Source organism: Henckelia pumila, chromosome 1 (assembly GCF_033568475.1).
Source record: "Henckelia pumila isolate YLH828 chromosome 1, ASM3356847v2, whole genome shotgun sequence".
In the NCBI taxonomy this organism is placed as follows: Eukaryota; Viridiplantae; Streptophyta; class Magnoliopsida; order Lamiales; family Gesneriaceae; genus Henckelia; species Henckelia pumila.
In genome coordinates this window covers 170,308,282-170,380,370 of record NC_133120.1, presented here as the reverse complement: position 1 = coordinate 170,380,370, position 72,089 = coordinate 170,308,282, and positions in this window count along the sequence as shown.

Genomic DNA, 72,089 nt, shown 5'->3' with positions numbered 1-72,089 from the left:
AGTAAGCTCCGATCGGAACGGAAGCTCCGATCCTGGAACGGAAGTTCCGATCCCCAGCTGCCAGCAATGATCGATGACTCGGTCGTGAGTTTTGACAAGTGTCGATCATAGAGCAGATCGGAAGCTCCGATCGTAGATCGGAAGTTCCGATCCTGGCGTGGCGGACATGCACGCAATGAGCTGGATCGGAAGCTCCGATCCCGAAATCTGAAGTTCCGATCCTGGCCGAGAAATTTGGCTATAAATAGGGCCGTTCAGAGTTCATTTTCAATTACGAATTCCCGAGTTTCCTTCTTCAGTTATATAGTGTGAGTTATACACTTGAGGGCCCTATCGGTTATAATCGAAGTTTTGGAATAACCAAGTTGTGGTTATAGTCATCCGGGACTAGCGTCTCCAAAGGTCTTACTTCGGACGAAGGTATGGTCCGGGAATCGATTTAAGTTTTGGGAGTACTTATTAGCTTAGTTAAGGCTTATAGAACTTGTGTAGTGATACGGTGAACTTTTGAATATAGGCTGGAACCTAGGATCTACTTTACTTGAACTAGCCTAGAGGTACGTACACATTGACTGAGATTGCCAGCGAGTATACATGTTTATATGTTGCATTTATTTGGCATTATTGTATGGCATGATGTATGATTTATCGTTTTCTATACTCATATGTCATGTGCATATACACGTTGAGCCTATTCCTTGTTATACCTGATTATAGAGCCGCTCAGCTCTATACTCGATAGTCTGTCACTGAGAGTACCGCGACGGCGGGGGCATTTATGTCTGTCTACTCTGGTGTACTAGACGAGTGTGGTTGCACCCAGAGGTTGGTCCGTGCGGTGGCAGCACTCATATGGCGCCGGTTATGAGCATGACTTTTCAGATGATCTTTTACCAGTCATCATGTTGCATGCATTATATACATATGTTTACTCATGTCTATGTACTGGGCGTAGCGCTCACGTCCTAGTTGTTATCTTGGACACCCTATTCCATGGGGCAGGTCGCAGGATGGACGGAGCTGGTAGTTCAAGGCAGGACTAGGGAGCAGGAGCCTTGAGGAGTTTATTATACAACATGATTTGTTAGCTGTATAATATTTATTTTAAGAATTTCGATATGGTTGTATCATTACAGATTTAAGCCTGGATTATATTACTAAGCTGATATGTAATTTATGGTTAAGTTTCCGCACGTTTTTACTCTGTTAACTATATTGTTGTATTAAGTTTAATGCATGCTATTAGTTGCCAGTTAGTAGGTGATTACATGCAGGGTCACTAAATTTTTGGTATCATAGCATGCATAGATTTTGGGATTGGTACTTGGGATTTAGTTTAGTCTTGAGTAATTCTTGCGCATTTGGGATTTTAATGTGCAATTCTTTTAAGGATATGGCTGACGAGAGTCACGGTAGTGTTGGCCAGGGAGGTGGTCATCATCATCGTCGCCATCATCATCAGGATGATCGACATCGTCCTCATGAAGGTCGACATCGCTATACTATTAATAAGTTTATGCAGGTAGGACCAAAACCCTTAGTGGGAGGCGAGAATCCTGAACAAGCTAGAAGCTGGATGTCTAAACTTGAGAGCACGTTCCGAGCTTTCGAGTGTACTAAGGAGCAGAAACTGGAAGTTCTAGAATTCGTTCTAGAGGATAGAGCACGTTTTTGGTGGGATTCCAAGGTTGCTCAGGCACGTACTGAGAGAGGACAGGTGACTTGGGGGTATTTATGTCGGGAGTTTCAGAAATTGTATTTTCCTCCGGCTGTTCGCCAAGCACGATCTATGGAGTTGCTTACTTTGAGGCAAGGATCAATGACTATTGAGCAGTATCAGCAGCGATTTCTTGATCTGCTACCTTTTAGTCCTCATATTAATGCGAGTGATGCGTCAAAATATGATATCTTTCTACAAGGCCTGAACCAAGATATCTACGCATAGGTTGTCGTCTGTGATGACCCGGTATCTTATAAGACTTTGGTGAACCGTTGCCGTCTTGTGGAGACCAGCAACAGGCGTGCACAATTGATGATGCCAGCACAGCCTAGTGGATTTGTTGAGCCTCGAGCTCAATCTGTTGTGCCATCTGTACCTACGTCTTCTTCTACTCCTACTACTTCGTCTGGTTCTCATGGTTCACGAGGTACATTCCGCTTTGGGAAGAAGAAGAAGAAGAAGGAGGAGTTTTGTAGCCACTGTGGTGGGAAGCATCCTGCAGCTTCATGTCGGAGAGCTACTGGGGCTTGTTATATTTGTGGTCAGCAGGGACATCTGCGGAGAGATTGTCCTCAGCGCATGGGTTCTGCTAGTGGATCGGGATCCTAGGTTGGATCTCAGGCTTCTACTTTTCCACGTCAGCAGCCAGCACCATAGAGTTCTTCTGGTTTTCGTCCCCAGACTCAAGGGCAGGTGTTTGCTCTGTCTCAGGAGCAGGCTACTGAGGGAAGCGATCGCATGTTGGTAGGTAACTTCTTGTTATGTGGTATTCCTGCACTTGTATTAATTGATACTGGAGCATCGCATTCCTTTATTTCTAGTCGCTTCGTTAAGAGACATAGATTACCTTACGTATCATTAGATATGGATTTAGTTGTATCTACTCCGTTGGAGCATGAGGTAGTAACTAAGCGTCTAGTGATGGGTTGCCTTCTGGAGTTTGAGGGTAATGTGTTATCGGCTAATTTGATGATATTAGCGATGACAGATTTTGATTGTATTTTGGGAATAGATATGCTGACTTTGTATCACGCTACTGTGGATTCTTATCAGCGTCTGGTATAGTTTCATCCCGTTGAGGGTGAAAGCTGGTACTTTTATGGTGAGGGTGCGCGACCTCCGATGCCACTTGTTTCGGCTCTGAAGGCATGTCATGTCTTAGAGTCAGGTGGGGAGGGCTACCTCATCTATGCAGTTGATATGTCCATGAGTAGTACGGGTATTGATCAGCTACCGGTTGTCAGCGAGTTTCCTGACGTATTCCCTAATGAGATTCCTGGTTTTCCTCCGGTTCGAGAAGTTGAATTTGGTATTGATCTAGTACCAGGAACTACGCCTATATCCCGAGCACCTTATCGTCTGGCACCGTCAGAGATGAGGGAATTGAAACAGCAGTTGCAAGATCTGCTTGATAAGGGATATATTCGTCCGAGTGTTTCTCCGTGGGGAGCACCTGTTTTGTTTGTCAAGAAAAAGGATGGATCGATGCGATTATGTATTGATTACAGGCAGTTGAATCGTGTCACCATCAAGAATAGGTATCCTTTGCCGCGGATTGATGATCTGTTCGATCAACTACAGGGTACTTCTGTTTATTCGAAGATAGATCTGAGATCTGGATACCATCAGATGCGGGTACGAGACTCAGATATATCTACGACTGCTTTCAGGACCAGATACGGGCATTATGAGTTTCTGGTGATGCCATTCGGTTTGACGAATGCACCGGAAGTCTTTATGAATCTGATGAATCATGTATTTCGAGATTATCTGGATAGATTTGTCATCGTCTTCATAGATGATATTCTTGTCTATTCTCATGACAAGGATGAGCATGCACAACATTTGAGGATTGTTCTACAGACGTTACGAGATAAGCAGCTATATGCAAAATTGAGCAAGTGTGAATTCTGGCTTGATCGGGTAGTATTTCTCGGTCATGTGATTTCGAGTGAAGGGATATCTGTTGATCCTAGTAAGATAGAGGCAGTGCTGAACTGGTCTCGTCCGACAACGGTTGCTGAGATTCGTAGTTTCTTGGGTCTAGCGGGCTATTACCATCAGTTCATCGCGAATTTTTCATAGTTAGCCAGGCCTTTGACTCAGCTTACTCGAAAAGATGTTACCTTCATTTGGTCCTCGGATTGTGAGGAGTCGTTTCACAAGCTGCGTAGACGTCTTACTACTACACCTGTGTTAGCTCTAACTTCTGGATCAGGAGGTTATGTTGTCTATACTGATGCCTCTGGTCAGGGGTTGGGATGTCTGTTGACAAAACATGGACATGTTATTTCCTATGCTTCTCGACAGTTGAAGACGCATGAGAATAACTATCCAGTGCATGATCTCGAGTTAGCCGCCATTGTATTTGCGCTCAAGATTTGGAGACATTATCTTTATGGCGAGAAATTTGAGATATTTACGGATCACAAGAGTTTGAAGTATTTATTCACTCAGGCAGAGTTGAATATGCGACAGAGACGCTGGATGGATCTCCTGAAGGATTATGATTGTGAAATCAAATATCATCCAGGTTCTTCTAATCTTACTGCTGATGCCTTGAGTCGGCAGGTGAGACTGTCTGCACTTCAGACTAATGAAATATCTCATATGATTCAAGAGTGTTGTTCATTGAGTTTTATGCTCAAGCACAAAAAAGGGAGGAATGAGATTCGTTTGTATACTATTCTATCTGAGCCAACATTGTATTCTCGGATCAGAGATGCTCAGATATCTGATGTTAAGACTCAGCGATTGGCACGCTAGCCAATTGAGTTAATACATCTGGATTCCATTTTCAGGCAGATGGTTTATTGTGCCTATCCAATAGAGTGGTTGTACCTAATGTTGCGGAGCTCAGGAATGATATTCTATCTCAAGCTCACAGGAGTCGATTATCAGTTCATCCTGGAAGTATGAAAATGTATAAGGACTTGCGAACTAGATTCTGGTGGAAGGGGATGAAGCAAAGTGTGTATCAATTTGTTTCGAGATGTTTGGTTTGTCAACAGGTCAAAGCTGAACATCGACGACCAGGTGGATTACTGCAGAATCTTGAGATTCCCGAATGGAAGTGGGAGCACGTGACTATGGATTTTGTTACCCACTTGCCTATGACTTCACGTCAGTGTGATGCTATCTGGGTTGTCGTTGACCGTTTGACAAAATCAGCACATTTCATTTCTTATAACCGGGAGTATTCTTATGATCGCATGGCACACTTATATATCCAGGAGATTGTGCGATTACATGGGATTCCAGTGAGTATTGTCAGTGATAGAGATCCGCGATTTACTTCACGTTTTTGGGGTAGGTTTCAGCAAGCGTTGGGTACCACTCTGAGTTTGAGCACGGCGTATTATCCGGAGACTGACGGGCATTCAGAGCGCACTATTCGTACGCTGGAGGATATGCTACGTTCTTCTGTCATGGATTTTGGCTTATCTTGGCAGGATCAGTTACCTTTGATTGAATTTGCCTACAATAACAGTTATCATCGTAGTATTGATATGGCACCTTTCGAGGCATTGTATGATCGACGGTGTCGTACTCCGTTATTCTGGGATGAAGTCGGGGAACGGCAAGTCGAGGGTCCTGAATTGGTGCAGCAGATTGTAGACAAGGTAGATTTGATCAAGCATAGGATCAAAGTTGCTCAAGATAGACAAGACAGTTATGCGAATATTCGCCGCAGGCCACTTCAGTTTGAGCCTGGTGAATATGTTTTTCTGCGAGTATCACCTTTCAGGAATGTGATGAGATTCGGTGTGAAAGGCAAGTTGTCTCCTCGTTACATTGGGCCTTTCCAGATACTGGAGAAGATCGGAGATGTTGCTTATCGTTTGGCTTTACCGCCATCTCTTTCCAGTATACACAATGTTTTTCATGTGTCGTTGCTTCGACAGTACATAGCTGATGAATCTCATGTGATTCAGTCTACTGATATTCAGCTAGAGCCAGATCTGTCTTTTGTTGAACGACCAATCTGTATCCTAGACAGGAAGGAGAAAGTTCTTCGGAACAAGACTATACCACTTGTGATGGTACAGTGGCAGCGCCGAGGCGTTGAAGAAGCAACTTGGGAAACTGAGAGTCGTATGCGAGCAGAATATCCTGAGTTGTTTGCTTTGTATTTTTGATTACCATGTAAGATGTAATTACCGTTGTTGTAATAAGACATGGTTTGATGTTTCATATTGTTATCTTGATTTGTCTTTAGATGTTATTTCGCGGACGAAATATCTAAAGGTGGGGAGAATGTAGTAACCCAAAAACCATTTTAAGATAATAATATGTTAAACATGATTAAGGGTTGGTATTTAACCAATTTCGGAGTGTTATTGGACTTCAGAAGTAAAATTTGGGCTTTTTAATTTTGGGCCGGATAGTAAGCTCTGATCCCAGATAGTAAGCTCCGATCCTAGATAGTAAGCTCCGATCGGAACGGAAGCTCCGATCCTGGAACGGAAGTTCCGATCCCCAGCTGCCAGCAATGATCGATGACTCGGTCGTGAGTTTTGACAAGTGTCGATCATAGAGCAGATAGGAAGCTTGATCGTAGATCGGATGTTCCGATCCTGGCGTGGCGGACATGCACGCAATGAGCTGGATCGGAAGCTCCGATCCCGAAATCTGAAGTTCCGATCTTGGCCGAGAAATTTGGCTATAAATAGGGCCGTTCAGAGTTCATTTTCAATTACGAATTCCCGAGTTTCCTTCTTCAGTTATATAGTGTGAGTTATACACTTGAGGGCCCTATCGGTTATAATCAAAGTTCTGGAATAACCAAGTTGCGGTTATAGTCATCCGGGACTAGCGTCTCCAAAGGTCTTACTTCGGACGAAGGTATGGTCCGGGAATCGATTTAAGTTTTGGGAGTACTTATTAGCTTAGTTAAGGCTTATAGAACTTGTGTAGTGATACGGTGAACTTTTGAATATAGGCTGGAACCTAGGATCTACTTTACTTGAACTAGCCTAGAGGTACGTACACATTGACTGAGATTGCCAGCGAGTATACATGTTTATATGTTGCATTTATTTGGCATTATTATATGGCATGATGTATGATTTACCGTTTTCTATACTCATATGTCATGTGCATATACACGTTGAGCCTATTCCTTGTTATACCTGATTATAGAGCCGCTCAGCTCTATACTCGATAGTCTGTCACTGAGAGTACCGCGACGGCGGGGGCATTTATGTCTGTCTACTCTGGTGTACTAGACGAGTGTGGTTGCACCCAGAGGTTGGTCCGTGCGGTGGCAGCACTCATATGGCGCCGGTTCTGAGCATGACTTTTCAGATGATCTTTTACCAGTCATCATGTTGCATGCATTATATACATATGTTTACTCATGTCTATGTACTGGGCGTAGCGCTCACGTCCTAGTTGTTATCTTGGACACCCTATTCCATGGGGCAGGTCGCAGGATGGACGGAGCTGGTAGTTCAAGGCAGGACTAGGGAGCAGGAGCCTTGAGGAGTTTATTATACAACATGATTTGTTAGTTGTATAATGTTTATTTTAAGAATTTCGATATGGTTGTATCATTACAGATTTAAGCCTGGATTATATTACTAAGCTGATATGTAATTTATGGTTAAGTTTCCGCACGTTTTTACTCTGTTAACTATATTGTTGTATTAAGTTTAATGCATGCTATTAGTTGCCAGTTAGTAGGTGATTCCATGCAGGGTCACTACACTAACCCTACTGATGATGCATCTGCATCAAGACCAACTGCTGAATCAACACGTACTGAGGCTACTCTCGCCTTCTCTGATGATGATGAAGCTTCAATAGAAAAATTTATGGCTAACTTGAAACAAGAAAAAGATCAGAAAGCTGCTGAGTCTCCTCATGATTCTGAGGATGAACCTGATGAGGATATGTTACAAGAATATGCTGACAACCATCCATGCAATGTTGTTTCTTCTACTGAGTCAAGTAAAGACTCAGATGCTGAGGCTGAGTTAGAAGAAGAGTTAGAGGATGATACCTCTGAGAAAGATATTGATGAAGGTGTTGCTGACATTCTGGACATCACCTTAGCTGAAGACTATCAGGTAAATAAGTCCTACTCTTCCTCCTTCTACTCAGAGAAAATTGCTGACGATTGGCAACATTATGCCAATCGTGAATTTTTTGAAGAGCGAAATATTGAACTGGGAACCTATGGAGCTCAAAATATGGTCAGTTTTTTGAGGTAAGGACTAGGGGTGTTCAAAATTCGGATAAAATCGAAAAAACCATAAATCCAAACCAAAAAAACTAAACACCAAACCGAACCGAAAACCGAAATTTGAAATTCGGATATAAATGTTTAAACAAAAATTTATTTGGTTCGGTTTCGAATTATATATCTCAAAACCAAACCGACCGAAAAACCGAAATTTTATTAAATTAATAATTTTATTTATATATTTATTTATATTATATATTTTATGAGATGATATCTAGTGAATAAAGAATTATTTTTAATAATTTTTAGTTTATTGTTGTTTATTTAAGTCGTATAGAATTTGAATTTAAAAGTTTTACAAAGAAATCATTTAAAAGATAACATATTATATTTTAAAATATATTTATAATATTAATTAAAATAATTATATCAAAACCAAAATAACCGACCGAAATAACAAAACCGATTTAGTATAAAACCAAAGCGAACCGAAGAAAAATGGTTCGGATATCGGATTATATATTTCTAAAATAAAAAAAACCGAAATAAAAAACCGAACCGAACCAGCCGATGAACACCCTTAATAAGGAATATGCTAGCTACTGTCACTTCGTCTGATCCATATTGTAGGAAGCTTGTTCTATAATTTTACTGCAATTTAACTGAAGCTGTGAAAGATCCAAGATATGTCAAGTATGGCAGAGTGTATATGAGAGGACATATATTTTCATTCAGTCCCACAGTAATTAATGGATTTCTTCGGACACCTACTGTTGATGATGTTGTTCTACCCTCCTTGGATGTGATGACTTCTGTCATCACTGGTGGTCTAGTCACAAAATTTCCAGCTCATCCCAACAAGCTATCTGTGGCCAAACTCACATCTCTATACTCTGTTCTTCATAAAACTGCAGTGAAGACTTGGACTCCATCGAGCAATTCTACCAGTGTCACCAAGCATCAGGCTCCTGTGTTGTATGCGATTGGGACATGCGCTGAGTTTAAATATGGTCGACTTGTTTTTGACACAGTCATGACCTATGATGATTACGCCGAAGTGACTTACAAACTTCCATATCCATCCTTGATCTATGCTATGTTGCTGTCTCAAGATATCGAGAAGGATGATGATGAACTCCTTACTGAGTCTGGAGAAACTTTGAAGCTAGCCCTTGCACTGCTAAGAGGAACCAGGAAGTTGGATCTTCCTTGGTCTGAATCAGGTGTGGTTGACGATGTTGTGGCAGATGTTGCCAATAGCGCCTCTGCCACTGTCTTGTTTGTTCCCCCATCTTCAACTCAGACAGTGGACACCACATTCATTCAAGCTCAATTACTCCATGCTGAGCAGAAGATTATTCAAGCTAAAGCAGACATTGCCTATTATGAGGCGTTGAAAGCTCATTATGAAACTTTTCTCGGTGTTGGTCCCACTTTTGGACAAAAAAGGGGGAGTAGATGAGTTGGTACTGCTGAAGGTGATGCGGAAAGAACTGATGATGATACTACCGATGTAGTGACCCAACCCGGATCCACTACCTAATCAGAGTTACAATAAAAGCGCACGCAATAAAAGCTTAAAGCGTAAAGTGCGGATAATTAAAATACAACAAATCCAATCGGCAGAATACAACCGACGATATCACAAGTGTATAAGTACTGTTATACAACCAAATCGAAGGTTCAGGGTAAACAAATCCCTACCCACTAGAGTCTCTCACTCCAACCTCAACCCTGCTGAGAACCGCCTGGACCGTCCAGCCTCAAACCTGCCCCGCCACAAGGTACACCACAATACCCAAACACAGGGGCGTGAGCTAGAACGCTCAATATGAAGCAATGATATAAATACAAATATGCGCACACAGATGATTTAAAATTCAAGTGAAAACACTTGCTCATGGCGCCAGGAATATACAGTACCGGCTAGAGAGCGACTCCGCGGGGTACTCGTATATTCTATATCAGGGCTGAGCCAACCCCATCCTGACCCAAATCAAAAACAGGATACAAGCCTCATGTGGAAACTGTCATGCCTGACTCGAGTCCAAAATGAGATCATTGTTCCCTATGGAGACTGTCAATGACTCACATCTCTCCGGATGCAGTCACACGTAAAATCATGTATGTGCTAAGACGGTAAACATGCTAAAACATGATAAAGCATATAGCACATACTCATGCAACATACATGCAAATATATCATGCCGGCTATCTCGGTCAGTACTCACGTACCTCTAACACTCCAGACAAAGCCTAGCACCGCTGGTCTACACTCCAAGCCTACTAGTCCAGTCTACTGCTACTATAATTCAATTACCCATGCATCAATAATTAAGCTCTAAATGCCTTAACTAAGTTGTTGCATACTCCTAATTATTTTTAGGAAGCCAAAACTATACCTGCGTCCGTCGTTAGCCCTTTGCTGCCAATAGCCTCAAAACTAGGCCACAGCTCCGCTACGACGTCTAAATCGATGCGCCACTTCCGAAATCCCAATAGGATGCCTAGATCTCCCTAGATCTGAGTTAGAAGGCTTAGAAATCAGAGAGAAGAGAGGGAAAGGTGCACTCCAAATGAACCCTCGGCCCCTATATTTATAGACCACGTTCGGAGCCTCCGAACCTGGTTCGGAACATCCGAACTCAATCGGAACCTCCGATCTCACCATCGGAGCGTCCGATCGCCCACTATGACATCAGCCATGATGTCACCTTGCTGACGTAAGCGATGACGTGTACCCTGAGTCCGATCGAAGCTTTCGATCTCGCCGACGGAGCTTCCGATCTCGATCGGAGCTTCCGATCTTGACTTCGGAGCTTTCGATCCACTTTGGATCCTCCGAACTCCTCTTCGGGCCGTCCGATCTACCTTGGACTATTTAGGTACATTTTAGTAATTAATTACCTGAATTACCTCGATTAATTGCGGGTTACTACATTCTCCCCCACTTAAGAAATTTCATCCTCGAAATTATAGTCAGAGGAAAAATACGGAATTCAACATGAATGTTCTTTGTTACAAATGAACAAGTACAAACTTGATACAAGAAAGTACAAAATCTCAAAACAACTCGGGATGCTCGGCTAACATCCGACTCTCCAACTCCCAAGTAGCTTCCTATGTACCTCTGCGCTTCCACTGTACCATTACCAACGGTATGCGCTTGTTACGAAGCACCTTGTCCTTCCTATCAAGAATCCTGAGAGGTTTCTCTACATATGACAAATCCTGATCCAGTTGCACCTCAGTCGGATGCAAGATGTGCGACTGATCTGCCACGTACTATCTCAATAAAGACATGTGAAACACATCATGAATCTTTGAAAGATTCGGTGGCAATGCTAGACGATAAGCCACGTCCCCGACCTTCTCAAGAATCTTGAAAGGACCAATAAATCTCGGTGACAACTTACCCTTGCGACCAAACCTCATCACCTTCCGAAAAGGTGACACACGCAAGAATACATACTCCCCTACCTCAAAATGAAGTGGCATGCGGTGAGTGTTCGCGTAGCTAGCCTGTCGATCCTGGGCTGCCTTAATCCTGCGTCGGATCAACTCTACTGCATCAATCATCTGCTGAATCATCTGAGGACCCTCAACCTGACGCTCGCCAACCTCGTCCCAAAACAAAGATGTACGACAACGGCGTCCATAAAGAGCCTCAAATGGTGCCATGCCAATGCTGCGATGGAAACTATTGTTGTAGGCGAACTCCACCAAGGGTAAATGATCATGCCACGCTGGACCAAAATCCATCACCACCGCGTGAAGAATATCCTCTAGAGTGCGAATAGTACGCTCCGACTGTCGGTCCATATCTGGATGATAAGCCGTACTCAAGCTCAAAGTAGTACCAAGGGCTCGCTGGAAACTACCCCAAAATCTCGAGGTGAATCTCGGATCTCTATCGCTGACAATGCTCAACGGAATCCCATGCAATCGAACAATCTCCCGCACATATAATTGCGCCATCCTATCAAAGGTGTAATCGCGGTAATAGGAAAGAAAATGCGCTGACTTCGACAACCGATCCACGACAACCCAAATAGCATCACAATTCCTGGAAGACATAGGCAAGTGGGTGACAAAGTCCATCGTCACATGCTCCCACTTCCATTCAGGAATCTCTAAGCTGTGAAGTAGCCCTCCGGGTCATCTAAACTCTGCCTTGACCTGCTGACACACAAGGCATCGGGATACAAACTGATAAACGCTGCGCTTCATCCCTTTCCACCAAAATCGAGTGCGAAGATCCTTATACATCTTCATGCTGCCTGGATGTACAGAAAATCGACTGCGGTGAGCTTGCGATAAGATCTCATCCCTCAAAGTAGAATCCTCGGGTACCACAACTCGACCAGAAAGACACAACAGACCGTCTCCCTGAAAATGGAAACCAGAAGTATTATCATCCTCAGCCAAACGGGTTAAATTCTGCGTCTTCATATCAGAATTCTGAGCTTCTCGGATTCGTCGATACAACGCTGGCTCTGCAAGCAAAGAAGAAACACGAATCCCTTGCTGTTCTTTCTTATGAAGGAATGTGAATCCTGAAGAACAACACTCTTCCACTGCCTTCCGTACCGAATTGGTACGAAGGGAACTCGCATAGACTTTGCGACTAAGCGCATCAGCAACAGGATTTGAAGAACCTGGATGGTACTTGATCTCACAATCGTAATCCTTCAACAGATCCATCCAACGATGCTGCCGCATGTTCAACTCAGCCTCTGTGAACAGATACTTCAAACTCTTATGATCGGTGAAGATCTCAAATCGTTCTCCGTACAAATAGTGACGCCATATCTTAAGAGCAAAGACAATGGCTGCAAGCTCTAAATCATGTATGGGATAGTTCTCCTCGTGAGTATTCAGCTGTCTGGAGGCATAAGCGATCACGTGGCCATTATGAGTCCACACACACCCCAAACCCTGGAGAGAAGCATCAGTAAAGACTACAAACCACCTGATCCAGACGGTAAAGCAAGAACTGGAGCTGTCGTCAGACGACGTCTCAACTCACAAAAACTGTCTTCACAAGCATCAGACCAAACGAAAGAAACGTCTTTCTTCGTCAACTGAGTCAAAGGCTTAGCTATCTGAGAGAAATTCTCCACAAAACGACGATAGTATCCTGCTAAACCAAGGAAACTACGAATCTCAGAAGCTGTAGTCGGATGTGACCAATTCAAAATAGCCTCTGTCTTGCTAGGATCAACAGATACGCCCTCCTGAGAAATGACATGACCAAGGAACACAACTCGGTCAATCCAGAAGTCACACTTACTCAGCTTCGCGTACAACTGTCTCTCCCTCAAGACCTGCAGTACAGTATAGAGATGGTAGGCATGCTCATCCATGCTGCGAGAATACACCAAAATGTCATCGATGAACACCACCACGAACTTATCCAGAAAGTCATGGAAAACTCTGTTCATCATATCCATAAAAACAGCTGGAGCATTCGTCAGACCAAACGGCATCACTAGAAACTCATAGTGTCCATACCGCGTACAAAATGCTGTCTTAGGAACATCCTCTTGCCGAACTCGCAACTGATGATACCCAGACCGAAGATCAATCTTCGAATAGACAGAAGTACCCTGCAACTGATCAAAGAGATCATCTATCCGCGGAAGAGGATACTTATTCTTCATTGTCACCTGATTCAACTGACGGTAGTCAATACACAACCGCATCGAACCATCCTTCTTCTTGACAAACAGTACTGGGGCTCCCCATGGCGAAACACTAGGTCGAATATAACCCTTATCAAGAAGATCTTGCAATTTCTTCTGCAGCTCTTTAATTTCTGATGGTGCCAATCGGTAAGGAGTTCTGGAAATCGGTGCAGTCCCTGGCACTACAATGCCAAACTCAATCTCCCTTACTGGCGGCAAACCTGGAATCTCCTCCGGAAATACATCTAGAAAGTCACAAACCACTGGTATCTCTCGGATATCTGGCTCTCCTAAGGATGCGTCAATGGCGTAGATAAGGTAGCCTTCCCCGCCAGACTCTAAAGCATGCCAGGCCTTCAGAGCTGAAACCACTAGCATCGGGGGTCACGCTCCCTCACCATAGAAATACCATGACTCGTCATCCTATGGAAGAAACTGAACAAACCTCTGATAGCAATCCACTATCGCTCGGTAGGTAGTTAAGACATCTATCCCAATGATGCAATCGAAATCCTCTATTGCTAGAATCATCAGGTTAGCACTAAGCTGATGTTCCTCGAAATCCAAAACACAACCCACAACTAGACGCTTGGCTAAAACCTCGCTCCCCATAGGAGTAGAAACCACTAGCAACACGTCTAAAGGAATAAACGACAATCTATACTTCTTAGCAAAACGTGCTGAGACAAAAGAATGTGATGCACCGGTATCAATCAAAACAAATGCAGGAAAATCACACAAACTACAGGTACCTGCGATCATCCGATCACTGTCAGCCTCTGCCTGTTCCTGATTAAGCGTAAAGACCTGACCCTGGGCACGTGGCCTCAAAGAAGAATGACCCCGAGAAGGAGTCTGAGTAGGCTGTCTCTGAGACTGCTGCGGCTGCTGGCACTGCTACGAATACTGCTGCTGGAAAGGTGACTGCTGGTACTGAGGTGGTTGAACAGATGCCTGAGAACCTCCGGAACCACTCACTGCCCCAATCAGCATAGGACAATCTCTCTTCATGTGACCCTCCTGACCACACTGGAAACATGCAATGGTCGATCGACTGCACTGCCCTGGCGGATGTCTGTGTCTGCACTGACGACAACGGTTTGGCCTTTGACCACCAAAGTTATGCACTCCACCAGATCCAGAGGAAGAAGAAGAAGTACCTCCTGGCTTCTTGAAGGACTGCCCCCTAGGGCCCAAATCTGTAGCACCCAATATTTTTAGTACGTAAATTCGCATGCATAATTAGGAATTTTATTTATTTAGAATTTTAGATTATGGGTTAAATAATTATGTGAAATTATTCGTGCATGTTTTAATTTATTTTTAAGAATTTAACCCATAATTAGAGATTTTTCATGATTTATAGAAATTTAGTTATTTTATCGCGTAGACGGGACCGTGGACGGATGAGATGACAACTTTCTACCCAAATTATTTTTATGAGTCTTTTTAGAGCCCAAAAATATTATTTTGAGTTTTATTTCCTCAAAATTTTCAGTATTTGATTTTATATAATTTTAGGAGTCCTTTTTATCCAAATTTAGCCCAAAATATTGACTTTTAATTACCTTTAAAATTCCCTAAAATTTATATTTCGGGATTTTAAATTAGTTATCAGATTTTTACTTATTATTTAGAGTTTTTAAGTTATATATTTTATATTTAAAACCCTTATTAATATTTTTAATTATCCAAAACCTTGTTTTAATTAAATTACACCCTTAATCTACCCAAACCCACGTCTTCAAGCCTTCAGCCACCACCCCCTCCGTTGTTATTCATCTCCTTCATCGTGCCAGCCCAGAAAACTCCATAGGAGATCGATTTTAAGTTTCCAAGGTGGTTGGTCATCGTCCCGTCGTCCCAGAATCGTCATCTACGCCTACTTCTCTTCAATCTTCGGTGCTAGGCATGTTTCTTTTCGTTTTTATTGTGCCATATCAGTTTTTATGCGTGTGTGTGTGTAAGCATCAGTTTTATTCAAGAATTTTCAAAAAAATCGAGATTGGTTGGATGTATGCGCCTTGTTCATGTATTTGTTGAATCATGCTCACGTTTTATTTTCCATGGGTGCGTCCAGCTGCTGTCCAAGGGTTCCTAGGCTATGTGAGGGTGGTCTGGACTCGAGTGGCTCAAGGGGTTCGAGCAAAACGAGCCCAGGTAAGGGCTGGTGCAAGATCGGGTCATTTGTGCGCAGTTTAGGGTTCAGAGGAAGGGGCGATCGGCTAGGTGGCTAGGGCTGCATGGGGCTGGGGTTGTGGTCAGGTTAGGACCGCCCAAACGTGGGCTACGTCTGGGCGGCGGAGCTCCAGCCAGGGGCGGCCGGAGCAGGCCGGCAGCAGCCATGGAGTGGCTGCTGCTCGCGGCCGAGGGCTATACAAGAGGGGGGATCGGGTTTTAGGGTTTAGAGTGGATCCGGGTCAGGTTGTTGGGTCCGGGTCGGGTCTGGAAAGTCATGGGTTATGTTAGTTGGGTCCGGGTCTGGGTCCGGGTCCGGGTTAAGTGAGTCGGGCTCGGGTATTTTTATTTTTAAGTTTTAAGTTTAATTAAGTGTTAAATGGGCCTAATTAAATCCAAAAATTTAATTGGGTTTCATTTAATTATTTGGGTTGAATTTAATTGTTATTGGGCTTAATTAAATTAAATTAAGTTAGCCCGATAATTTTTATGGGCTTGGGAGCCCATGGAAGTTATTGGGCCAGTCTTTGGGCTTTTGGGCCCATTGGGCCAGATTAAGTTGTTATTGGGCCAAGTATGTGCTAACGGGCTTTAATTAATTTATTGGGCTTAGAAATGTGTTAATGGGCTTAAGTATGTTAATGGGCCAGTCTCAGTGTTAATGGGCCAGAATTTAAGAAAATGGGCTTAGTGTTAGGGCCAGCAGTTCAGTACAAACCATGAGAAATTGCATGTGTTCTAATTATATATTTAATCATTTTATGCATGAAAGTTATTTGAGTATTTATATGTTAGTATAAAAATTAAATTAAATATATATGAAGGACACACATTTTTATTTAAGTACATGCATTCATGAAATAATTTTATGGCATGATTTAATGTTTAAGGTTGAGCAAGAAAATAATTTTATGTTGGAAGTTGAAGTAGTGTGACAATTTAAGGGGGACAAGCCCCCACATGTTAAGGGCAGTTTACTGTCAATTTAAGGGTAGTTTACTACTAGCAAGAGGTGATTCATCACCGCCGCGTACGTTGGTTTTAAGAGACTGATCAGTCGAATCATTTATGTTTAAGGTTACACTATGGATATGACCATGCGATGTTAGAAAAATGTTATGCTCAACAATGTGTAAGTATGTATTATATGATTATATTTAAGATCAAGTTTAAGCAAGATTTTAAGTTATGATTCATGATTGTTTTTAAGCATGTCATTCATGTATATGTTATGTATTAGTATTTCAGTGATTTAAATTATTTTAAATCCTTGTTATGTTAGCATGTTGGGCCTCTAGGCTCACTACACTTATATGGTGTAGGTGAGTACGTAGAGGAAGATGTAGTACCTACCGGCGGCGAGGACGTATGAGCAGACAGACAGTGATCCCCCGCGGCCGTCGTCTGAGTCATTATGAATATTTTTATGAATTTTAAACTCTGTTATTTATTTATTTCTTTTAATTCTTTTCAGTGGCAAATTTTAATACTATTTTTATTAAGTAATTTTATTGCATGCAAACTTTTAAGTTAATTGTTTTGACAGTATTTTATTATGTTTGACTCAGATATTTAAGTATGAGATGTTGCATTTTATTTATGTTATTTTTAAATCTGTGTATGGTTGTGCATATATGTATGGGCATGTATGTACGTTTATTTTACTTAGTATAAAAAAAAAAATTTCGCTTATGTTTTTTTCGAAAATTTTGGTCGTTTCAATTGGTATCAAAGCCGCGTTCTTGGAGGGGTCATCACTGTTATGCGAGCTCAGAAATCCACGCTACCGATCTGTAAGTTTTAATTGCTTTTAGTATGATTTAGTAGTAGCATGTTTAAGACTTAAGTATTTATGTTAGCAGAAAATTTTTAAGTACTTAGTTATGCATGGCGATTTACGTAAAGAAATATGTGGTGATGCAGAATGCCTCCGAGACCAGTTAATAGGCGTGGGGGATCCCCACCTCCGCAGAACCCTCTTTCAGCATTGGAGCAGGCCAATGCAAACATGATGGCTGGGATTACTGCTCTGTTGGAGCAGCAGGCGGCGCGTCCGAGACTTTCCCATGATGAGGACGTGGCTGAGAGGTTCCAGAAGAAGGGACCGAAGGAGTTCATAGGTGCCACAGATCCACTCGTTGCTGAGGGGTGGATCCGTTCTTTGGAGAGCATCTTTGCTTATATGGGGTTTACTGATGCGGACAAGGTGAGGTGCGCAGTGTACATGCTGAAGGGTGATGCAGACTTATGGTGGGAGAGTGCATCACGAGGAGTGAATCTGACTACTATGCTATGGGCAGACTTCCGGATGATGTTTTACTCCAAGTATTTCACTGAGGACGTGCGCAGCCGCATGATCCGAGAGTTCATGAGTCTCCGACAGGGGGACAAGACCGTTGTGGAGTACATCCGACAGTTCGAGAGGGGCTGTCACCTTGTGTCGTTGATTGCTGGGAGTGCACCTGAGAAGATGAGATAGTTTATTGAGGGGCTCAGGGCAGAAATCAAGCATGACGTTCGCATGTCGGATGTCCCTACTTATGAGGCTGCATTCAATAGAGCCTTGCGTTCTGAGGAGGGTAGGAGAGAGATTCAGAGGGAACAATAGGGTAAGAGGCTGTTTCAGTCTGGGTTTCAGCGACCATCTTCGCAGCCTCCTGCGAAGAAGCAGTTTACTGGGCCGTCTAGGGGCCCGAACCAGCAGAAGCCACAGCAGCAGAGACAGCAGCCTAGGGGCGGGGCCCCTAATACTGGAGGACATCCTACTTGCCCGAAGTGCCAGAAGATGCATCCGGGACCATGTCTTCTAGGAGCAGGAGTTTGTTTTCATTGTAAAGAGCCAGGGCACCAGATGGCCAATTGCCCGAGGAAGAAGAACACTACAGGGAGAGTGTTCGTGATGCATGCTGAGGAGGCAGACCCAGATACCTCCTTGATCACCGGTATATCTTACCCCTAGCATTTTATGATTTCTTCTTTTGGGTAATATTTTTCGATTTTTGTTTGTGGAATAATTTGTTATTTGGGTTACCTATCTGCATGTTAGAATAAGCATGTTTTACTTGTGATTAGAATTAAGGGTTATTAGTGACTCATCTTTGGGGGAAAGTTTAGTAGTGGTATGAAATTGTTGGGATTCTTCTGCATGCAAGGAGAATTCTAGTTGGAGGCAACTCCACGTTTGCGTTGCTAGATTCAGGGGCTACGCATTCGTTTATCTCCCTGGAGTTTATCAGACGGATAGGCATCACCCCTGAGATTGCCGACAATGGTTATGATGTCACTATGCCGTCAGGACAGATTATTACTACCTCTAGTGTCATCCGAGAGCTGGAGTTGGAGCTACAGGGGCACTCCATTCGTGCAGATGTAGTGGTTTTGCCGTTGAGCGGATTTGATTTGATATTGGGGATGGACTAGTTGATAGTCAATGGAGCTTCGATTGATTTTCGTCGGAGAACAGTGTCAGTGAAACCGTCGGAAGGCGACCCGTTTACTTTCCATGCATCTCAGAGCAGTGATATTCCTCAGGTGATATCTTATATTCAGATGAGGAAGCTGTTGAGACGGGGTTGCCGAGGTTTTCTAGCGAGTATTGTCACGGCCTCAGAACCATCTATCAGATCATTATCAGAGATAGAAGTGGTTCGTGACTTTCTGGACGTCTTTCCGGAGGATGTTGCAGGAATTCCACCAGTGAGAGATGTGGAGTTCAGTATCGACTTAGTGCCAGACACCGTACCTATCTCAAAGGCACCGTACCGACTTGCTCCTACCAAGATGAAAGAGTTGAAGGAACAGATTCAGGAGTTATTAGAGAAAGGCTTTGTTCGTCCTAGCTTTTCTCCATGGGGAGCTCCAGTGTTATTTGTGAAAAAGAAGGATGGCATGTATGAGACTGTGCATCGATTATCGAGAGCTCAACAGGGTCACAGTGAAGAATAAGTACCCACTGCCGAGGATAGAGGACTTATTTGATCAGTTGCAAGGAGCTTCGGTGTTCTCCAAGATCGACCTGCGATCTGGATATCAGCAGCAGCGAGTTAGAGATGTAGATGTGTCCAAAACTGCTTTTCGGACACGTTATGGGCATTACGAGCTCTTAGTAATGCCATTTGGGCTGACCAATGCTCCAGCGGTTTTCATGGATCTCATGAACCGGGTATTTCAGTCGTATCTTGATCAGTTCATCATAGTTTTCATTGATGATATCTTGATCTACTCTAGGAGCATTGAGGAGCATAGGCAGCATCTACAAACAGCCTTGCAGACTTTGAGGGAGCAGCATTTGTATGCCAAGTTCAGCAAGTGCGAGTTTTGGCTTGAGCAGGTGGCATTTCTTGGCCACATTATTTCGAGAGATGGGATTGCAGTGGATCAGTCGAAGGTTGAGGCAGTGCAGAAATGGGGTATTCTGAGGAATGCTTCGGAGATTCGCAGTTTCTTGGGTTTGGCAGGATATTATAGGGAGTTCATCAAGGGTTTTTCCTCTATTGCAGTACCCTTGACTTCCTTAACCAAGAAGAATGCAAAGTTTATTTGGAGTTCAGACTGTCAGAGGATCTTCGATCAGCTGAAGGAAGCACTCACTACCGCACCGGTTTTGGCGATGACAGTACCACACGAGGAGTTAGTGGTGTACACCGACACGTCTAAGCTGGGTTTAGGTGCAGTACTTATGCAGGGTGGTAAGGTTATTGCTTATGCGTCGATGCAGTTGAAGATTCATGAGCAAAACTACCCGACACATGACTTGGAGTTAGCAGCAGTGGTCTTCGCTTTGAAAATCTGGAGGCACTATCTGTATGGCGAGAAGTGCAAGATTTTCACTGATCATAAGAGCCTCAAGTACTTCTTCACTAAGAAGGAGTTGAACATGAGGCAACGAAAATGGTTGGAGTTGGTGAAGGATTACGACTGTGACATTAGCTATCATCCAGGTAAAGCTAATGTAGTGGCCGATTCTTTGAGTCGGAATTCGTCAATGGTATCGTGTTTTACAGTGCAGTTACCACTGCAGAGCGAGATTTAAAGGTTTGATTTGGAGTTTTACTTGAGTGGTCATGCACCGAGCTTGTCAGTGTTGACGGTGCAGCCGATTCTACGAGATCGGATCAGAGATGGACAGCCTACTGATGAGGAGTTACAGTGTTGGAGGCAGAGAGATGAGGCTAAGGGTGGACTTCTTTATACAGTTGTGGATGGCATTTTTCAGTACCGTGGTAGGTTGTGGGTAACGAACGTCGATCAGTTGAGAGCTGAGATTTTAGCAGAGGCTCACACATCTCCGTACTCCATTCACCCCGGAAGTACGAAGATGTACCAAGATTTACAGCTATTGTATTGGTGGCCCGGGATTAAGAGAGACATCGGAAGAGTTGTGTCAGAGTTCTTGACTTGTCAGCAGGTCAAGGCAGAGCATCAGCGTCCAGCAGGACTTCTTAGACCTCTTCCTATTCTAGAATGGAAATGGGAGAACATTACGATGGACTTTGTAGTTGGTTTACCGAGGAGTGCCAGAGGTTGCACGGCTATTTGGGTGATCGTGGATAGACTCACCAAGTCAGCTCATTTCTTGCCAGTGAGGACTACTTACTCATTGACACAGTATGCGGAGCTTTACATCAAGGAGATTGTTAGACAGCATGGCATACCAGTGTCGATTGTGTCAGACAGAGATCCGAGATTTACGTCTGCATTCTGGAAGAGTCTACATACAGCATTGGGGACTCGACTACTGTTCAGCACAGCTTTTCATCCCCAGACAGATGGTCAGTCTGAGAGGGTGATACAAATTCTTGAGGACTTACTGAGAGCCTGTGTCATTGATTTTCAGGGCTCATGGGATATGAGATTGCCATTAGTGGAGTTTACCTATAACAACAGCTTTCAGGCGTCTATAGGTAAGGCTCCTTATGCAGCTTTGTATGGGTGGAGATGCAGATCTCCTATTCATTGGGATGAGGTTGGAGAGAGGATTCTATTGGGTCCCGAGATTGTACAGCAGACTGCAGACATTGTGATTCAGATTCGGAATCGTATGAGGACAGCTCAAAATCTTCAGAAGAGTTATGATGATACTCGACGACGAGATCTTGAGTTTGCAGTAGGTGATCATGTGTTTCTGAAAGTATCACCTATGAAAGGGGTGATGAGATTCGGACACAGAGGCAAGTTGAATCCGAGATATATTGGGCCATTTGAGATCTTGGAGAGAGTTGGCACGTTGGCCTACCGTTTGGCTTTGCCACCAGGGCTTGCGGTAGTGCACAACGTTTTCCATGTATCCATGCTACGGAGATACGTCTCGAATCCGGCGCATGTACTGAAAGAGTGGGTGCCCGGTGAGCCAACTTGTGGCTAAGGGCTTTTATGACTCTATGTATAAACAATCTTTTGTTTAATATAATTTACAATTTTATAATGGCATTTACTTTATCTTTTATCATATTATTATGTTGTGACATACTATAAGATGTTTAGATGAAGACCTTGAATATACTATAGTGTATGTAAGATGTGGTAGCACATGGGGATGGCTATCATGAAACACATCTTATAGTCACTGTATATTCTAAACAGTTCCTAGTCGATTGAGCCGTCCGTTAATAAGGATAAGGATCGCTCGAGATTGAGACTAGCATTTGCGATGCCGAGTACCACGTTTCATTAGTATGGAACATAGAGATGTTCAAAGCATGCAAATGGATATTCATATGATGAATGATCGAACTAACCTATCCGGACTTTCCAAGTGGTTATCACTTATCGAGTGGATAAAGTCCGCGGTTTTGGTTGTACACCATTAGTCCTTACTACTTGAAACATCATTGAGACTCTATATGCTAGTACTGTATTTTGACTCGTTTACCGACTCTATTGGGGTAATCAGGTGTCGGGATTGGGTACAGTTACGACACATATAGGAGTCGATGCTTTGTTGTCAAAGATTCACCACATACTTGCGAGTGTGGATATCCTATGCAATCTAAGGAGATATTAGTGTGACGAATCTCTGGCCAGAGTACATGATGTTTTTTAGGTTACTTGGTTTCCTAGTAGCACATGCGATGTCACTATTTGATCTTCAAGATGCATTGCATAGTTATCGAATTTCGAACGACTCTCGATTTACCAATGGTTGTTGATTCGATCGGGATATATGGATGAAGGGACCGTACTGTACGCAAACCAAAATCTATTGGTTCTTGCAGGCACTATCAGTGATACCTAGGGAATCATGGGGCGATGTTGCTAGGCGCTCTTACCATGATTCGTTGGGTAAGTCGGAAATTGTTGTTCCGAGTCACAAGGAGTTGTGAGCCCCCGGCTAGCTGTATCCCTGAACCATTGAGGGTCACACAAGTAATGGATTTTTAATTCCCGTTGAGATAATTAAATTTAAAGAGTTAAATTTAGTGAATAAAGAAGTGGGACTTCTTATTTAAAAGTAGAGGGTGTATGTTAGGTTGTTTACATTTGATTTTAATTATTGTTGTTGGATTTATTAATGGACCTGGTTTATGGCCCAATATGAATTGTCATATGTAATAAAAGTGGGTCTGGTTTATGGCCCGTTCCCACCCCTTAAATATGTATCCCCTGCTTGTCATCAAAATTTATTGTAAATTTTAGACTTAGTGGGAGATGAAGATTTGAAGACAAAGGTGGGCCCAGCAGACAATAAAGACCGAAGAAATGTAAATTGGAAGCTCAATGTAATAGGATTGCATTGCATACTTGCATATTACCTAGGATTGGACTTAGACTCGTGATTGGCAACCACGGGTCGATTAGTAATGGAATCGATCATCCTAATATAATATATGATATTATTGTTGTATGCATGTTTAGACTAAATTGTATGAATCCCGCAAGCATACAAATTCTAAATGATGAGACAAATTTTCAAAATTAAAAATCCCTCATTTTAAATATGATTTAAAATTGATATCAAGATAAATAAAGGAAATTTAAATATTGTTTAAATGTTCCTACCTTCCATCAATGATCAATGTATGAAATGCTACCCACGGATACGGTCCGGCTCATATTATTGGGGGGGGGGGGGGCCGTTCGTCGAAAAGCTGTAGATTGGATCGACACATGTTGTAAGTTGGATGAAACTCCCATGGGATTGGCTCATATTATTGGGGATCCACATGGCGACCGTCCATCACAACTTAATATTGATGGGTCATCTTGACGTGTCACAATAAACGGCGTCATATTATTGGGCCCTTATTGGACATGAGGTAAAAACATGGAGGTTGCTTTGGAAGCAATTGGGCTCTACCATTTGAAAATTATGGTTGGCTGATATTATTCGGGACTATAGTTTGTCAATTGGACTCAATGTTCCCACTAAAGAAAATGTTTCTCGTTTTCACTAGAGGGTAGTGAAATCGTTAAAATAGTGGGAGTGAGATTCATAAAATAAATTTCGCCTTATTTTATGTCTTAGTAAATTAATTAAACAATCACTGATTATTGTCTGTTTCTTTTCAGTATTTCATTAAGATGAATTCGCGCAATCCATTATTCTGTATTCTCGAACAAAACAAACTGACTGGCGCAAACTATACGGAATGGTTCCGTAAGTTGAAGATTGTCTTGACCTCGGAGAAGATGTTCTACGTGTTAGAAAAATCTCCTCCGAAAGAAGCACCAGCTGATATAAGTCCGGAAGAGTTGGCCAAACTTGATAAATGGTGGGACCATGATATCAATGCCAAATGCTATATGCAAGCTTCAATGTCTGATGAACTCCAGAGGCGATTTGAGGATATCGTGAATGCTGCTGACATTCACGCACAACTCAAGGAACTTTTTGGGGATCAATCGAGAGCTGAAAGGTTCGCTAATGTAAAAGAGTTAATGACGTGTCGCATGCGTGAAGGGACTTCGGTCCGTGATCATGGGGCACGCGTGATTTGGCTCATTCAGAAGTTGGTAACGCTTGAATTGGTATTGGAGCATGAACTCAATGTGGACTTATTACTTCTCTCTCTTCCTTCATCGTTTGACGGTTTTGTGGTGAATTTCAATATGAACAAGATAGAGGCCTCCCTTGAAGAGATGGTCAATATGCTTGTAACTTATGAAGCCACTTTAAAGAAGGATAAACCGGTTCTCTTGGTGGGCTCCTCTTCTTCTGCTAAGAAGGGGCCAAGTACAAAGGGTAAGAAACGTTCTGCCCCATCCAAGAAAACCGGACCCGAGAAGAAGAACAAGACAAAGGCTTCAAACATGGAAAAATCCAAAGATGTTTGCCATTACTGCAAGAAACCCGGTCATTGGAAACGTAACTGCAAGGAATATCTCGAGCAGTTGCGAACTGCGAAGGGTATGTTTTATATTGAAATAAATGTTTCACTTAATACTACTTCTTGGATATTGGATACCGGATGTGGATCTCACATTTGCAATGATTTGCAGGTGATGACAAGAAGTCGCAAGCTTAGGATGGGTGAGACCCAGCTTAGGATGGGTGAGACCCAGCTGAGGCTCGGAAATGGTTCTCGAGTTGAAGCCAAAGCTGTGGGAGACATTTGTTTAATTATGCAGAATGATTTTAAGTTATTTTTTAGAGATGTTTTATATGTGCCATATTTGGTTAAAAACATTATTTCTATTTCTATGCTTGATAGAGATGGTTTTTCTTGCAATTTTGTGAATGGGATTTTCAATATTTACAAGAATGAATGTTTAATTGGATGTGGACAACTTGAAAATGATCTATATAACTTAAAATTAAAATACGTTCCAATTAATTATGTTGATAAACCGGTAACAACGAACAAAAGGAAAATCAATAGTCAAAACCCAGCAAACCTTTGGCATGCTAGGCTAGGTCATATTTCTTCAAGGAGGATGAACAAGCTAGTGGGAGAGGGCATATTTGATATGTCTGATATTAACTCTCTACCTACTTGTGAGTCCTGCCTCAAAGGAAAAATGACTAAATCTCCTTTCAAAGGAAAACCTGAGCGTAGTCAAAATCTATTGGATTTGATCCATACAGATGTTTGCGGACCATTTAGTATTGGTAAAAAATTTGGTCACACCTACTTCATTACCTTTACTGATGATTATTCTAGGTATGGGTACTTATATTTGATTAAATATAAGTCTGAATTATTTGAAAAGTTCAAAGAATTCAAGGCTGAAGTAGAAAACAAACTAGGTAAAAGTATTAAAGCACTTCAATCAGATCGAGGTGGAGAATACTTAAGTACCGAGTTCTTGGATTATCTAAAAGAGAATGGGATTCTCTCTCAGTGGACTCCTCCTATGACACCTCAGCTGAATGGTGTTTCGGAGCGTCGCAATCAAACCTTGTTGGACATGGTTCGATCTATGATGAGCTTCACTGAGCTCCCACCTTCGTTTTGGGGCTATGCTCTTGAAACGGCGGTATTGTTGTTGAACAACGTCCACACTAAAGCAGTGGACAAAACACCATACGAGTTATGGAATGGCAAAGCTCCTAAGTATTCGTACTTGAGGATTTGGGGATGTCCTGCTTACGTGAAGCAGACAGTGGGAGATAAGTTGGATAGTCGATCCACCTTATGTTATTTTGTAGGGTATCCGAAGAATTCAATCGGATATTATTTCTATCATCCTACTGAAACAAAAGTGTTTGTTTCAAGGAATGCCACCTTCTTGGAGAAGGAGTTCTTATTGGATAAGAAAGGCAAGATGATGGAACTCGAAGAAATTCGAGAAGAACCCGAGATACAAAATAATGATCCTACACCTCAGGAACCATTGATTGACACGCCTATTACTAGAAGATCCGAGAGGACTTCTAGGCCTCCTATTAGATATGGTCTTCTTCTTGAAGGGGATCAAAGTGAACCCGACATTGGATGTGATCCAAAAAACTTCAAGGAAGCAATTTCTGATGCGGATTCGAACTTATGGCTTGAAGCTATACAGTCGTAAATAGACTCGATGCATGCAAACCAAGTTTGGTCTTTAGTAGATCCTCTCGATGGAATAGTTCCAATAGGTGTAAATGGATCTACAAGAGAAAGCTTGGGCCTGATGGTAAGGTACTGACTTACAAGGCACGATTGGTTGCAAAAGGTTACACTCAAAGACAAGGTGTTGACTATGATGAAACTTTTTCACCAGTCGCAATGTTCAAGTCCATAAGAATCCTTATTGTCATAGCAGCATGGTATGACTATGAGATATGGAAAATGGATGTGAAGACTGCATTTCTTAATGGAAATATTAAGGAAGAAATCTATATGATGCAGCCCGAGGGATTCACATCCATGGGAAGCGAGCATAAGGTATGCAAGCTTCAGAGATCAATTTATGGTCTCAAACAGGCATCAAGAAGTTGGAACCAGAAATTTGATGAAACAATAAAGGATTTTGGTTTCATCAAGAACCAGGAGGAACCATGCGTGTACAAGAAAGTATTTAAGGATGCGGTAACATTATTAGTACTTTATATTGATGACATCCTACTCATTGGGAATGATGTAGGGATGTTGCAGTCAACAAAGATATGGTTGTCAGGTAGATTCTCGATGAAGGATTTGGGTGAGGCATCCTATATTCTAGGGATACAGATCTATAGAGATAGATCTAAGAGAATGATAGGACTTACTCAAGCTACCTACATCGACACTATATTGAAAAGGTTTTCAATGGATGAGTCCAAGAGAGGACATCTACCTATGTGTCATGGAGTCTCTCTATCCAAGTCTATGTGTCCCAAGACTGACGAAGAGATAGAGAAAATGACACACATACCATATGCGTCAGCCATAGGGAGTATCATGTATGGGATGATATCTACCAGACCGGATGTGGCATTTGCTCTGAGTGTCATGAGCAGATATCAAGCCAATCCCGGTCAAATGCATTGGAAAGCCGTGAAGGATATTCTTAAGTACTTGAGAAGAACTAAGAATGTATTCATGGTTTATGGAGGAAGAGATCTGAAATTGGAAGGCTATACTGACTCTAGCTTCCAAAGTGACGTGGATGACTCGAAGTCAACCTCTGGATTTGTGTTCATGCTCAATGGCAGTGCTGTCTCTTGGAAGAGTTCCAAGCAGGACACCACAGCGGATTCCACCACTGAGGTAGAATACATTGCGGCATCAGCTGCTGCTAAAGAGGCCGTTTGGATGAGGAATTTCGTCCAAGAGTTGGGCGTTATTCCTGAAGATGTTGGTCCAGTCCCGGTGTACTGTGAAAACACGGGTGCCGTTGCTCAGGCAAAAGAACCAAGGTCTCATCAAAGATCCAAACACGTACTGATGAAATACCACATCATCCGGGAGATCGTGGAAAGAGGAGACATCACTGTCGAGAGAGTGGCCTCTGCAGACAATATCGTTGATCCACTTACTAAGCCCTTGCTAGGACCATTATTTGACAAACATCGCAAAGCAATGGGACTACGTAGTATGACTAGTTGGCTTTAGGGCAAGTGGGAGATTGAAAGAGTGGATGCCCGGTGAGCCAACTTGTGGCTAAGGGCTTTTATGACTCTATGTATAAACAATCTTTTGTTTAATATAATTTACACTTTTATAATGGCATTTACTTTATCTTTTATCATATTATTATGTTGTGACATACTATAAGATGTTTAGATGAAGACCTTGAATATACTATAGTGTATGTAAGATTTGGTAGCACATGGGGATGGCTATCATGAAACACATCTTATAGTCATTGTATATTCTAAACAGTTCTTGGTCGATTGAGCCGTCCGTTAATAAGGATAAGGATCGCTCGAGATTAAGATTAGCATTTGCGATGCCGAGTACCACGTTTCATTGGTATGAAACATAGAGATTTTCAAAGCATGCAAATGGATATTCATATGATGAATGATCGAACTACCCTATCCGGACTTTCCAAGTGGTTATCACTTATCGAGTGGATAAAGTCCGCGGTTTTGGTTGTACACCATTAGTCCTTACTACTTGAAACATCATTGAGACTCTATATGCTAGTACTATATTTTGACTCGTTTACCTACTCTATTGGGGTCATCAGGTGTCGGGATTGGGTACAGTTACGACACATATAGGAGTCGATGCTTTGTTGTCAAGGATTCACCACATACTTGCGAGTGTGGATATCCTATGCAATCTAAGGAGATATTAGTGTGACGAATCTCTGGCCAGAGTACATGATGTGTTTTAGGTTACTTGGTTTCCTAGTAGCACATGCGATGTCACTATTTGATCTTCAAGATGCATTGCATAGTTATCGAATCTCGAACGACTCTCGATTTACCAATGGTTGTTGATTCGATCGGGATATATGGATGAAGGGACCGTACTGTACGCTAACCAAAATCTATTGGTTCTTGCAGGCACTATCAGTGATACCTAGGGAATCATGGGGCGATGTTGCTAGGCGCTCTTACCATGATTCGTTGGGTAAGTCGGAAATTGTTGTTCCGAGTCACAAGGAGTTATGAGCCCATGGCTAGCTGTATCCCTGAACCATTGAGGGTCACACAAGTAATTGATTTTTAATCCTCGTTGAAATAATTAAATTTAAAGAGTTAAATTTAGTGAATAAAGAAGTGGGACTTCTTATTTAAAATTAGAGGGAGTAAGATTTCCTAAAATGACATAGTGATGGACATTTTTGGAGACCACTGAATTCGGATTTAGAAAATTTATCTTGACTTTAAAAGATGCAGAAATGGTTTCTGTGCACATTGGTGAAATTGGTTTATCAATTTGAGTCACGATGAATTTTATATTAATTTTTGAACATGCGGGCTTTGCTTGTCAAGCTTGAACTTATGACTAATGGGCCCTAAGCTGTTAACAGCTCACATTATAAATAAGTTATTGCAGTACAGAAATTACACACAACAAGGTCATAATTTCGAAAACCTAGAGAGCTTTCTCTCAAGGAATTCGGCCGCCCCCTTTTCCTCTACTGTGTTAGAAAATCAGTCTGTGAATTTTTGAATTTGCAGTTTGATTTAACAGATCATATCTGTTCTATCTCATCGTAGAAACTTCTGATAGACTTTCTAGTGCAGTCTATCAGAGGGATTAATTTTCTGTTCGTGGACCTGATTGAAGAATTGTTCATTCATCAGTTCCTGGGATATACAACAAGAGCAGATTAATCTGTTGGTGTCCATAATCTCGCTTCGAGATTTTAAGGTAAAATTTACATTGTTTAAATTTTATGTTATTAATTTTAATCGTAGGAATTTGATACCCATATGGAATCGTTCCATATAAAATTTTAAAACTTCCGCTGCACCGGGTATCACTTTCTTTTTTGATCCGGAGAACGACCGTGTTCCAACATGTACTAGATTTCGAACCTTTGCAGTTAGCACCGGATCTAGTATTTGAGGAGAGGCCTGTTCGGATCTTACCCAGAGAGGAGCGGAGATTGAGGACGTGGGTCATACCGATGGTCAAAGTCCAGTGGGAGAATCATTCCGAGGAGGAAGCCACTTGGGAGACCGAGGAAGACATAAGGACTCGCTACCCGGAGTTATTCGAGTAAGTACTCTAATTTCGAGGACGAAATTCAAATTAAGGGGGGGAGAATTGTAGCACCCAGTATTTTTAGTACGTAAATTCGCATGCATAATTAGGGATTTTATTTATTTAGAATTTTATATTATGGGTTAAATAATTATGTGAAATTATTCGTGCATGTTTTAAGTTATTTTTAAGCATTTAACCCATAATTAGAGATTTTTCATGATTTATAGAAATTTAGTTATTTTATCGCGTAGACAGGACCGTGGACGGACGAGATGACAACTTTCTACCCAAATTATTTTTATGAGTCTTTTTAGAGCCCAAAAATATTATTTTGAGTTTTATTTCCTCAAAATTTTCAGTATTTGATTTTATATAATTTTAAGAGTCCTTTTTATCCAAATTTAGCCCAAAATATTGAATTTTAATTACCTTTAAAATTCCCTAAAATTTATATTTCGGGATTTTAAATTAGTTATCAGATTTTTACTTATTATTTAGAGTTTTTAAGTTATATATTTTATATTTAAAACCCTTATTAATATTTTTAATTATCCAAAACCTTGTTTTAATTAAATTACACCCTAAATCTACCCAAACCCACGTCTTCAAGCCTTCAGCCGCCACCCCCTCCCTTGTTCTTCATCTCCTTCATCGTGCCAGCCCAAAAAACTCCATAGGAGATCGATTTTAAGTTTTCAAGGTGGTTGGTCATCGTCCCGTCGTCCCGGAATCGTCATCTACGCCTACTTCTCTTCAATCTTCGGTGCTAGGCATGTTTCTTTTCGTTTTTATTGTGCCATATCAGTGTTTATGCGTGTGTGTGTTTAAGCATCAGTTTTATTCAAGAATTTTCAGAAAAATCGAGATTGGTTGGATGTATGCGCCTTGTTCATGTATTTGTTGAATCATGCTCACATTTTATTTTCCATGGGTGCGTCCAGCTGCTATCCAAGGGTTCCTAGGCTGTGTGAGGGTTGTCTGGACTCGAGTGGCTCGAGGGGTTCGAGCCAAACGAGCCCAGGTAAGGGCTGGTGCAAGATCGGGTCATTTGTGCGCAGTTTAGGGTTCAGAGGAAGGGGCGATCGGCTAGGTGGCTAGGGCTGCATGGGGCTGGGGTTGTGGTCAGGTTAGGACCGCCCAGACGTAGCCCGGCCAGGGGCGGCCGGAGCAGGCCGGCAGCAGCCATGGAGTGGCTGCTGCTCGCGGCCGAGGGCTATACAAGAGGGGGGATCGGATTTTAGGGTTTAGAGTGGATCCGGGTTGGGTTGTTGGGTCCGGGTTGGGTCTGGAAAGTCATGGGTTATGTTAGTTGGGTCCGGGTCCGGGTTAAGTGAGTCGGGCTCGGGTATTTTTATTTTTAAGTTTTAAGTTTAATTAAGTGTTAAATAGGCCTAATTAAATCCAAAAATTTAATTGAGTTTCATTTAATTATTTGGGTTGAATTTAATTGTTATTGGGCTTAATTAAATTAAATTAAGTTAGCCCGATAATTTTTATGGGCTTGGGAGCCCATGGAAGTTATTGGGTCAGTCTTTGGGCTTTTGGGCCCATTGGTCCAGATTAAATTGTTATTGGGCCAAGTATGTGCTAATGGGCTTTAAATGATTTATTGGGCTTAGAAATGTGTTAATGGGCTTAAGTATGTTAATGGGCCAGTCTCAGTGTTAATGGGCCAGAATTTAAGAAAATGGGCTTGAGTGTTAGGGCCAGCAGTTCAGTACAAACCATGAGAAATTGCATGTGTCATAATTATATATTTAATCATTTTATGCATGAAAGTTATTTGAGTATTTATATGTTAGTATAAAAATTAAATTAAATATATATGAAGGACACACATTTTTATTTAAGTACATGCATTCATGAAATAATTTTATGGCATGATTTAATGTTTAAGGTTGAGCAAAAAAATAATTTTATGTTGGAAGTTGAAGTAGTGTGACAATTTAAGGGGGACAAGCCCCCACATGTTAAGGGCAGTTTACTGTCAATTTAAGGGTAGTTTACTACCAGCAAGAGGTGATTCATCACCGCCGCGTACGTTGGTTTTAAGAGAATGATCAGTCGAATCATTTATGTTTAAGGTTACACTATGGATATGACCATGCGATGTTAGAAAAATGTTATGCTCAACAATGTGTAAGTATGTATTATATGATTATATTTAAGATCAAGTTTAAGCAAGATTTTAAGTTATGATTCATGATTGTTTTTAAGCATGCCATTTATGTATATGTTATGTATTAGTATTTCAGTGATTTAAATTATTTTAAATCCTTGTTATGTTAGCATGTTGGGCCTCTAGGCTCACTACACTTATATGGTGCAGGTGAGTACGTAGAGGAAGATGTAGTACCACCGGCGGCGAGGACGTATGAGCAGACAGGCAGTGATCCCCCGCGACCGTCGTCTGAGTCATTATGAATATTTTTATGAATTTTAAACTCTGTTATTTATTTATTTCTTTTAAGTCTTTTCAGTGGCAAATTTTAATACTATTTTTATTAAGTAATTTTATTGCATGCAAACTTTTAAGTTAATTGTTTTGAAAATATTTTATTATGTTTGACTCAGATATTTAAGTATGAGATGTTGCATTTTATTTATGTTATTTTTAAATCTGTTTATTGTTGTGCATATATGTATGGGAATGTATGTACGTTTATTTTACTTAGTATAAAAAAAAAATTCCGCTTATGTTATTTTTAGAAAATTTTGGTCGTTTCAAAATCACTAGCACTCGCTGACCTGGAAGAAGAAGAGTAAAGTCCCCTGTTCTTCCGAATACTGTCCTCGGCCTGGCGACAACGGTCCACCAAATCCTCGTAAGTCCCATCGCCGCCCACAGCAACCATCCGATGAATATCAGGGTTCAACCCTTGAAGGAAATGATCAAACTTCGCCATAGAACTATCAGCAACATGAGGACAAAAAGGTAGCAGATCAAAGAACTTCTGCTGGTACTCCTCGATCGTCATCGTCCCCTGTCGCAAACTCAACAACTCACTTTCTTTCGCCTGACGAAGAGCTGGAGGAAAATATAACCTCTGATAAGCAGTACGGAACTTATCCCATGTGGCTACTCCTCTAGCTGCTATGAACGGTGCGGAAGTAGATCTCCACCACTTCCTCGCTCGTCCCTCAAGCATGAAGGCAAGAATCTCCATCCTATCCTCGGCCGTGCAACGGAACTCCTGAAAACACTGCTCCATCCTCTCAAGCCAATCCTCCGCTTCTTCAGCTGACTCACCTCCCGACAAAGTCTTCGGGCTAACCTCCTTGAATCTGTGCATACTCACTCTCTTGCGCTCCTCTGGCTGACCACGACGACGTCTACGATCATCTGGATCGCCCCAACGACCGCCGCCTCCGCTATCATGGCTCTCATCGTAATCTGCCATCTGTTGCATAAGAACAGATAATTACTTAATCCGCTTTACGATATTCCCAGTGCAATGCGCTCTCATACCATAAATGTAGTGACCCAACCCGGATCCACTACCTAATCAAAGTTACAGTAAAAGCGCACGCAATAAAAGCTTAAAGCGTAAAGTGCGGATAATTAAAATACAACAAATCCAATCGGCATAATACAACCGATGATATCACAAGTGTATAAGTACTGTTATACAACCAAATCGAAGGTTCAGGGTAAACAAATCCATACCCACTAGAGTCTCTCACTCCAACCTCAACCCTGCTGAGAACCGCCTGGACCATCCAGCCTCAACTCTGCCCCGCCACAAGGTACACCACAATACCCAAACACAGGGGCGTGAGCTAGAATGCTCAATACGAAGCAATGATATGAATACAAATATGCGCACACAGATGATTTAAAACTCAAATGAAAACACTTGCTCATGGTACCAGGAATATACAGTACCGGCTAGAGAGCGACTCCGCGGGGTACTCGTATATTCTATATCAGGGCTGAGCCAACCCCTTCCTGACCCGAATCCAAAACAGGATACAAGCCTCATGTGGAAACTGTCATACTTGACTCGAGTCCAAAATGAGATCATTGTTCCCTATGGAGACTGTCAATGACTCACATCTCTCCGGATGCAGTCACACGTAAAATCATGTATGTGCTAAGACGGTAAAACATGCTAAAACATGATAAAGCATATAGCACATACTCATGCAACATACATGCAAATATATCATGCCGGCTATCTCGGTCAGTACTCACGTACCTCTAACACTGCAGACAAAGCCTAGCACCGCTGGTCTACACTCCAAGCCTACTAGTCCAGTCTACTGCTACTACAATGCAATTACCCATGCATCAATAATTAAGCTCTAAATGCCTTAACTAAGCTGTTGTATACTCCTAATTATTTTTAGGAAGCCAAAACTATACTTGCGTCCGTCGTTAGCCCTTTGCTGTCGATAGCCTCAAAACTAGGCCAAAGCTCCGCTACGACGTCTAAATCGATGCGCCACTTTCGGAATCCCAATAGGATGCCTAGATCTCCCTAGATCTGAGTTAGAAGGCTTAGGAATCAGAGAGAAGAGAGGGAAAGGTGCACTCCAAATGAACCCTCGGACCCTATATTTATATACCACATTCGGAGCCTCCGAACCTGGTTCGGAACGTCCGAACTCGATCGGAACCTCCGATATCACCTTCGGAGCGTCCGATCGCCCACTATGACGTTAGCCATGATGTCACCTTGCTGACGTAAGCGATGACGTGTACCCGGAGTCCGATCGGAGCTTCCGATCCACTTCGGATCCTCCGAACTCCTCTTCGGGCCGTCCGATCTACCTTGGACTATTTAGGTACATTTTAGTAATTAATTACCTTAATTACCTCGATTAATTGCGGGATACTAAAACCGATGAAGTAGAATCCTCAAACAATCAGTTCTAGTTTATTAGTCTCTTTTTGCATTTTGTCTTTTAAGTTTGCTGTTGTTTGTTTTGATGTGTTCAAAGTTCTTTTCTCTCTGATGTGTTTCTCTAATCATTGTTTTATTATCTGAGTTTGTCGATTTTAAGTATTGTGCAAACATGCGGCCAACATCTTACCCAACACCTCTACTTAGACTTAGGGGGAGAATAGATTCTTACCTTCAGGCAGGGGGGGGGGGGGGCACTACAAGAAAAATGCACAAACACAACACTTAAAAGACAACGCTTTTAGTGAAAAGTGTTGTTTTTTTTAAAAAGACAACGCTTTTAGTGAAAAGAGTTGTGGTTATATGTTTTTTATTAATCAAAGACAACGCTTATTTTAAAAAGCGTTGTCATTCAGCGTTTTTTGGGGTCAAAGACAACGCTTTTAAAAATGTTGTCTATTAGCGTTTTTTTCCATGTAGCACAACACTTTTTAAAAAGTGTTGTAGAAAATATATTATTTTTATTTAAAATAAAACATAAAAAATAATATTACCCAAATCCCCAAATCAGACCCCTAGCTTCTCGATTACTTCTCCCCCTTCTCGATTACTTCTCTATCCGATCCCTTTCGCTCCTTCTTTCAACGTCGACGCTCCCCAACATCGACACTCCCCAACACCGCCGATCCGGCAGCTCCGGCAGCTCCTGTAGCTCCATCCGATCCCTTTCTCTCCTTCTTCTCTCTTTCAGTATTTTTTCTCCTGTAGCTCCGTACTGATTTCATCTTTAAAATATAACGTATGGCAGTCTTCTGAGGATGACGGGGAAGGTGGCAGGAGGAAGAAGGCGGTGAAGGACAAGATCAAACACAAACCCACCTCGCAACTGCTATTCTCACTCGATCCGTCGAGAAGCCCACCTCGCATCTGCTGCTACGCTCTCATCGAACGACACTACAGGTGAATACCGCGAAAACATTGACTTCTTGTAGCTCTTGTATTTTCCTGTCACGATTGAAAAAATAAACTTAAAAGGATTTGCGACAAGTTCTTTAGGGTTTTTAGTGGGTGTTTACAGTCCACCAGTAACAACGAGGGAGACAATTTGGTACCATTATTTTATTTATATGTTTGGTAGTGAAATTTAAGCTTTTCTGAGTTCAAGTTATCATTACCAGAGCAAATCAATTTACTTGGCCGTTATATTGAGCCTAAAAAAATAATGAATTGATTATTGAAATAAATGCAGAGCTTCTCCATTTTCAACTCGGTAGTTTGGAAAATGTGCTTGAATCCAAACTTTTGTTCAAATCAACGTTTTGGTCGATATATAATTAATATTTCTGAGTTTACAAATTAAATATTAATTTATATTTGTGATGTATATTGTAATATATAATTTTTAATTATGTATGTAGCTGCAACTTCCAGGATAATGTGATATACTTGCTTCAATTGTTGAAATGAAATTAGCCCATTATTTTCATTGCAAATTATGCTTGGATGCCATGTTTGGAGAAGTAGTTGTATTATACAGTAATTTGTGGTACTTTATGTGTTGTGGTTATATTTCAGTAGAATGTGTCAACTATACAAGCTGAATTCGCCCTGAAGTTCCAAACATGCAAGATCAATTTCTCTCAAGATTTTTATGTCAATATTCATTAGAATTTACTAAAATTTATTTTTCCCCTTCGATTTTTCAAAGCTTTACTTTCTACTTTTTCTTAGGATAAATTTCTACTTGCTCTCACAATATCTGTATTTACATTTGTTTTTTTGACATAGGAACAAAGATGTCAGTAAATGTCTAGGTTCTTTCATGCTCGAGAAATTACCTATGAGTAGAAATCTGGATAGAGGGCAACACTAGTTGCATCCAGGTTATCTGACTAGGACTTAATATAGGTTAAAGTAAACCAGTTGAGCATAAGTGCTCACCCGATTAAGATGAAAAATGGAGGTCTCTTAATTTCGTGTTCTTCTTTAGTTGTCTCTTACCAATTTACTGCATGCACTTGAATTTTGTATACATAGTACACAATGGTTAAATCATGAATCTAGCCGACATTGTAAACAGATAACTAAGTCATAAATGTCCGAGAAAAAGCAAATTCTGAAGTTGACTTCTGCAATGATAATGCTGTTATATATGGCTCCTACTAACCTTCAAAAAATGAAGTTCAGATGGTCTTTTCGGGGAAGATTTCCTGGCTTATTTTGAAATTGGTATATAACAGTTTCTCGATGTAGAAGTATATGTACCACTTTCATGGTGTTCTACCCATTATCATGCATGTGTGGAGGTTGCCAGGATAACATACATTTATGGCCTTAACTAGCAACTAGAAGTTAAATGAAAACCGTTGAGGGATGTTTGAGACGAGAATGAGAAGATAAAATGCTAGACATAAAACTATATATAGATGTCCCAATTTTTACAAGCTTGAGTTCAATCGGTTCGTGGATCTTAATTAACTGTAGCCTTCTGTTTGTTCCAGCCAAATTCGGGACGTGTGGATGGAGGAACCGGCATCAAGTACATGAACATGTTTGATGCACAGGTCATTAACTAGTACTGTTTTATGCTTACATGTTATTTATAAGTTCTTACATAATCTTCGTCTTCTCGATTTCTTCTTTATTAGGACTGGATAATATACATCTGGGGTTACTCATGCCGCTGCCAGAGCCTTCTGTATCTCCTTCTATAACAAATGGTAAATATGAACAAAATTTAGATTGCAACTACATAACTAAGAAATTGAGGCATAATTCCCCATCGACAATGATCTGTCACTTGTTGTATTGCAGATTATTCTATATCTTTTGTCTTTCTTGTCCTTCAAGTATAAATAGATTTATTTGATAAGATATGGGATATTATACTTATGGTAATATCTTTTATTCCTTGTATCTTAATGATTTGTATTCCTTATCTTCGCAGATTCAATCTTGAACTAAGGAAATAAATAACATCTTTGTTTTTTATAAGAATCACACGCCTATAAGGAAACAAGTAGATGGAGGATTATTTTGCTTATATAGGAGACGTGTACATGAAAAAGATACGACCGAGGGAGTTCTCTGAGAGCTTAAAATCGTACAATTTGAGAGAATCCTTGAGAGTTTTCTGAAGCAAATGTTGGTCGTGTTTACTTGATTGCCTTGAAGATTTGGAGAACATTTGAAGATCGAAGATCATAGAGTGTGTTGTTCTCACATGTTTTTGGCTTCAACGATTCATCTCCTTACTTTGATTTTCTTATTCTATTTCGTATAGAATTTTTAGGAGATGTTTTGAGTATTTATTTTCTCACATGTTTGAGAAAATTGTTTTTATAATAATTCACTAGTTTTAGGATTTGTAAAACTCTTGATTTGTTTTCTACTGAAAGTTTTGCCCTGAGGTGTTGCAGGAGTATTTTGTACTCTTGCGTAAATTTTTGAGCCAGTTTATTTGGTTGCTTGTTTATTTTATTCACGCTTCTATAAATTTCGCTGCATGTTATTGAAGATGTTACCAACATCTAGTGACAACATATGAATATAAGTTTATATGCAACCGATTATTCCTTATAATATATATTATGTTTATGTTTAGGGGAATGTTATTTACACTCCAAAAAATTTTAATCACACTCCACTTCATATATTTATTTTATAGATTGACATTATTATTCTTACATGTTCTTTCCTAATTTTGTGATGGCAATCTATCCTTTTAAATTTTGCACACTTTTCCTATTTTATTTCATTTAATGAAAAAATATTATATTTAAAATAAAATATAAAATACAAATTTCATATATAAAAAGAAACTAATTTTCAAATTAGAAAATATTTTATATCATTAATCATCTTTAAATATCTCGCATTATTATGAAAGATTTTATTTTAAAAATATCTCAAATAATTTATGACACTAAAAATTTATATTATATTGCTTGATTTGATTTCCAATTAAATTAAATATGTTTAATTTATTTCAAACAAATAACATCAAGTTAATATAATTTAGTAAATGAAGATTATTTATTTATTTTTTTTGAAAAACGTATAATTAATACGTGAACAAAAAAATATTTCCATCTAGAACTTTATCAAATTTTTATTGTATTTTGAAAATTTTTAATTAATTGAAATAAAATTAAAAATGATTTTAAAATTAAAAATAAAGTATGAGATAATTAAATCGGTTAATTATAAGTATATATTTATTTAATATTTAATACTAGATGATTACTTTGATTACTAGATGATTACTTTGATTACTAGATGATTACTTTGATTACTCGTATGGACTTTCGATAGAACGATATATAAATATAAACATATTAAAATTTTACAATTAAAGTAAAATTATACAAATTTTGATTCTATGTACTATTAAATTAAAATATCAAAGCTTTGAATAATAAGACTAATAGTTAATATGGAAAATTATATATAATTAAGTTAAGATTTTGGAGGATCGATCAAAATCTTGTATATAAAGAAATATGTATAAGGGTATATTTGTCAAATAATTAAATAAAATTGTGAAATGGAGTGTAATCAACACTTTTTGGAGTTTAAAATTGTAGAATTGTGAAAATGATAAATACGTGTTTAATTCTATTTTTTCATTAATATGGAAAGATTATCATTTGAAAATTTTTATATCGTACTTGTTTGCAAGTAAATATTCAACAGAAAATTAAATTGATTTTTTGGTCATGTATGTTTGTGCGATTTCGGTCCTCTATATTCAGCAGAAAAATTTTAAAAATATTTTACAAAAATATTATCCAATTAAACACATGTTTTAATTTTTTTCATTTATAAAATACTAAAAAAAAAGTTTTTAAAATGCATGTCTAAACGAACCCGTAATTTCTTGACTAACTAACCAGTTAAACCCGTTAAACTTCATGTATAGGCAGAATCGGACATATTTTAAGTTTTAACTGCTCACAACAGATGAGAATCCTTCATAATTTTAACGAGCTCTCAGCCTTAGTAGCCCTATCCGTTGTGACTCATGGTTGTATTTAATTTCACTAGGAAAAAATGAAATATCGTTGTCAATTGAGTGAAAGTATATAAACTTCTTTATCGAAAAAAATGCATGTAAAACAAATACAACCCCACCACCCTTTGAGAAATAATTATATTATCTTCGTTCACAATATATAGTAACGTATTTGCACTCATTTGTTGTGTGTGACAAAAAAAATTTTTTATTAAAATTAATTTCGAAAAAAAAAATTAATAAATTTATGGAAACAAAAAATGAATGTTTTTTGGGTTAAAATATTAACTATTAAGAGTAGTTAAAACATAATGGATTATATTAGTTATTTTTCATTCTTTTTTTTCAAATAATTTGAAATTTCAAAATTAAGATGACATACCAAGAGACCAAGTAGTTTCTCTAAGGCCTTCTTACTTAATAAATAGGTATATATATATATACACTAATTTTTTCTACCAATTCTAAGATCGATATAGAAAATAGAAAATAGAAAATAGAAAATAGGGTTTTTCAGGTGAAAAAAGGTCTTTTTTTTATAGTATATATATATATATATATATATATATAGATAATATATAAACATATGTTGCTTTATCGATCTGATCAAGAACTTTGCGGCACCAAGTTTTTTTTAAAATATATATAATAGCAAATAATTGAACCAAACAGGCGCATCTTTGACTTGCGACATTAACTCCTCTTAACTACCGTGCCTGTGTTGGATTAAGAGTGAATTGTGAATAATTTCCAAACCGAAATTTTTCTTTCTCTCAACTCCCTCTCTTTAAGATTTTTTTTTGCACTCCCTAGGACCACAAAACTTAATTATTTTAATAATTAATTCTTGTACTCAATATGGGTTATTTTGTGCTAAGATCTTAAGTTTTATACTTAGATCTAAGGATCTCTGTGCTTATATCTCATGTTTTAATGCTTAATTTCGGTACAAAGAATTATATGTAAAAATGGTATCAAAACTTTAGGTTAATTATTCAGACTTTATATTATTCGTTAATTCATACTTTTCTTTGTTGAGGAAGAGATTTTTACAAAAGATGACTTCAAACGAAGGTTTGAATCAAGAGGATTTTATTCATATGAAATCCTATAAACAAGTTAATCTATTCACAATAGATTATTTACAAGAGGTTGTGATTAATGCTCTCAATTTTGAAGGGATAAAGAAAGATGATTTTTAACTCTCAATTTTTAGAGATTACCCCAGATTCCTTTAAACTCTTCGGAGATCTTAGAGAAATTCAAAAGACGGTACAATATTACAACAATCAGCTGTATGAAATATCTCGGCAAATTGAAGAAATCTTTAAGAAACAAGAAAAAATTCTTGGAACTCTAAAGGATCTTCAAAATAAAATCATAAATCTAGAACACACTTCTGGTTCTAGAAAAGGAAATACAGGAGGAAGGTTACTACTCTCGTTTGGTACCGAACCATTGCTACATCAGAAATGTAAAACCAAAATGTTCAAAAACATTTAACTGATGATGAAATGATAATTAATCTTATAAAAGAAGTATCAGAGAAAAACACTATCTGATGACTACTTTAGAAAGATTAAATCTCGAAGATCTACAAGATCTTGCGGATTCTTTTGCGAATCTCAAAGTAGTAGATCTAAAAATGAATTTCCCTGAGGGTGAACAACCCATAGGGAATCCCCCAAGATATGTGGTTAAAACAGAAGAACCACATAGTGAGTTTCATGTTGGAGAAAATTCACATCTAACAGGAACCAGATCAAGAAGGAGTAAGATACCATTACATCAAACTCCTTATGAAAAAATTGTTTTAGACCCGATACATCCTTATGGGGTTATGTTAAACCTTGATGTTCTGAACTTCAAAAACAAAGAAGATCTCATAGATGATTGGACATCAGCTATGAGAATAGCAGCAGGAACATTAGATCTCAATAAAGAAGGATTCATTAAACTTCTAGAAATGAATCTAATGGGATCTGTCAAGATCGCTTGGGAGATGACTATGCCAGAAACTAAGGAATCAATCTTAGCAGGAGAATCTCTCAGCGATATTGGAGGAAGAATGACCACCCTATTTAAAGAACAATTCATAGGGGTAGACTATTTCAATAATCAAGATACAGAGAAAAAGATAAGATATACTCAAGCTCTGTATAGCCTCGAGTTACATGATATCTGTTTAGTTGATGAATACATTATGTTATTCACTAAATACAGATGGAATTCGGGAGTCGAGAAAAATGTAGCTATTCAGCTATTTTTTGCAAAAATGCCAAGTCCCTGGAGAGAAATGCTGATTAAAGAATACGTTCCAGGTAATCTTGATACATTGGCAAGACGCGCCTCATTTTTGAAAGGAAAATTGGCAGAATGGTGCCATATGGCAGCATTACAGAAGATTCACAAGAAAATAAGGGGTATAGATAAACGTACACCTTTATGTTGTAAAGAAAATGATCTTCCAACGATCATTAGAAACATATCACAGAGATTTAAAAGGAAGAAATTCAGAAATAATCCCTATAATAAAAGAATGAAAAGTTTTTGGAAACGAAGAACATTTTGGTCCAAACAAAAGGCCAGATCCTATAGATCGGGTAGAATAAGTGGACCTACAAGAACACCCCCAGCAACAGGCTCATCACAAAGTAGGGGAAGAACACCATCAAGAAGAACTTTCAGAAGAACTCATACAAGAGCAAGTGAAAGTTTCAAAGATTGCAACTGCTGGACATGTGGAGCAAGAGGACATATATCTACAAATTGTCCAGAAAACGAGAAAAAAGTATTTAAACTCTTTGAAGCAACACCGGATATGGATGATGCGGTCTTCTTTCAAGATCTCGTCCAAGTATATCAATTTGAGGATATCCCCTCAGATGAAAGCATATACGAAGAAGAGATATTGTTTAGTAAAGAAGTTTCTGAGGATGCATCAGAATCAGAATCAAAGTAAAGAGGAAGTGTTTCGGCATGAAACACATGAAAGTTTGGCTGGGTTCTTTAGTCAAACCATGATATCTCATAATATGGTCCAAAGGATTATGAGAGAAAATCCAACATTACAGAAGTACCAAGGATTTTTGGCAGGACAAGTTGAAAGAGTCTTAGGACACCTAGGGTTAAGACAAAGAAGACATAATTTGATTTATAAGGTATCCAGAAGGGAAATGGCGATCCCTATGGAATTAACCAGTAATCAAATTGAGATGCAGTTAATTCCTTTTGAAGAAATTCGAGAGAAATTACAGAAATTAAAAGCAGAAGTAGCAAAGACAATGTCTTGGATTCATATTGGAGCAACCCAGATTATGATCAAAGCTACTTTTAAAGAGGGAATAGATTCACCTATATATATATCGTAGTATGCGATAAAAGAATGGGGAATATATAAGATGCAGTTCTAGGAACTATCTCGAGAAATTTGTGTGCAGAAAAAATTGTGGGAGTTATTTATCCAAGAATAGCCTACAATTTAGCAGATAGAGATTTTAGTCGAGCCTTGACGTTGCATCAAGACTTCAAGGAAAAAAGACTAATGAAGGAAGGTAATAGGCCATATTCTATTACGTATCAAATTTCATATGCTCTTTCTAATACTCACCATTCTGAATTATTTATTAGAAATGAGTTCATTGAAATTCTAGAGATCTTTGGGAAAGTTGCTCAAGCAATATACCCGAAAAGGATCGATTTTCCTTTAATTCAGGAAACAGACATTCAAATTCAAGACAGACCGGTTCTATACAGAGACCTTAAAATAGAACCCCGAAGGTTATCTTTCCAAGGAGACCGAATGACAAGTAGGAGATGTGACAAATCTCCTATTCAAGAAATTCCACTAGAAGAAAATGAGTTTTCTATAATAGGAAAACTTAGATCTCCATAAGGATGGGAAGAAGTGAAAATAGTATTCGAAATTACAAGTCATCGGAACCAGTTCCCTTGTAACTTGATTTACTATTTGGAACAACGGGAAAAAGGAACTTACCAAGGAGTGATAAATATTGGAGAATTGAAAGTTCAAATCTGTGGAATTCCAGGAAAAGAAGTGGATCAGCTCATTCTTGGCCTAGAGTTTCTGGAGGACCATAAACCATGAAAACGCCTTGAAAAAGGAATAGAGTTCATGGCAAAAGAAAAGACTTGGAGGATTCAATAAGAATTCTACGAGATGGAAAACCAAGAGAATTGGATAAGAGACAATCCCTTAATCAGATTCAAAAACTCTGTTTACAAACAGAGGAAGAAGAAACTGTTGAAATTAGTAAGTCCTCAACATGATTTACTAGAACGCATTGAAGAAGTAGAAAGGAGTAACCATACTCTACCTTCTGAGGCCTTAGGAAAACTAAAGGTGAATAGTTTTAATCAGATTACTGAGTTACAACACAGTCTGTTAAAAATGGCGGGGCCATTTAGTAATCCATTTAAAAAATGACAACAAGTCCTTTCTCCATATACATTCCGATAGGGATGTTGTATGAACAATATAAGGCTGAATACTTTGCAGCTTATATTGACTCGGGAGCAGGAATTTGTACAGCAAAAAGAGGAGTCTTCCCTGAAGAATGTGAAGAAGAATTGCCAAAAATTGCTGGACGAGATTTCTCTCGAAGAATTTTAATTCTTTGCAAAGGAATAAAATAATCAGAGATCCTTATGGGATGTGAGACCCCGTTTCTAATCATCTAATCTTGGGATAAACAATAATTAAGCATGCAAGAACCAAGATTAAAAGCAAATAAATATTATTTTTTTTTTGGATGAATAGTGCCGCGCTCAATCCTACAAGTTCGTAGGATCGAGCGCACCCAAAATGTGCTAGGTGCTGGTGAATAGTGCTGCGCTTAATCGCACAAACTCGTGGGATCGAGCGCACCAATTTCTACGAAGTTTCTGCCTCAACAATTTAAGGGCCGCGCTCGATCCGACGAACTCGCACGATCGAGCGCGCCCTCTACCTAGAAAAACATCAGAACAAGGCAGACTTTCAACCATTCAAACACCAATCAAAACTCCAATCTAAAACATGCATCAACACATCCAACATGCATATTACAACACAAGATAGTTCTAAAGTTATACATCTAATCCAACTAATAGAACATACTTTCAATCTAAGTTTACAATCCAAAATACAAATCGAGTTCGAATTACAATTCGACTTCTAAAACATCAAGGCCTCACTCTATCAACTCGACCACCTATCCATGCGATCTCTGACTCAGTCCTGCCCCACCTGTTGCCAAGCACACATACAAAGACAAGACAACAGCCGGATAATCCGGTGAGAATAATATTCCCAGTAAAAGAGACTAACATGCAATCTCACCAAAAACATATCAAGACATGATATGCATCAACTTCCACATAATATATCAACTCAAGATATACATAAGAAATCCATTCAAATGCGGAATTAAAATGATATGCATGACTTTAAAAATCCGGGATTATCAAGTCTGGATAATCAAAAGGTACTCCGGTTATTCTCTTCCTCTTATTGGGATCCCGAGGATAAAATATCGCACAAATCACACCAACTCTCCCTTCGAGGTGGATAGTGCATATTCCAATCCTCTAGACTCTGAAGCAACTATATAGAGTTAAGTCGGTCATTGCAGTAAATCGACTGCCAATGCCCCCTACTATAGTTCTCAGAACGTCTAACTTAAAATGAATAAAATACATTGGCTCAATATGAATGCAATGCAAAACATAACTCATTCAATAAATTCAAGTAAATCAATTAACATGCAAGTATGTGATTTTTCTGGAACACTCGAATCAAGTCGGATTCGAGTAACTCGTTCCATTTCTAGTCTAAGTTATCTTATACCTCTTCTCTAGACGTCGATGCTCCAAACCTGAGAACAACAATGATTCTTCAATCATGATTCCTTCTAATATCCTTTAACGATAAAAGAAAGTCGATACTGTACCGTCTCCAATCTCTAGAAATATTCAAATCCTGCAAATCTCGCAAATCACGGCCTTCAAATGAATCTGTAACAAAGATAATAAAGGCTCGAGATTAATAACGATATCCACATTTGACTGGAAGCGGTTCAATACAATCCAAACCAAAACTATAGCCCAAAACTCGAACCGGCGGCATAACGACTATATTTGATCAATCCGAAACCACAGACCACAGTTAATCAATACAAAGAGCTCAAAATAATATCAATACAACCAAAATGGCTCAAACCCAAAAAATCTCCAAAACCCAAATTTCGAATAATCTTTCAAAAATCATAACAATTCCGAACGACGCTCAAATTCAAAACCGAAAGAGAATAAACGACCAGAACTCCGCCAAGAACAACATACTCGAAACTCAGCCGATTCTAACGACATCCAAAAATCAAAAAGTGTCCGATCGAAGAAAAACTTACTATAGAACGAAGCTCTCGCTGCCGTGATCGCTAATATGCCTTCAGAAATAATTTCCAACGGACGGATCGACCGAAAACTGAAATCACAAAGCTTGGAAGGGTTTTGGGGCGTCGTCAATGGAGGAGGGAGACGAAGGGGAAGAGGATGAAGTGGTGGAGAATTCAACCAAGTGCCAAATAATATAACAAATCCAAAATTTGCATTTTAGTCCCTGAAAAATCCAAAATTTGCAAAAAGGACCCTGATCAAAATCAAGTCGGCTCTCGAACTCTGTAATCTCTGATTATCTCAATTAAACTCAATTAAGATAAATTTGGGGCGTTACATGGGAGGAGAAGGTCAAACACCTTGGTACAAGGTAAAGACACCACCAATCTATTTCCATGATACAGGAGCTGATATCCTGTTAGGAAATAACTTCTTACAAATGTTTAAGAAGTACACACAAGACAATGAGTCAAGAAGACTTATGTTCACTACAATTTGTGATCATAAAATTATCGTTCAAAGACTCAAGGTTGCTTTTTATCGACAATTGCCGATAATTATCGCAGCCAGCGTGGTGATAAAGGACAACTTTTTCACCCAAAAATGAAAGATCCAAGAAGGTTTGGAGAAACCATGTTGAAAATAACAACAGAACAAGAACTCCAAACAGAGGATATGGAGCTTCTCAAGGTAACTCTAAATCACAGAGATATAGAGTTAGAAATAAGGTATCCCTTGAAGATGTCAAAAAGAGTCTCAAAGAAAGTTACAACGAGCATACTTTGGCATGGTGGGATAGAAATCAACTCAAAGCCAGTCTTACTCTAAAGGAAGGCAAAGAGTATGAATTCGTCAGATATAAGCCTATCCTGATGAACATAACAGATCAAAGGGATATGAGAATGATTATCAAGGAACATCTGGACCTTGGTCTAATCAAAGAAGAAGTTTCACCATATAGCAGTCCAGGTTTTCTGGTCAGAAATCATTGTGAAATAAAAAGAGGGAAACCCAGGTTAGTTATTAACTACCAAGGTATTAATAAAATCCTGGAGTTTGATGGGTACTTCATACCGAGTAGAGAACACCTAATTAGCTGTGTACAAAATGCTAGAGTGTTCTCAAAATTTGACTGTAAGTCTGGATTTTACCAGATTCGAATGGAAGAAGGCAGTAAGAAATTCAAAGCCTTCTCTACTCCACAAGAACACTATATTTGGGAAGTTATGCCTATGAGATTGGCTAATGCACCACAAATATTTCAAAGAAAGATGGATAACCTTTTCAAAGATTATTTCAACTTTATGTTTGTTTATATTGATGATATTCTTATAGCATCAAAAAACATAGACGAACATGTCAAACAATTAGAGATTTTCTCTAAAATTTGTAAACAAGAGGGACTGGTCTTATCTGAAAAGAAAGCAGTGATAGCAACAAGGAAAATTGAATTCCTTGGTATTGAGATTGATGAAACTAGAATAATTCTACAACCCCATATTGTGGAAAAGGTAAAGAATTTTTCAGATAAACTCAAAGACGTAAAACAACTCCAGAGTTTTCTTGGAGTAGTTAATTTTGCAGGGATGTTCATTAACAACCTAGCAATGTACAGAAAGGTGTTCAGTCCTTTGTTAAAAAAGGATGCTAGGTTTATATGGACCGATGATCATACTAAATGGGTAAACCAATTAAAGGAGATATGTAAGAATCTCCCAAAAATGGCTATACCCGTAGATGAAGATGATCTGGTATTATTTACGGATGTCATTGATGATTGGTGGGCAGCAGTCCTTACCAAGATCACTCCAGATGGAGAAATACCATGCAGATACTGTAGCGGTCTTTTTTCAGAATCAGAGGCCATAAGATGGCATATCAACAAAAAGGAATTTTATGCAGTTAAAAGGGCTTTCAAAAAATGGCCATTATTTTTACTTGCTAAAAAATTCACGCTGAAGGTTGATAATACCCAGGTAAAAACTTTCCTAAAAAAACTCTCAAAAAAAAAAAAAAAAGCTTTCCTAAAAAATAAGATTGAATCTAAACCTGAGAAAGCTAGGTTATTAAGATGGCAAACATTATGTCAAAATTATATTTTTGATATTGTTATTATTAAATCTCATGAAAATATTCTTGCAGATTTCTTAAAAAGAGATGGAAGACAGTGATGTAGATTCCATCCTGAAAATGCAGAGGCATCTCAGGGAACACCTTGGGTTGCTTCAAACCGAGTTCAACCAGTTAGCCATTAATGCTGAAATGGCTGGAAGGTTACAACAAGTTGATCGGATCAAAGTATCTAATCGAATTACAGGATGTATGCAAGCTCAAACACAACTATGAGCTGCTATTCAAGGAACAATCGTGAAGGCTATAGAGAAACCATTGGTTTCTCATAAACAAGATATGCTAAAACCATTGGTTTTACAAAAACAAGAAATACAACCACCAGTTGTGAAACAAGATGTTGAGGAATCTAAAACTCAAGAAACAAGTGCTAATCTATCATCAGTCTTTGATGATCTAGATGAAGCAACAATTGATGAAGATAACTCATCAAGTCAACCCTCCGCCTCTGGAGAAAAAGAGGAAGAGATCAATCTTAGGCCCAACACAGACAAGGGCAAATCTAAGATCGATACTAACCCAGCTATTATTTCTCCATTTCAGGTTTATCAACAGAGGTGGGAGAAATTAAGTACAAGAAATGAAATTAACCCTAACACTTGCAGGGTTGATGTTGCAGGGATATATTCAAGAGTTTGGCTAAAAAACAATGTCAATCCTAAGGATGTAAAGCTCTGGTATGAATTTGGAGCTTTGGCCTCAGTTTATACAAAGTCACATAGCTTTTTGAAGATATCACAGTTACCAAAATGGATTCAGGAAGCAGTCCAAGAAACATGGGCAAATAACGACCATTTGTCTAAAGGAGATGTGCTTGAATTATATTTCCTTAGTGCAGCTCCAGAACTAACAGGGAAAGGATCACACGAGCCCTTTCATTTCATCAAGCTAAGGATACCTGACATGAATAATCAAATATTCATCAAGGATTCAATATCTGAAGAAATACCATTAGTGTCCACTTTTGGAGAAAATGAAATTTCAACCAGAAGGGCATGGGGTATTTGGGTTTGTCTCACCGAGATGGACAAGGTCAAGTTTTCGTTCAAATTTTATCAGAATTCTGTGAACGGATCATTCATGTTAAACACAATGACAGGAAAAACTACGACTTTTGCGGAAGAACTCTTCGAAAAAAAGAGAAACTTTTTGTGGAACAACAAGCTGTCGGGGAGTAAAGAGACTCGCCGAAAGTTTTGTAACATGGCTCATATCGAAAGATGGTCAAAGAACATCTGCCCAGAGTGTCCAAACCAGAAGGAGCCAGAATTCGGGAAAAAACTTCAGACCCCGAACGGATCAAAAGATTTTTTCGAGACAAGCAAAGGTGGACAAAGACCACCAAAGATGCGTTTTCATAGGGGCCTACTTCAAAAGCAAAAGATGTCCCGACAACAATAAAGCAGACATGTGAGGAGAATAAAGTCAAAAGAAAGTGGCAGCCATGTGATTCCTCCACTAGTAAAAGATGCCATCAATAATGACATAAAAAATACAAGACAACTGTCTCCACTAGTAAAAGATGCCATCAATAATGGCATAAAGAAATACAAGACAGCTGTGAGATTTCCTGAAGTTTTTCGGTGAAACGAGTGGAACTACAGCTATAAATACAGGCATTTGAGGAAGCTGAAAACATCGATTATTTTCTTCAGTTTTCTTACAAATAAATTGTTGTAATATTTCTCTCTCTATTGTATTAAATTTTCCTTTTATGCATTTCAAGAACAAGGCTACTATGAGTAGCTAAACAAGTTGTCTTCTCCTTTTCAAAGGAGTTGATTTATGTAATAATATTATGTCTGAATAAATTTTCTAAAGTCTCTTGTTCTTTCATGCTCATATTTTATAATTAAATTTATATACCATACGCCTTAAGATAGAAAACGAATTAAGGCTGTGGTGGATGTCGTTGAAGGAGCTTGTGCAGAAACCATCTGTTGCGACTGCGTGGTTGGAGTGTGAGGAGCACTTCGTAAAACTCGACAGGTATGACCCGATGACATTATGGTCAAAGAGGTATTTAAATTTGATTCACTTTACGGAAGCATGTTGGACCCTAATCTAAAGTATATCGGCTGGAAACCTTGCGCAACCAATAGTTTTTCATAACATGAACTGGTTCGATAGGTAAAACAATGTCAAGTACAAAAGATTAGTTAAATATTTTTTAAATCAAAATTGAAGACCACTAAGGAGTGCAAACTAAGAAATTTGAATGTAGGGAGTTAGGAGAAATTTATGTTTAGGTTTAGGGATTTTAAAATAATTACCCCTTGGATTAACGAGAATTCCTCACGTATCATTATTATTGGTGGTTCGAGACAGGAAAATTATTATGCCTTTCGTTTTTTACAAAAAAAGCTTTTTAATATTGTTTTAAAATTTGTTCTTGATTCGTTATGCGTATATATTCAGAAATTTGGGATGATAGTTTTCAAAAATATTTCCCTTGCATCAACATTAAAAATCACACCTACACGCTCGGCTTATTGTCAAATTGATCATGATATAAGATCTGCAGATAATTAAAAATCATGTTTTACATAGGATGTCCCGATCTTTAAGTTGCATTTGAATTGCTAGACTTGCAGGAACAGATCTCAAGCATAATTACGAACACACAAATTTTTATTTACATATTCAATTTTGTGAAAATGATCTCTAATTAACCTGATCCGTCTCATGAAAAAATATTATTATTTCAATCCTTACGGATATTGAGACGACTCACGAGAAAACTTTTCACGTGGGCTGTCAATTCGGGTGGATTGGGTGAGTTCGGGTCGGGTTGACGAAAATATTATTTTAAAAATGCTCAACCTGAACCTAACCCGAACTCGAATCAACCCGAAGATGGCCAACCCGAACCCAAATAACTCGAGCAACACAAACCAACTCGATTTTATTTTTAATTTTTAAATTTTTTTAAAAAATAATTAAATAAAAATTCAAAACACACAATAATAATAATAATAATATTTAATTTAAATACATAATAACTAAATCTAAGCTTATATGTAGTTGAAATTTGAAAGTCAAGTTATATAAACTTTAAGTATACTTACTACCAAAAATAAAATATTATTTTAAAACATTACAATTGTACAAAATAATTATTAAATGACGAAAATCTAATAAATAAATATACAATAAATGTTTTTCAAACATACAACATATAAAAATGTAGCAAATCTTTCTTAATTTTATATTAAAAAAATAAAAAAAAAATTCGGATCACTTCGGGTCAACCCGAACCCGATTAGTTTTTTTGGTTAGTTTTCAAGTCAACCATATTCGACCCGAATCCAAAAACCTTCAATTCTAACCCAATATTTTTCGAATCGATTCGTATGGGGTTGACGGATTGGATTCAATTTTAACACTCCTAATTTTCACTTGCATATTCCTTTTGGTTTATTTTGGTAAATCAATTGGACGATGCATTTTAAATATTTAGTTAATAGTGGATTTTAGGCTTTTCAGCTATATATATATATATATATATATATATATATATATATATATATATCTCAAAATGGAGTCATAGACGACATAATCATGTATATATATATATAAATAATATATATATAAATAATATATATATCTCAAAATGGAGTCATAGACGACATAATCATGCTCTTGCTCATCGACCTCACACAAACTTTCATAGTTTTTTTTTTTATTTAATAAATCCCAAATTTTTTGGCACGGCTCCTTGTAAATAATTTTTTTTAAAAAAAAATAGAAGATAAATTTGTTTCAGATCGTTACCACGAATCATATTTTACAAGAATAATTCTAAAAGTACAACGAATATCGTGTACAGTAATATTTACAACAATTATATTGTGAAATTTTACTATTTTATCGTGAAATTTTATATTCAATGCATTGTGAGATTTTGATAAATTATATTTTTATATTGATTTTTTGTGTTGTAAGATTTGATGTATAAATTTTGTTGTACATGTAGCATTACTCATTTTACAATCCCCTTTGCAAAACATATTTAATTTTTTAAAAAACAAAAAATCGTAAAACTGAAAAAAAAATTAAAAAAATAATAAACATGGCCTCACCCATTATTGATCCAAAAGGGACAGAAAACATAAATGAAGGGAAATTGTATTCAGAAATTGCCTCACAATTAAGAACCAAACATAAACATTTGTTTCAGATTTATTTACTTTCACTCAGACTCTTTATACCGAAATAAATACATACATACTTGTGATGTACAATGCATCAAATAAAAGGTGCCAAATTATTTCTGGCTTCATCTTTTGACCAGTCTTTTTCGGGGTTTTTTAAATTATTATTTCGTAACTTTATTAGTGAAAGTTATTAATTAAGTTTTAGGAAAAAAAAGTATAAGAAAAAATGAATTTAGTCATGTAATGTTGTCAATTTACAGTTTTGATTATTTATTGTCAAATTTTAATTTTTGTTCGAGTCAACGTAAAATCAGAAAATTGATGAAAATTATCTTTTTAAAAATCAAATATAGTTATTAAAATTAAAATTTGATAACATGAAAAAAAAGCACAAATACGCAAGGTCAAAGAAAGCAATATGAGAATCTAAAAAAAAAAAAAAAGAAAGCAATATGAATGGATATTGAATTAAAAGGGTAAAATCCCGGTTCAGTCCTAAATGTTTGGATACATTTTCGGTTTAGTCCTAAATGTTTGGATGTTATCGGTTTGGTCCTAAATCTTTCCCAAAAGTTTCCGATTCAGTCCTAAATGTTAATACGTTACCGGTTTGGTCCTAAATGTTTCCTAAAAGTTTCCGGTTCAATCCTAAATATTTTTACATTGCCGATTTCGTGCCAAATATTTCTCAAAAGTTCTCGGTTTGAAACTTTCATCTACTCGTGTGTTAAAACTAACATCGCGTAGTGTTATATCATTTATAATTGAGTTTTATATTATTTATTATATATTTAATATTAAACAAGTTGTAAATAAAACACAAATTTATTAGAGTTTTTATCCAAATTTAAATCAATTTTACACAATGTTCAAAATAAAAATATTAAATTCATGATGCTACCAAAAAAAAAACTTAAATAAAATAAATAAAACTTGAGGAATTAAAATTTAATGATGTTATTTCACATTTTTATTAATTTTGTTATATTCTCATTCATGATGCTTGCACAATTAAAAAAAAATTTGAAGGTTGGAAAAAGATGTATATCTTTTTAAAACTCTTTTTATATTTTAAAAAATACTATTTGAAAAAAATTTACTATTAAATAAAACTTAATTTCATATCACTACTTCAACGGTGGTCAAATATTTCATTATATTTTCTCAATTCTTAACCATAAGTATTTTTTTCTTGAAAAATTTGTTGAAAATTTCAAATATTTTGTGAAATAAGTAATACTAGTTATTTGCTGAAATATTTGTTTATTTTTTTGTGATTGATAATGTTTTTAAATAAAAGATTGCACGGTTCAATTATTTTTTATTTTATAATGTTATTTTGCATAATTTATATTATATTTTCATTTGAAAGAAATTTTTCTTCATTTATTATTATTATTATTATTATTAGTTTCTATTTTATTTAACTTTGTCTTTTATTTGTAAGTTTTTTTATCACGCTTTGTTTGTAGATGAAAGTACCAAACCGAGAACTTTTGAAAAATATTTAGGACGAAATCTGGAACGTAAAAGATTTAGGACTGAACCAGCGACTTTTTAAAACATTTGGGATCAAACCGGGAACATAAAAACATTTAGGACTGAACCGAGAATTTTTGAAAAACATTTCGGACGAAACCTGGAACATTCTAATATTTAGGATTGAATCGGAAATATGTCCAAATATTTAGGACTGAACCGGGATTTTTCCCGAATTAAAATAAATAAGGTCAAAGAAAGCAATATATTATATATGAATGGATATTAAATTAAAATAAATTTCTTTATTGAAAATTTTTTATGGCTGGCCTGCCATGTCGGTACTGTGAGATTTCCTCCAACCGTAGCTGAAATCTTTTACAGGGGATGATCTTTTTTTCTGACGCCACTCCATACATTATCCTCTTCGATTTCTTTTGTTTAAATTAAAATTTACTATTTATTAAAAATGTTATAATAAATAATATAATCCATTTAAAAGCTATGAGTAAAAGGGAAAGTTCTATGCTACCCCAAAGGGCACTGTTCTGGGGTGGCGTAGCAGAGTATGATTGGTTAAAATAAGTGTGTTCCAGATGAGACCCACTGATTTTAACCAATCACGGGTTGCCACGCCACTCCAGGGGCAGTGCCCTTGGGGTGGCATAGAACTTTTCGAGTAAAAAATCATTTAAAAATATGTTATGAGAAATCCTTTAGACATGAATGTAATTTGTTACTAAATATTTTAAATAGGGAGCTACAAAATTTTTTTGTGACGGTAGATGATGACATTTAAGATCAATAATGGACTCCTACACGAATAAAAAAAATAAAAAAACATAAAAAATTGTTTGAAACGTCTTCACAAGTAGGGATGTAAACGAGCCGAGCCGAGCCGAGCCGAGCCGAGCCGAACTTTTGAATATTCAAGCTCGATTCCTTTATAAACGAGGCGAGCCCGAGCTTATTTAACGAATATATTAATGCCCGAGCTTATTTAACGAATATATTAATGGCTCACGAGCTTATTCAAGCTTTTATCGAGTCTAAACGAGCTTAATATATTTAAACTATAAATTTAAATATTCATTAAATTAATTAAAAATTAAATTATATATTTGAAAAAATTATAATAATATTATTAAAATTTGTAATTTTATTCTAATAAATTAATTTTTATAGATTTTTCAATATTTTTCATACGTAAAGTGTAAATTTATAAATTAAATATCAATACTATTATTTTTTCGTCTAAGAGATGACTTAGGAGCTTGTTAACGAGCCTGTTAACGAGCATGCTCACGAGCTAACGAGCCGAATATTGTAAAGCTCGAGCTTGGTTCGTTTGCCTTAACGAGCCTCATTAAACGAGCTCGAACGAGCTTTTAACGAGCCGAGACCCGAACAGTTCGCGAACTGTTCGTCTCATTTACATCCCTACTCACAAGTTAATTTTGTGAGACAAATTTCATATTCGATTTGATCAATAAAAAAATTACTTTTTACGTCAAAAATATTATTTTTCATTAAAAATATGAGTCGGATCAACGGTATCACAAATCTAAAAAATAAATACTAAAATATTTGTAGAATTTATTTTCACGCACGCAAACGTTTCATGTTATTTATTCTCTCTTATATGCTAAAGTATATTTTAAATACAAAGAAAAGAATACAACTCTTTCGAATATTCATAAATACTTGTATTTTTTTTTTCATGCACTTGAATTTTTCATGTTATTGTTCTCTCTATTATGCTAGAGCAAAATCATTTTTAAAAAATTTTAACTGAATTTCTCGTCTGAACTTTTACACACTGTATTGTGAACCTCTCATTTGCATATATATTTTTATTATTTCATTTGAATGAATAAAACACATTGTTTTGATTTGAAAAATATAGAAATGAACCACAAAATGTGTTGAAATTGTCTTTCGAAGATATAAATTTTTGCTTTAAAAATTACAACTTGGAGGGAAATAAATAAAACTTTAGGACAAAAAAGACCAAAATGGAGTAATAATAAAAAAAAAAAAAGGGAAAAAAATCCAAAAAAACAAAAGAATTATTACATTCTAAACAGAAGGGCGTAAAAGCCGGGAAATATTTAGGGGACCAGCTCTCACTTTCTGCCACGAATCCGTTGACCTGATGAGTTGTACAACCACAGTCCTTTTGTTTTTGTCCTCATAAAATAAAATTATTACCTTTTCAAATTATTCCACATTTCTTTGTCGGGCTATTAAAATTTTAAATAACTAAAATGTTCGACAATAGTTTTAAACTCGTGATGTTTATTAACAAACTAAAATGACCAATACTCATATTTAATTTAAAAAAAATCTTATAAAAAAACCACTCGTAAATTTTTTTTTTTAATTTTAACATAAGTTCGAAACACGATATTACAATTCTAGCAATTGGAAACAACATTCGAAATCGAAGAAATTCCTATACGTAACAATTTGACAATCTTACAGTGTAAAGTCTAAGGACGATCAACTCGTGAAGGTTGTCTAAGATGAGCAACATAGTTCGAAATGTGGATAAAATTTTGAAGTTTCAGAAAATTTTTTATAGTAAGAAGCTTCTTATTTACTATATGAAAAGTAGTTCAAGGTAAAATATATATATATATATATATATATATGAGTTTTTTTTAAGTGCCAACCTACCATTCCCACCACCATGTCCACCAATGATGTGACACTATTCTATTGGACCTACAATTTATCACATCTTTATCATATCCAATAGAATAGTGTCACATCATTGGTGGACATTGTGGTGAGCATGGTAGATAGGCACTTGAAAGAAACTCTATATATATATATATATATATATAAATGTATTATTCCAAGACGTGTAAAAATATAACGTTCGGTATCCCACCGAATACTTAATTCAAACTAGTATTCGGTGTATACGTTTAAAAATGAATGTTGTAGAAAATACAAAAATAACATTTTCATAAATAAATATTCATAAATTGGAAAAAAAATAAAAGTGATATTTTCGTAATTAAATAGCTATCAAATAACAAAAAACACGAGGGAAAGTCATAATATGACATCAAATAGAAGTGTTAAAATTGGCTAGCAGGACGGATTGGGCCACAACCCACTATTAGGCGGGGCTGAGCAGGCCAACTTGACGGACTTATATGTAATTTGGCAGGTTGGGGAGGGTCGGCCCATCATTTTGGTGGGTTTGAAAATTGCCAACCCAACCCATAATATTTTATATTGCGAGACAGGCTAACTCAATAGATCTAATTTAATTTGACACTTCTAGTATCAAGTTTCCTTCATGTTCAACATATTATAGATAATAGCGTCTTAATGCGTGCTAAACAATCCATTTTTTTAACAATAAAATTATATTCTAATTAAAATTGTCAAATAAAATGATTGTACTATATATTAAATACAAAAATTGGGAGGAAAAATGAGAGAAATAGTTAAATAAAAAAAATAAAAGAAATTGTGATAGTGGAGGGAAGCGGTTTATGGTGTGTGTTTTTTTTTTCTTTTCTTTTTTATATTTATATTATATTTTTGTGGGCATATCAAGAGACCAACTAAATATGATCTCTTACATAATAGTAGTAATAGATACGGGGTTATTAACTAGTTTAGAGTCTAAATTAGTCTCTAATTAGTGGGTACATCCCATTTGAGCACTATATCATAATAGCAAAAACACACATTCGTTGGGAGTGTGATACAATAAAATATTATATATATATAATATTTTATATATATATATATACTATCCCAATTGAGCACTATATCATAATAGCAAAAACACACATTCGTTGGGAGTGTGATATAATAAAATATTATATATATATATATATATATATATATATATATATATATATATATCAAAAACACATATTATAATTTTTTTTATTAATATGATTTGCTTCTGGGGTATTTGAGAAAATGAATTTGGCCAAATATTTTTTTTAAAAAGAATGACCTCCCCAAGTGTATTGAAATACAATACAGAAGGGTTTTTTTTTTTAAAAAAATGGTTGACCAATGTTAGATGATAAAATACCCTAAGAACTACTAATGGATAGTTAATAAAAAAACATGGTGAAATAGTTGAAAAAGTGGGGTAGTGATATTTAAATTGTCTTTTGTGTATTTCTAATTTTAGCGAAAGTGATTCGGGTATTTTTGTAAAAATATTAAATGATCAAAACGGTTACTTCGTGACCCTCTTAGCTTACATTATTATAACTAGCAAAAGTACACATACGTTGCGTGTGAAATCTACATAGAATACAATAATGAAAGAAAAAATTGAATGAAGAAAGATAAAAGAACATGTGTTGGTTTATGTTTTCATGATGATGTAAATAATTATTTTTGGAGAGAAAGTAAAATTAATCAAATATTAAAATAATATAAATGAAACGTGAAAGTGAGGTTGAGAAAGTGGAATAGTGAAAATAAAAAATAATTTTTTAGCCTTTTTGAATTGGTTTTTTTATATATAAAAAAATCAATTAGTAAAATTAAGGGCTATGCTCATTTTTTTTTAGAAACTAGGATGTTCACTTAAAATACCAAAAGTAATTTTATGAGACCCTCTGCATTATAATATAGTAAAGATGTTGATGACAATGATGACGACGCCGACGACGACGAAGACGATAATATATGATATCTCGGGGAATGTCCGGGTCGTCCTTGCATCCGGAGGCAAGGAGAATGGCCCGAAACGGGATAGGGAATAACCGGGAAAGTTGGATAGCCAAGAGGAGAAGCCAAGGAGATAGAGATCCAACCCAGGGGGACAAGGCTTGACAAGACTCAGTCAACACAGAGATTCAAGGACTAGTGTTCTGTGGCCGAGAAAGAATAAGCCAAGCCAGGTTGCATCCCCACCGATTAATCCGAGGGCACGTTCCCTCCCACGTCCACCACTCTGGACATGACCTGAAGCTGGTCCATGATCCGACATAGTGACCACAATCAGAGAAATTTGGAGGAGTCACCAACTTCGGAACCCTATAAATACCCCCAAGAAAGGTAATAACAGGGGAGTTCACTTGATCTTTAAAGTATACTTTATACATTCTTTTATCTATCTTTCCTTGTATGATTGTCGTACTGACTTGAGCATCGGAGTGGTCACGCCGTCCGCGTGTGTTTAGACCTAGGCAAGATGGGTTATCACTCCTCCCAGCCAGCTCATCGGACATGAAATACCCGAAAAGTTGCCCACCTTAGCCTATCCAATTTTTTCGGGTGATATCATTGGCGCCGTCTGTGGAAAACCAATTCTATAGATGTAGATATGATTTTCACAAAAAAAATCAACTCAAGGAGATCCTTCAAAGGATACCACCAATTCAGGAGTTCACCGAGAGGAGCCACCCCCCGAGACTCCCCAACAAAACATCATGATCTCTGCCGAGCAGCTCACACAGTTGATAAACAGTGCAATACAGAAGGCTCTAGCGGAGAAGGTTCCCCCACAAAAAGAGTAATACTCGAAGGTAAAGCAAATTCTCAAGGTGATCCCATCCTGAGAAAATGACTAAAAAGTTACCGATGAATTCACACGGGGACTTGAAGGAGGTGACGGTGGTGTATGAGCTAGGAGAGCTCAAAATGAAAAAAACATGCAACTAGAAGGAAAGGCCGGGTCTTCCTGGGGTACTTCTAAGGAGTGTCCTTTTTCGTCCCAAATAGTGGCCGAGCCCATATCAGCTCACTACAAATATTCCAAAATCAAGTTTATGATTGTTGTAACCCGTATCCGAAATTATTGACTTATAGTGATTAATCAAGTGATGCAGCACATAAGTAAAACATGATCACTTGATTAATTACTATAAGTCAATAATTCCAGATACGGGTTACTACAATGATGGAAAAACTGACCCAGAGGAACATCTGGTTAGATTTGAAATATTGGCCATGTTGCATTGCTATGAAGATCAGATCAAATGCAAGGCTTTCTTGACTACCCTGGTGGACTCAGCCTAGCGGTAGTTTGAGAAATTAGAGTCTCGAAGTATTTGTTCCTTTGAGGATTTCAAGAGCATTTTCTTCATCACTTTAGCAGTAGCCAAAATACAATAAGACTGCTTTCAGTTTGTTTTAGATCAAACAAACAAGGAACAAGTCGTTGCGATCCTATATCCGCATTTCAACAAAGATGCCCTGGAAATACCTTTCTTCACCCCGAAGACTAAAACCACATCTTTCACACAAGAATTCCGGGAGGGAGACTTCTTCCGTTCCTTGGTGAAAAAACTCCCACAGGACTTTGAGGATTTATTGACTAGGGAAAAAAATATATCAACATGGAAGAGGCCTAAAGACAGAAGAGGGAGTCCTTGAAGAAGGAATGAGGGAAAGGAGACAGGCCTTGTAGCGACCCAAACTAGATCCACTACTAAACAGAGATTAAAGCTTAATCAAGCATGCAGTTTAACATAATCAAAGATAAGCGATGGAAAACCCGAATAAATGCTGGACCGGCAGAATACAACCGGTTAAACAAAACCAATAAATATAACCAAATCAAAATAAAATATAACCTAACAACTAATCCCGCTGCCACATCCTGGTTATCACTCCAAATCCCTGGAGTAACTACCTGCGACTACCCTGTCGAATGGGGTGTCCAGAAAACACAGAAATACTGGACGTGAGCATAAGGCTCATCACGCTAATACGGGTAAACATACAAATATGATGCATGCAAAAATACAATATCTGGGTATCCATATCTAGGATATACAAATCCATATTGCTCAGACTAGCTCCTAGGATATGAGCTGTACCTCGGGGAATCAAACCACTGGGTTCAACCACTCACTCCTACTGGACGTGGATCTAGAATGTCCATGGATCACTAGATTCGGAGCAACCCGTCGGTCGGCAGGACCCTCAGTGTCACAACATCCTAACAAGGGTTGAGCGACCCTACAATGGCTCATCTCAAAGAGGTATAGGCTCAATATGATATGCACATGCAGCATAATATCTCAAAGAAGTAACATGAAATCATGACACATAAATGCAACACATAAGCATGCATACCCGCTGGCAATCTCAGTCAGTACTTACGTACCTTAATAATACTCCTAGATGTCCCCGCATCTACAATACAACACTACAATTCAAGATAACCATGCATCACTAATAATTATCTAAAAGCCTTAACTAAGATAATGAATACTCTCTAATATTTTTAGGGATCTCGGACCATACCTGTGTTCGTCATCAGCCCACTGATGGAAACTACCCCACTACTTGGGCACAACTCTACTACTACTCCGGAGATGATTCCGCCAACTCCCGGACTTACTTAGGTGACTAGAACACCTAAAATACCCTATAAAAGGAAAGAGGAAGAAGTTGGAGAGGTGCACCAAATGAGGCCCTCGGACCCTCTATTTATAGGCGGAGTTCGGATGGTCCTAACCCCTTCTTCGGATCGTCCGAACTTTCATGTTCGACACATGTCTCTTCCAGCACTTCGGATGGTCCGAACTAGACTTCAAATCGTCCGATCCCATAAATATGTTATCCGTGACGTCACTCCCACTTGGACACCTAGCAAATTGACTTTGGATCATCCGATCTCTAACTTAGGATGGTCCGATCTATAGCAACATGTTCAACCAACTACATGCAACCGACCACTTATACTAGCTTGGGTTCGGATCATCCGATCTCACCAAGCTTTCGAACTCAATTCTAGCTTCCGAACACTCAATAGTTTGGATCGTCCGAACTCATGATCGGATCGTCCTATCTTGCCCTCTTTCGAAATTGATCAGAGCCTCCAAAATCTACATCTTCAGATGGTCCGATCCTAGGGTTCGGATCCTCCGATCCACCTGATCACTTGGAACCTTCCGGGCCATTTTTGAACGTCTTGAATCCGATTTTCAACTCCTTACTCCCAATTGGAGACTCCTTAATCATGTTCTTACCCATTCTAAACATGATTACTACATTAATTATCAATTCTGGATTTTGGGTCACTACATTCTCCCCCTTGAAAAAGTTTCATCCCCGAAATCTAGGGCAATCCCAAGAATGTCACGCACAATCCAACTTATTACATTCACTGGTAGCTTCTGATCCAGCCAAGACATCTGGCCGAGCAGCTTTCCGACAATCCATGCCCCCACAAAACTTGTATGGTCTGTCTCTCACCGAAACATATCAAAATTAAAAAATCGTCTTTGATATCCTCCCTGGTTCTAACCTCGCACTCCTTGTCAATATTCCAAGTTAACGCTGAATTCTACCTTCTGACAGTGTCTTATCATCTGAAATCCTACCAGAATTGTGTAGTACTACGGACCATAATCATCAATTCTCTGTCCTTTGTAAACAGTACAATACAACCGATGGTCAATTGCCTCAAAGTCCCATGTACGACAAGAAAATAAAAGAAATTCTCTTTGCTAATTTCAGGATCAGTCTTTTCTAACATGAACTAACACGTCTCATGATTGATACTGAATCTTGATACCTTTCAAGACAAGAGTTAGAAACTTCGCTGGTTGCGCAGTCATCTAAATCCTGATTCGTCCTACCGACTTCGCAAGATAATTTAAACTCTTTAGCAGATCACACCGGAGTTTACTCCGAACTCACTGTTCAATTAACTTATGCGATCTCAATCGCTGTCTGTGTTGCAATAGCTACTAACTGGCTATTAACACGATCCATCTGATGTCTAACATGAATACTACGAGGTTCCAGTAGTCTCCTAACTACCCATCGGATACCAACTCTAACTGAAATAGAAATGCTGACTACGAATCTTAGCGCTGATACTTCTTGCTAAGGCCGTAACTTTTCATCCACTATATTCAGGTACACACAATCTCTTCCATTAAAATCCGTATGAATCAATGAGGAGACATGATACATGTACACTGTATCGCTAACTTTTCGAACATTGACATCGCATAGTGACAACATCGTCGCACACCACTCTTTCGTATATGAAAACCTAAGAATACATTGCTAGTGGTATGAATACAAACATGTGAAATATTTGAACTGAGTACGACTAGTCTTGATATTAATACCTGAATCTTACTACAGGAGATATCATTCAAACGATTCTACTGGACATCCTGTCACGGATAATAACAAAATCTTGACAAATCCTAGCATCATAGCACATATCTTCAGTACTTATCCTACCCGATGCTGGATAATATCCCCAAAAGAATACCAACCATGGAAATAGATGACAAACTCTTTGCCGACCCAAAACATCTAGAGACAACATCATTGTTCGCAATCATCTATCTTACGAAATTCTCAGGTCGTTACCTTGGAAAATACACTATCATTATGCCGAATGCTTAGATGGGTTAGCACCATCCTTGGCATTAGTGGTCTGTGTCGAATGATTATATCTGTCTCGTTACTCGAGATAACATTTAGAACGACACTGGTTATCCTGTTATGGATAATGACAATTCCTCGTCAACTTAACAAACTTACTAACTGTGATGAACAAAACTGGTTCACCTCGATTCCTCACGAAGTCCTTAATACTTGCTAACTTATGGATCGATACCAATCGATTCTAATATCTCAACGGCACACAACATCACTTGGGAGATCAGCGACAACAATCCCGCCAGACCCTAAAAACCCTAGGTCTCAGCTGTTGCCTCATCCCACGACTAAACAACTGATGTTATCCTGATAATGCTCATCGAAAACCAAAATCTCTTGTTAGCTCACGGCCCAACCAACGAATTCCCGAGAATACCGCTGGAAACACTTAGCAAGGTATTCAGCTAACAGTCCTCAAACGTTGTCTAAAAACCTGGAGCAACAACTTAATCTCATCTCTGCAATCTAGGTCAACCATTTCTAATACCAAGCAATGCTCAGATAAATTCTGTCCCTTCCTAACAAGGAAGTACTATCCTGAAAAGTTAATAAATCCCAACGTCTGTATTAATCACTGATAACTTCAGAAATGCTATCGGACGAAGCCATGACCACAAGAGTCAAACTGCAATCAATCCCCGTGATCAGCAGAAACCCCAAAAGTTCCATCTCCTGCATTCTTGGAGATCCCCAAACAACTAGAGAATCCTGAATGTACCTGAATCATTTTGCTGCTTCGTGGCATTACCATGGACCAAAGTCCTAAGCATAACAGCTTATAATACCGCCCTAAGTACCTCCTGATTCACTATTTCCCAAATCAACACTGATTGGACTAAACTCTTTCGATCACGTTGATCCACTGCGTCTTACGCTTAGCCTGACAGGATCAACCAAATTTAGGCAATTACTTCGCCAATTCTTGGTCACTGAAAGCTTACATGTCTTGATAAACAACTTGGATCTTGCTGCCATAAGTCTCCTAATCCCAAACACTTGGAATCACAAGATTTCCATACTAAGTTAATCACGCCTATCTATACTGATAGCCAAAATTGATTACTGGCACAAATCCTGCACCAGCCTTGGGCTACTACCAACTGCCTTTACCCACCCAAGATGGATACCAAGACGAACTAAGCCCAAGCAAACTTACGATCCGATATCCTGGATCATTCTGTCTCAAGGAAGCTCATGCTGCATTCCTGACGAATAACCACTGGTAGGATTCATTACACCTACTAGGTCTATTCGTCTAGTGATATTCCCAATCTAAGGTCAAAACATATCTGCTCAGAACGATCAATCTTCAAGGAAAATCCCTTCCAAGACTGATTCCGTCAGCAGAAATCCAAAACTTGTATCTCTACACAAATCAAACGATAAATAATCTCCCAATACAAAACCTAGTATCAAATCAAACCAAGTTCATACCCCGTTGTGATTGTAGTCAAACCCCAAACTAAGGTAGCCTCCCCCGACCGCCTTCTTGTAGCACAAAAGGCTTCCAAGCAACCTCTGAAGCACGAAAGGCTCCCAGCGTAATACTGGTATAGGGTCGCGCTTCCTCATGTCTAGTCCCGGTTACAGTCCACAACTCTTGGTATCACTTGACCTAGCGCCCTGATGGAAATCCAACATCTCATGGCCATAACCTTATAAGGTCATAACAGGTAACTTTTTCTAAGAAAACCCGCTTAGAACAACACTCATGCCCCTGATAAATCACCTCACCCCTTACACCAAAATATAGTCAATTGATTATCTAGATCATCCTAGGATACCACCTAACACTAACCAACTAGAAACATGCCATTACCCAGCAAGCTACTGTAGTTGAACATTGATCCATTAAGCACTAGAATAATCTTGAGAAATCCTCAAAAATTAATATATCAGCATTACTAATCCAAGTTCTGCATGATTCTTATTACAATCCCACGTAATAGAAATAATTTATCAAAACCCAATTACACTGAAGGATGTACAATCTTATCCTAAAACCAGTACAACAAACGTTTGGAATCATTAATACAGATGATTCAATACTTACATCTGAAATATTGTTTACAACAATTCCTACAAAATATTTTAAATCCGAATACATACAAAACATTACATTTTGCCTACGATACCCTATACAACTTGATAGTCGTACATATCTTGGTACTTACTGATTTTGAACGTGCAGTTTCCCGTCTGCCTCTCCCAAGCATCAATACAAGCATGCTGTCAGTGTCTCTTCCGCACGAATCCAAAAAGATTTGACTGAATCCCAATACTATTAAATGGTCCATTCTCTGGGAAATAAGGAAAAATCTTTATGACAATCCCTCCAACTGCTTGTGGAGAGTCTATCTTGGTCAAAACCGAATGGGTAGTCACATACCGTGCGCTCTAACCAATCTTGAGAAGTACCAGGAGTTCAACATATCTTCCAGTCAGCTCCTGCTGGAATCCTCATCACTGCTGGAATTCCTCATAATGCGAATCTTTGATGTTAATCTTGGTGATGACGTTCTCGAAGACTCCTAATTGCCTTGCAAACTCAGCATCCAGGGTTGCTATGGACTCGATCTTTCTCTCATGAATCAATTTCCTATTCATTGCGTCAATGATGATAGTCTTGGGTAAGCCTAGATGTCCTATCATCCCTACAAGGATCACCAATTAATCTTAGCAATATGTCCCAAAAATCCTATTGCATGCTCTGATACCATAAAATATAGCGACCCAACCTGGATCCGCTACTAAACAGAGATTAAAGCTTAATCAAGCATGCAATTTAACATAATCAAAGATAAGCAGCGGAAAACCCAAATAAATGCTGGACCGACAAAATACAACCGATTAAACAAAACAAATAAATACAACCCAATCGAAATAAAATATAATCTATGATAAGTGTCATTTTTATTTAGTATTTTATGTTATTTTCGAGTCTATTTTCCATGCATAGGTTGTGTCTTGAGGGTTTTTTTATGTTTTATCTATTTAATATTTTTGCACGTGGTCTACTTCTTGTTTCTCCTGGTTTTAATGTAGATACAATGAAAAAATCATGATTTTGGAGCAAAAGAAGAGCCTAAGCACCGAGAATAGGCACAAGAAGAAATTACAAAGCAGCAATTGTCTAAAACTTATTTATGATGCTACATAGATACAAATCCGATCTCCACCGTTCCAAATGAAGTATAATATGTTATAAAGCTTATGTGTAAATTGAAACTCGATCCTATGGCTAGAACTTTGCATATGAGTTTTTCAAAAATTATGCACGTTGGAAAGGAAAATTGAGCATCCTGTGTGAAAAAAATTCTTGGGCAGAAGTTTGGGCACTCGAGCGCGATCGCGGGAAGGAATTTTCTATTTTTCGGAGTCTTTCGGAAAGGAAACAAAGTTATGGACTCTATTGGACGTATATATACAAAAATGAATCAAATTTCAAGATGGATTCAGAATATAACTGAGGACGGCGGCTAGGGCTTGGAGGAATGAAGATTTTTGAAGAACACTTCTTCTTCTTCTTCTTCTTCTTCTTCTTCTGATGATGATGATGATGATGATTGAACTTGTTTCTTGAATTATGGTTTGAGTATTTTTCCTTTCAACTAATAACACGAGTTTGGGTCGAGACTGATTTATGTTTGACACGTGGTTGCATGTTTGAGATATTTTGAATATTTTCAATTATTGATTGAAGTTAGTTTAATATTTCTTGTGAATAGCCTGATCACCTAGTCATATGTTTGTTTATTAATAACGAATCGGAAGAGAATTGATTAAAGATAGCTTCAAAGATATCAATCAACATATGGTTAAACCGACTAAAAATAGTATTCGGTTTCAGTATGCGATTTTAGGTGAAAACTGAATTTTCATAAGTATTTAATGCGTTCGAGTTTGATTAGAACTAATTAATACACCCAACTTGAATAGATTTAGCAAGTCTAGAAATAGATTGTTGAATAATATAGAAAAATTCACCGTAATTGGAATAAATATAATTTTCAGTCTGTGCCACGTGGATGCATAAATTAGCTCGGTACCTTCGTGTGTCTTGGTTGTCTCGTTTTAATTGAATTTATCCTTGAGCTCTAGTTTTTAGATATTTTTATAATTATTTATTATTTTTATTCTTATTTTTATTCAATTCATCATACCCTTTTTATTATTTTATCTAGATTAAGTAAAATAATTAAATCTTGAGAATTAACCATAGTCTCTGTGGGATCGATACTTGGACTCATTATCAATTTACTATTACTTGATCTAGTCCGCTTGCTAGATATATTCATAACCAAAATTATCGGTCAAGTTTTTGGCGCCGTTGTCGGGGACTGTTTAGTTAATATTAGGATAGATTATTTACTAGAGAATAGATTTTTATTTTTTCCATTAAATTTGTAAGGCCCTGAAATTAATTATTTTTGGATTAGTGGAATTTATTAATTTTTAGAATTGAATTGATGGGAATTAATTGAGCCGGAATTGAATCGATTTAATTTGGATCTTTTAGGGGCCGATTTGCAATTAGATGGTTGGACTTGGTCAAAGCACGACTATTATTATTATTATCCTCTCATCACCATCCCTCCCTCATTTCTTCCTCCCTCCGTCACGTTGACCGAGAGAGAAGCCATGGCCAACGACATTTCGAGCTTTTCTTTCGTCCGATTCGCACGATCCGACCGTTAGATTTTATTTCCGAGTTGAGTTTCACGATCACCGCATCGAGGGCTTCATTCTGACGTAAGTTTTGCTACGATCCATGAACTTTGAATTTTTTTGGGTTGTTAGAATTTGATAATCTTGGAGTATGTTGTTCTCGAGCTAGCATAGATCGTGTATTTGAAGTCGGTTCGGATAAAGAATGAAGTTTGGATTTTATATGATTTTTGGAGATTAAATTCGAAAATGGGTCTTTGGATTTTGGTTGGATTTGTTGTGTTTTGATGGATTGGAAGATGATATGAGTTGTTTGGAATGGTTTGATGATGTTGATGATTTTTGGTTTGACCGTTTATAGCCGTTATGCCGTCGAAATCGAGTTTTGGATTATCGGTTGTTTGTTTCGGTTTGATTTTCGGGATCAACAGAAGCCCAAGCTTATGGAATTATTGATCTTGTAGCAGTTGAATGAAAAAAAGATGGATTTTGTGCAAATCCGTAATTTTAGATTTTATCTCCGAGTTTACTATTCTATTAAATAGAAAAAATTCATAATCATCCGGTTAGGATTGTTTGAGTTGATGAATTGACATCGAATCCTTATAATCTTCATTTTCAGATTTGGATTGAAGTTTCAGATTTGGATCGAACTTGGGAGTTGAATCGATTGAGAATCGAAGACGGTATATTGATTGAGTTTCTTTGTTTCGATTGTTTTGATTCGATTGATTATTTATTTGAGTTCGTTGTTATTTTCAGATTTGAATCCTCGACGAACTTGAAAGGTAAGAAGATGACAATTGAATGAACGGGACGATTAACTCGAATTTGAATTAATTCGAGTGCCCAAAAGAAATCACATACTTGTATGCTATTCGAATTATTTGATTTTAACTTGAATGAGTTTTATTCCACTTGCATACATCTTGAGCCGAAGATTCGATTCGTTTTGAACTTAGACGATTTAGGGAGCTATAATGAAGTGGCTTTGGATTTCGAGTTTTTCCAATTGCCAGAATACTTCTTATAGTTTCTCTGAAGTCTAGGGGTTGAGTTGAGCGACATCCACCCCGAATGGGTTGTCGGTGAGTTGTTCGTGAAAACTTGACCCCGGGATCCCAACCGAGTACCGATTGATATTCGATTATCCGATTAGATAATCCCGAGTTTTGAAGTCATGCATTGCATTTTAATGCATTTCGAGTTGAGTACTGATATGCCTTTTTGAATTGATTGACTCGTTATTTTATATAACATGATTTGTTATATTATTTGAGATTGCTTTATTTGTCTCTTTTACTGGGAATTATATTCTCACCGGATTATCCGGCTATCGTTTTGTTTGTATGTGTACTTGACGACAGGTGGGGCAGGATCGAGTCAGAAGCTGCATGACTAGGTCGAGTTGGAAGTGATAGAAGTGAGACACCGTGAGTCGTAGGGTTGTGCCTTTGGATTTGTAATATTTCGATTAGTCGAACGAACCCTATTGTCGAACTTGTTATTGTATTTTGGGCAGAACTTAGAATATTGCATGTTCTAAATTTTGATATGTTTGTGCTCTTGAGTTTTGAATCGATTGGATTTGTTTTTGGATTGAATTTCCAGGTTCCTGCATCATTCTGTCCATTTAGCCTGCGCGCGAGCGCGCCCCTTGCACGCGTGCGCGAGCAAGCCTGGAGGGCTCGGGAATTTTTGCACGCACGCGCGTGAGCCCTTCAATCGCGCGGGTGTGAGCCATCCGCGAGCCCTCTGCCCGCGTATCCTGCGCGTGCGCGAGGTGATGACCTCGCGCGGGCGCGAGGCTCTCTCTAAAAAAAAATAAAATAAAATAAAATTTTGATTCGTTTTTTCGCGGCTCTTTGTGTTCGATTGTAGTTATTTATTCGAGATTAGAAGATTAGAAACGAGGTCTCACATTAGGTATCAAAGCGATAAGATTCTTGGATTTGAACTAGAGTGAGCGGGGTAGATCGAGTCCGCATGAATTGAATTCTCGCTTGTGATTGATTTATTTAAATGATTTATTTAAGATACATACGATCATGCTTTATTGATTGAGAATTACTTGAATTACATGAGTTGCGATTTAATTTTCGAACCACGATTATTTGATTTGATTGAAAGCATGCTTTATTATTTATGAGTTACTTGGAATTACATGATTATGTGATTTAAATTTTAAAGCATAAATTACTTGAAATATGAACTGTACTTTAAGTTCGGATCCGAGTTCCACCGTCTGCTTGAGCTAGCAGATCAGAGATTGTTGGCGATGTGAATTAGAATCCGATTGAGATCCGAAATTCAGTGAATTGTAGTTGAATGAACTTATCGAACAGAGATGTGGAACACTTAATTTTTAGATGGAGATTTGGTATCCTTGTCATACTGAATATCAAAATTGCCTCCTGAAGAATTTTTAGCAGACGACAACCAGGAATAACTCCTTCGACTGATCTAGATCGTACCACTACTGCTCTGATAGATGTCACTCTGACACCGATGGGAGTACTACCGAGGAGGTTTTAGTTGCTTAGATTACCAATTCTGAAGAGTACCGAGAATTCTGTGGACGCAGAAGTTGAATGGAAGAGATCGATCAGTTGGATGATTCTCTGAACTACACAGATGATCGGAGAGTTCGGTTAGTGTGGTACCAACTTAGAGGATCGATAAAAGTTGGTAGAACTTGAAGAAGAGAGCATTAGAGAATCAAGGTTTGATCATTTTTGAATCCGCTTCCACCCGAATTTCTTCGACAGATTCCTTTTCACCGTTTGAACAGAGTTAGAGGGACGTAAAGACCATCTTTAATCGAAGAGAAAACAGTTTATGGAATCAGTGGGCAGTGCCTTGAGATCAGAAGACGTTGTCAGGTCTGTCATCAGCCCGGACACTCTGCCAGAGTTCGTCATCAGGATATTATCGAAGATCTCCGAAGGGAGTTGCCTTGTGTCTTTAACTCCGACTAGATTCTAGCCATACTCTTATCGAGGATCAGACTCAGATTTTACCGATGATGACCGCAGGAAACAGTAGAATATGGTTTCTATTCTTATTCTGATATGATCGGTTGCACACCATATCTTTCTTCTTATCGATATTTATTGATTCATCTCAGTTTGTTGAATTTTGATTATCAGTAGTCGCAATTCTTGGAATTGATGTGATAAGTTGGAACCGAACAGTATTGTACTTCAGATTCTGATTTGATTGAGATTTTGATTTGATTGTAACTGAGCAGTATCGTACCTCAGATATCAGATTTTGAGTTGATTGTCTGTTGGTTGCTTATCCAGTTCAGAACTACTGAGGATTGTTTCAGGGAGTTGACAGATTCAGATCCGAGTCAATAGACGAACAGAAATCCTCCGGTAAGGATTCTCGATTCCAGGATTCTTTATTAGTTGATCTGCCGAATGACTTTCTGATGTAGAATTTCGCGGAGAAATTGTTTTGTTCGCAGTTGATGTCCTAAAATCTAGCCTGAATTGGTTGATAAACCAGTGGTTAGAGAATCGCTGTTATCATCCGGATGAGATTTCTGGATTACCTCTGAGTCATGAGGTTAGATTCAGCAATGACTTGAGATCAGACATCATCAGTTGAGTTTGATAGAAAGAAGAATTGAAGACTGGACATGGATCGAGGTATGACTGCTTTGGAGTATTGTCGTACCGTTTGAAGTGAAACTCGTCTATA